The sequence below is a fragment of the Oncorhynchus mykiss genome, chromosome 9 (genome assembly GCF_013265735.2).
Source record: "Oncorhynchus mykiss isolate Arlee chromosome 9, USDA_OmykA_1.1, whole genome shotgun sequence".
NCBI lineage: Eukaryota > Metazoa > Chordata > Actinopteri > Salmoniformes > Salmonidae > Oncorhynchus > Oncorhynchus mykiss.
The window spans coordinates 78,277,575-78,342,442 of record NC_048573.1 but is presented as its reverse complement, the minus strand read 5'-3'; the positions used below and the strand labels follow the sequence as shown (position 1 = coordinate 78,342,442).

Sequence of the window (64,868 nt, the reverse complement as noted above, 5' to 3'; positions counted from 1 at the left end):
AGATATATATAGAGGGAGAGATGGAGGGATGGAGAGATATATATAGAGGGAGAGATGGAGGGATGGAGAGATATATAGAGGGAGAGAGATGGAGGGATGGAGAGATATATATAGAGGGAGAGATGGAGGGATGGAGAGATATATATATAGAGGGAGAGAGATGGAGGGATGGAGAGATATATAGAGGGAGAGAGATGGAGGGATAGAGATATATATAGAGGGAGAGAGATGGAGGGATGGAGAGATATATAGAGGGAGAGATGGAGGGATGGAGAGATATATATAGAGGGAGAGATGGAGGGATGGAGAGATATATATAGAGGGAGAGATGGAGGGATGGAGAGATATATATAGAGGGAGAGATGGAGGGATGGAGAGATATATATATAGAGGGAGAGATGGAGGGATGGAGAGATATATATAGAGGGAGAGATGGAGGGATGGAGAGATATATATAGAGGGAGAGATGGAGGGATGGAGAGATATATATAGAGGGAGAGATGGAGGGATGGAGAGATATATAGAGGGAGAGAGATGGAGGGATGGAGAGATATATATAGAGGGAGAGAGATGGAGGGATGGAGAGATATATATAGAGGGAGAGAGATGGAGGGATGGAGAGATATATATAGAGGGAGAGATGGAGGGATGGAGAGATATATATAGAGGGAGAGATGGAGGGATGGAGAGATATATATAGAGGGAGAGATGGAGAGATATATAGAGGGAGAGAGATGGAGAGATGGAGGGATGGAGAGATATATAGAGGGAGAGAGATGGAGGGATGGAGAGATATATATAGAGGGAGAGATGGAGAGATATATATAGAGGGAGGGATGGAGAGATATATAGAGGGAGAGATGGAGGGATGGAGAGATATATAGAGGGAGAGATGGAGGGATGGAGAGATATATATAGAGGGAGAGATGGAGGGATGGAGAGATATATATAGAGGGAGAGATGGAGAGATATATAGAGGGAGAGATGGAGGGATGGAGAGATATATATAGAGGGAGAGATGGAGAGATGGAGAGATATATATAGAGGGAGAGATGGAGGGATGGAGAGATATATATAGAGGGAGAGATGGAGGGATGGAGATATATATATAGAGGGAGAGAGATGGAGAGATGGAGAGATGGAGAGATATATAGAGGGAGAGATGGAGAGATGGAGAGATGGAGGGATGGAGAGATATATATAGAGGGAGAGATGGAGGGATGGAGAGATATATATAGAGGGAGAGATGGAGGGATGGAGATATATATAGAGGGAGAGATGGAGGGATGGAGAGATATATATAGAGGGAGAGATGGAGGGATGGAGAGATATATATAGAGGGAGAGATGGAGGGATGGAGAGATATATATAGAGGGAGAGATGGAGGGATGGAGGGATGGAGAGATGGAGAGATGGAGAGATGGAGAGATGGAGAGATGGAGGGATGGAGAGATATATATAGAGGGAGAGATGGAGGGATGGAGAGATATATATATAGAGGGAGAGATGGAGGGATGGAGAGATATATATATAGAGGGAGAGATGGAGGGATGGAGAGATATATATATAGAGGGAGAGATGGAGGGATGGAGAGATATATATAGAGGGAGAGATGGAGGGATGGAGAGATATATATAGAGGGAGAGATGGAGGGATGGAGAGATATATATAGAGGGAGAGATGGAGAGATGGAGAGATATATATAGAGGGAGAGATGGAGAGATGGAGAGATATATATAGAGGGAGAGATGGAGGGATGGAGAGATATATATAGAGGGAGAGATGGAGGGATGGAGAGATATATAGAGGGAGAGATGGAGAGATGGAGAGATGGAGGGATGGAGATATATATAGAGAGGGAGAGATGGAGGGATGGAGAGATATATATAGAGGGAGAGATGGAGGGATGGAGAGATATATATAGAGGGAGAGATGGAGGGATGGAGAGATATATATAGAGGGAGAGATGGAGGGATGGAGAGATATATATAGAGGGAGAGATGGAGGGATGGAGAGATATATATAGAGGGAGAGATGGAGGGATGGAGAGATATATATAGAGGGAGAGATGGAGAGATGGAGAGATATATATAGAGGGAGAGATGGAGAGATGGAGAGATATATATAGAGGGAGAGATGGAGGGATGGAGAGATATATATAGAGGGAGAGATGGAGGGATGGAGAGATATATATAGAGGGAGAGATGGAGGGATGGAGAGATATATATAGAGGGAGAGATGGAGAGATGGAGGGATGGAGAGATATATATAGAGGGAGAGATGGAGGGATGGAGAGATATATATAGAGGGAGAGATGGAGGGATGGAGGGATGGAGGGATGGAGAGATGGAGGGATGGAGAGATGGAGAGATATATATAGAGGGAGAGATGGAGGGATGGAGGGATGGAGGGATGGAGAGATGGAGAGATATATAGAGGGAGAGATGGAGGGATGGAGGGATGGAGAGATATATATAGAGGGAGAGATGGAGGGATGGAGGGATGGAGGGATGGAGGGATGGAGAGATGGAGAGATATATATAGAGGGAGAGATGGAGAGATGGAGAGATATATATATAGAGGGAGAGATGGAGAGATGGAGAGATATATATATAGAGGGAGAGATGGAGGGATGGAGAGATATATATAGAGGGAGAGATGGAGAGATGGAGAGATATATATATAGAGGGAGAGATGGAGGGATGGAGAGATATATATAGAGGGAGAGATGGAGAGATGGAGAGATATATATATAGAGGGAGAGATGGAGAGATGGAGATATATATATAGAGGGAGAGATGGAGAGATGGAGAGATATATATAGAGGGAGAGATGGAGAGATGGAGGGATGGAGGGATGGAGGGATGGAGGGATGGAGGGATGGAGGGATGGAGGGATGGAGAGATGGAGGGATGGAGGGATGGAGAGATGGAGGGATGGAGAGATATATATAGAGGGAGAGATGGCAAAGCCAAAAATACAGAAAATGATCATTATTTTCCAGAGAAGATCCAGATCTCAGGGAATTAGACCAAAGTTCTCAATTAGTACAAAATATAGAGAGTACTGCACACTACAATTACTGAGGTTTAAAATAAGCTCAACTGGACACCTTAATGAGGCAGTGAATGAAGTGAGAGAGAAACATGCATTCTACATCATTAAGAAAACAAATTCAAATTGAAATACCTATTAAAATTTGTCTAAAACTAAATGAATGTGTCATTGAACCAATTGCACTTTATGGCAGCGAGGTGTGGGGTCCACTTGCAAAACAAGATTTCACCAAATGGGACAAACACCCCTGCATGTCCAGAGGAAAACTACAAACAATGCATGCAGGGCAGAATTAGGCCAATATCCACTAATAATAAAAACTCAAAAAAGAGCAATTCAGTTTTGGAAACATCTCAAATATCCCTCATCCAGCTGGCCCTGGGGCCACAAACCTGTTCTACTAACACACAGAAGCCTCAGTCCCCTCATCCAGCTGGCCCTGGGGCCACAAACCTGTTCTATTAACACACTGAAGCCTCAGGACCAGAACATCTAATCAATCAGAATAAACCAAATTACAACAGTCAAACAACACTACATTGCTTACTGGGAAACACAAGCACAAAGCAGTACTATCTGGCCCTAAATCAACAGTACACCGTGGCTAAATATTTGACCATGGTTACTGAACAAAACCTTTAAAACATTTAAAAAAACCTTGACAAATTACAGGCTCAGTGAGCACAGCCTTGCCATTGAGAAGGGAAGACACAGGGAAACCTGGCTCCCTGTAGAGGAAAGGCTGTGTAACCACAGCACCACAGCAGAACCTGGCTCCCTGTAGAGGAAAGGCTGTGTAACCACAGCACCACAGCAGAACCTGGCTCCCTGTAGAGGAAAGGCTGTGTAACCACTGCACCACAGCAGAACCTGTCTCCCTGTAGAGGAAAGGCTGTGTAACCACTGCACCACAGCAGAACCTGGCTCCCTGTAGAGGAAAGGCTGTGTAACCACAGCACCACAGCAGAACCTGGCTCCCTGTAGAGGAAAGGCTGTGTAACCACAGCACCACAGCAGAACCTGTCTCCCTGTAGAGGAAAGGCTGTGTAACCACAGCACCACAGCAGAACCTGAGACGGAGCTGCATTTCCTGACAAAATGTAAAACATATTAAACAATTAGAGTGTGTAATTTCCCCATTTTCAATTTCAGCTTTAGGACCTAACTGTATCAGGTGTCAGTCTCAGCTTTAGGACAAAACTGTCTCTGGTGTCAGTGTGTAGTCTCAGCTTTAGGACAAAACTGTATCTGGTGTCAGTCTCAGCTTTAGGGTCTAACTGTATCTGGTGTCAGTCTCAGCTTTAGGGTCTAACTATATCTGGTGTCAGTCTCAGCTTTAGGGTCTAACTGTATCTGGTGTCAGTGTGTAGTCTCAGCTTTAGGGTCTAACTGTATCTGGTGTCAGTCTCAGCTTTAGGGTCTAACTGTATCTGGTGTCAGTCTCAGCTTTAGGGTCTAACTGTATCTGGTGTCAGTCTCAGCTTTAGGGTCTAACTGTATCTGGTGTCAGTCTCAGCTTTAGGGTCTAACTATATCTGGTGTCAGTCTCAGCTTTAGGGTCTAACTGTATCTGGTGTCAGTGTGTAGTCTCAGCTTTAGGGTCTAACTGTAGTGCCAAATACACAACAATTGCCAAATGTTTTTGGGAACTTGGGCAGAAAAAGTTAAATGACAATATCAGAGTTGAATTCAATAAGAGAAAAGCTGTGAAATGGAGAGTTGAAATTAAAGAGACGGGAGGACCAGAACAGTAATGTTTTGGGGAAGATTTAGTGACGTGGTTAAAGAGGATGATTGAGGCGCTGTACAAATTACAGTCACAAGATGGGGACTTCAAATAGACCCATGACCTGTCAAGGGAACTGTGGTGTTCAGATGGGTTGAATGGAAACTGAAATGTGGACTAACTAACTACAGGTCTATAACCTTTCACATAGCCTTAATATGAACTCCTGGAGAATTAAGGATTTCTTGCTGTAAAATTATACACCAAATGTACATTTTGACTCGGAGTGGAGAAATCTATCTTTCTTTCAGTATTTTGAGAGAATGCGCGGCTAGGGACCGTCTGTAGAGGTGCTGTTTTTATCAGCATCATAAAAGCTGACAGTTAAAATACGCATCCAAGCCGAACTGAAATCTGATCAGAAACATGTTTGGTTGTTTTAACAGCTTTTAATGTTCTTAAAACTGGTCAAACTGATTTCATTTGGAAATGTTGCACAGAAAATATTTCATGTATTTTAGGGGGGGACTATTGCATTTTCTCCCCGGTCCCTAAACGCCGTTCCTGTGTGACAGAAGCAGAGATTTAAGAGAAAACAAACTTGACCGATATCAAGTAGATTGAAGCATTCATTCTATTGGTTTATGACATTCTGGTGAGTAAGTGGTTGTCTTCTAGGTTAACATAATGACAGAAGAGTAGCTGCATGTATCTAATTCAACATCAACCAACAAATAGCCTACACACTTTGGTAAGAAGCAGAAACATTAGTCCTATATAAAAAGGCCTGTCATAAAAATAATCGTTATGCCAGCTTTGACTGTAGCCTTCAGCGTATTTTCTATATTAGCAGGTAACGACCTCAGACCTTCTCTTTATCACATGTAGTCGGGCGGTTGGTGATGGGTGATTAGCAACTGCAGGCAGGTGTGGGTGAACAAACAGCTGACCCGCTCATCACTAGTGTGAGTGACTGTGTGTGTGTGTGTTACTGGATACAGTCCATGACATGTATCTGCAGTGTGTCCATGTCGGGGGCTTGGTACTGGCACTTTGGACAGCGGTAGTCAGGAAGCTCTTCAGCCCCGCCTCCAGAGACACCCCCTGCCACTCCTGCAGCCAATCCCACGCTGCGGAAGGAGGAAGGGGGAGGAACCGTGTTAAAGGCAACCCCTGGGAATGCAACAGAAAGAGAGAGAATAAGAAAAAAGGGGGATGAAGTAATACACACACAGTACCCCAGTTAGTACTCAGATATATATACAGTTGAAGTCTGAAGCTTACCTTAGCCAAATACATTTAAACTCAGTTTCACAATTTCTGACATTTAATCCTAGTAAAAATTCCCTGTCTTAGGTCAGTTAGGATCACCGGTTTATTTTAAGAATGTGAAATGTCAGAATAATAGTAGAGAGAATGATTTATTTCAGCTTTTATTTCTTTCATCACATTCCCAGTGGGTCAGAAGTTTACATGCACTCAATTAGTATTTGGTAGCATTGCCTTTAAATTGTTTAACTTGGGTCAAACGTTACGGGTAGCCTTCCACAAGCTTCCCACAATAAGTTGGGTGACCGATTCCTCCTGACAGAGCTGGTGTAACTGAGTCAGGTTTGTAGGTCTCCTTACTCACACACACACTTTTTCAGTTCTGCCCACAAATGTTCTATATGATTGAGGTCAGGGCTTTGTGATGGCCACTCCAATACCGTGACTTTGTTGTTCTTAAGCCATTTTGCCACAACTTTGGAAGGATGCTTGGGGTCATTGTCCATTTGGAAGACCCATTTGGGACCAAGCTTTAACTTCCTGACTGATGTCTTGAGATGTTGCTTCAATATATCCACATAATTTTCCTCCCTCATGATCCCATCTGTTTTGTTACGTGCACCAGTCCCTCCTGCAGCAAAGCACCCCCACCACATGATGCTGCCACCCCCGTGCTTCACGGTTGGGATGGTGTTCTTCGGCTTGCAAGCCTCCCCCTTTCTCCTCCAAACATAACGATGGTCATTATGGACAAACAGTTCTATTTTCATCAGTTTCATCAGACCAGAGGACATTTCTCCAAAAAGTACGATCTTTGTCCCCATGTGCAGTTGCAAACCATAGTCTGGCTTTTTTATGGTGGTTTTGGAGCAGTGGCTTCTTCCTTGCTGAGCGGCCTTTCAGGTTATGTCAATATAGGACTCGTTTTACTGTGGATATAGATACTTTTGTACCTGTTTCCTCCAGCATCGTCACAAGGTCCTTTGCTGCTGTTCTGGGATTGATTTGCACTTTTCGCACCAAAGTACATTCAGCACGCATCTCCTTCCTGAGCGGTACGACGGCTGCGAGGTCCCATGGTGTTTATACTTGCGTACTATTGTTTGTACAGATGAACGTGGTACCTTCAGGCGTTTGGAATTGCGCCCAAGGATGATCCAGACTTGTGGAGGTCTACAAAATTTTTTCTGAGTTCTTGGCTGATTTCTTTTGATTTTCCCATGTTGTCTAGCAAAGAGGCACTGAGTTTGAAGGTAGGCCTTGAAATACATCCACAGGTACACCTCAAATTGACTCAAATGACGTCAATTAGCCTATCAGAAGCTTCTAAAGCCATGACATCATTTTCTGGAATTTTCCAAGCTGTTTAAAGGCACAGTCAACTTAGTGTATGTAAACTTCTGACCCACTGGAATTGTGATACAGTGAATTATAAGTGAACTAATCTGTCTGTAAATAATTGTTGTAAAAATGACTTGTGTCATGCACAAAGTAGATGTCCTAACCGACTTGTCAAAACTATAGTTTGTTAACAAGAAATTTGTGGAGTGGTTGAAAAACAAGTTTTAATGACTCCAACCCAAGTGTAAACTTCCGACTTCGACTGCATACACACACACATATATATATATATACATACATACATACATACATACATACATACATACATACATACATACATACATACATACATACATACATACATACATACATACATACATACATACATACATACATACATATATATATATATATACATACACACATATGTGTGTGTGTACCTGGTTGGTTGGTGTGTGTGTGTGTGTGTGTACCTGGTTGGTGTGTGTGTGTGTGTGTACCTGGTTGGTTGGTGTGTGTGTGTGTGTGTGTGTGTGTGTGTGTGTGTGTGTGTGTGTGGTGTGTGTGGTGTGTGTGTGTACCTTGTTGGTTGGTTGGTTGGTTGGTTGGTTGGTGTGTGTGTGTACCTGGTTGGTTGGTGTGTGTGTGTGTGTGTGTACCTGGTTGGTTGGTTGGTGTGTGTGTGTACCTGGTTGGTGTGTGTGTGTACCTGGTTGTTGTGTGTGTACCTGGTTGTGGGGGGATGTTGGGTCGTGGTATGAAGTCCTCCAGGTGTCTCTGCTGCATCTCCTCCATACGAGCCCTTAAAAACAAACACGCACTACATTATATCAATCCCTAAATCCCATTCTAGTGTGCGTGTGTGTGTGTGTGTGTTACCGTGAGGTCCCCTCCTGTTTCAGACGCTCCATCTCAGCCAGTGCTTTGTTCAGATGGTCCTGAAGCTCCTCCTTCCTCTGGTTCAACTTCTCTCTGGCCTCCCGCTCCGCTAGGAAGTCTGCCTTGTAGATCTCAGCCTGACACACACACACACACACACACACACACACTTTATTTCAATATACAAATATCATTCAAATGTCAAAAGGTCACAGATACACTACCGGTCAAAAGGTTTACAACACCTACTCATCAAGGGTTTTCCTTTATTTGGACTGTTTTCTACATTGTAGAACAATAGTGAAGACATCACAACTATGAAATAACACAATATGGAATCATGTAGTAACCAAAAGGTGTTGAATCAAAATATATTTTATATGTGAGACTCTTCAAATAGCCACCCTTTGCCTTGATGACAGCTTTGCAAACTTGACATTTTCTCAACCAGCTTCACCTGGAATGCTTTTTCAACTGTCTTGAAGGAGTTCCCACATATGCTGAGTACTTGTTGGCTGCTGCTCCTTCACTCTGTGGTCCAACTCATCTCAAACCATCTCAATTGGGTTAAGGTCAGGTGATTGTGGAGGCCAGGTTATCTGATGCAGCACTCCATCACTCTCCTTCTTGGTCAAATTGCTCTTACACAGCCTGGAGGTGTGTTGGGTAATTGTCCTGTTGAAAAACAAATTATGGTCCCACTAAGCCCAAACCAGATCAGATGGCGTATCGCTGCAGAATGCTGTGGTTGCCATGCTGATTAAGTGTGCCTTGAATTCTAAATAAATCAAAGAGTGTCACCAGCAAAGCATCACCATAACACCTCCTCCTCCATGCTTCACGGTGGGAAATACACATGTGGAGATAATCCGTTCACCGTCACCGTGTCTCACAAAGACATGGTGGTTGGAACCAAAAATCTCCAATTTGGACTATAGACCAAAAGACAGCTCTCCACCGGTCTAATGTCCATTGTTCATGTTTCTTGGTCCAAGCAAGTCTCTTCTTCTTATTGGTGTCCTTTAGTAGTGGTTTCTTTGCAGCAATTTTACCATGTTACCACCGTCTGATTCACAACAGCCTCCTCTAAACAGTTGATGTTGAGAGGTGACTGTTACTTGAAGTCTGTGAAGCATTTGGGCTGCAATTTGTGAGGCTGGTAACTCTGATGAACTTATCCTCTGCAGCAGAGGTAACTCTGGGTCTTCCATTCCTGTGGTGGTCCTCGTGAGAGCCAGTTTCATCATAGTGCTTGATGGTTTTTGCGACTGTACTTGAAGAAACTTTCAAAGTTGTTGAAGTTTTCCGTATTGACTGATCTTCATGTCTTAAGGCCCCCCCTGAATTTTTTCAACATTTTGTTAAAAATTGCGCAACATTTCAACGTCCTGCTACTCATGCCAGGAATATAGTATATGCATATGATTAGTATGTGTGGATAGAAAACACTGAAGTTTCTAAAACTGGTTAAATAATGTCTGTGACTATAACAGAACGTGAACAGCAAGCGAAATCCCAAGAAAAACCTGGTCACAAAAACCAAAAAAAAGTATTCATCCGCCAGTCTCTGAATTGTCTATCCCAAGAGAAAATAGATAACGGTCAGTTTACAGTTCCTACAGCTTCCACACGATGTCGCCAGTACTGGCATTTTCATTGGTTTAAATCCTTGGTGGAATGAGAAATAGGCCCTTCCTTTCGTCCAGTAAACAGGAAGAGACTTATGGGAGAGAGACAAAGGACGATGATTTCAAGAGTAGCTGCTATTGAATACAGATCGCCCCGTGATCAATTTGATCGATTATTAACGTTTACAAATACCTAAAGTTGGGTTACAAAAGTAGTTTGAAGTGTTTTGTCAAAGTTTATAGGCAACTTTTTTAATTTAAAAAAATGACGTTGCGTTTTGGAACGGTGCTTTTCCATGGATCAGACGGGCTATATAAATGGACATTTTGGGTATACATGGACGGATTTAATCGGAAAAAAGACCCAATTGTGATGTTTATGGGACATATAGGAGTGCCAACAAAGAAGCTCGTCAAAGGTAATGAATGTTTTATATTTTATTTCTGCGTTTTGTGTAGCGCCGGCCACGCTAATTATTTTGTTTACGTCCCCTTCAGGTATATTGGGGTGTTGCATGCTATCAGATAATAGCTTCTCATGCTTTCGCCGAAAAGCATTTTAAAAATCTGACATGTTGGCTAGATTCACAACGAGTGTAGCTTTAATTCAGTACCCTGCATGTGTGTTTTAATGAAAGTTTGAGTTTTATCGAGTACTATTAGCATTTGGCGTTGCGCATTTCCATTTCCTGTTGACTAGGTGAGACGCTAGCGTCTCACATGGCTCTAAGATTTATTAAAGTAATGATGGTCTGTCGTTTCTCTTTGCTTATTTGAGCTGTTCTTGCCATAATATGGACTTGGTCTTTTACCAGAATCTATCTATCTATCTATCTATCTATCTATCTATCTATCTTCTGTATAACCCCCTACCTTGTTACAACACAAATGATTGGCTCAAACACATTAAGAATTAATGAAATTCCACAAATTAACTTTTAAGAAGGCACACCTGTTAATTGAAATGCCAGGTGACTACCTCATGAAGCTGGTTGAGAGAATGCCAAGAGTGTGCTAAGCTGTCATCAAGGCAAAGGGTGGCTATTTAAAAAATATAAAATATAAAATCTATTTAGATTTTATTTCAACACTTTTTTGGTTACTACATGATTCCATATGTGTTATTTCATAGTTGTGATGTCTTCAGTATTATTCTACAATGTAGAAAATAGTACAAATAAAGAAAAACCCTTGAATGAGTAGGTGTTGTAAAACCTTGTGACCGGTAGTCATGGACGCACAAAGCCCTTTGTTCTCCCGGTGGCAGATACAACTTCCATATCTGGGGGATTGTCCTCTAAAATAAGTAGAGGGCCACCTGATGAATACCAGAAGGGTAAATAAGTAGGGGCCACCTGATGAATACCAGAAGGGTAAATAAGTAGGGGCCACCTGATGAATACCAGAAGGGTAAATAAGTAGGGGGCCACCTGATGAATACCAGAAGGGTAAATAAGTAGGGGCCACCTGATGAATACCAGAAGGGTAAATAAGTAGGGGGCCACCTGATGAATACCAGAAGGGTAAATAAGTAGGGGGCCACCTGATGAATACCAGAAGGGTAAATAAGTAGGGGGCCACCTGATGAATACCAGAAGGGTAAATAAGTAGGGGGCCACCTGATGAATACCAGAAGGGTAAATAAGTAGGGGGCCACCTGATGAATACCAGAAGGGTAAATAAGTAGGGGCCACCTATTTCAGCCCTCCAGGACTGGAAGAGAATGGGGGGCTAGAGGTGAACAGGGGGCTAGAGGTGAACAGCCCTGGTCTAGTCTCATCTCCTGAATATAGGGGCACATCCACTCATAGCGCAGGCTATTGCTTTCTCTTTAAAAGCCTCTGGCCCTCAGCCCCTAGCCAAAGCAACAGGGGTGAGTGTGTGTACCTGGGCAGTGAGAACAGGGGTGAGTGTGTGTGTACCTGGGCAGTCAGAACAGGGGTGAGTGTGTGTACCTGGGCAGTGAGAACAGGGGTGAGTGTGTGTACCTGGGCAGTGAGAACAGGGGTGAGAACAGGGGTGAGTGTGTGTACCTGGGCAGTGAGAACAGGGGTGAGAACAGGGGTGAGTGTGTGTACCTGGGCAGTCAGAACAGGGGTGTGAACAGGGGTGAGTGTGTGTACCTGGGCAGTCAGAACAGGGGTGAGTGTGTGTACCTGGGCAGTGTGAACAGGGGTGAGTGTGTGTACCTGGGCAGTGTGAACAGGGGTGAGTGTGTGTACCTGGGCAGTCAGAACAGGAACGGTCTCTAGAGATCCTCTCTGTTGCTCCACCTCTTCCTTCAGCTTGTCAATCAGATCCTGTTTCAGAGCCAACGCTCTCTCTGCCTCCTCCAGACGAACAACCATGTCTCCTCCCTACACACACATCTCAGTCATTAGTTTGGAGTCGTAGTCCTTAAACAGACACGCACGCACGCACGCAACACACACACACACACACACACACACACACACACACACACACACACACACACACACACACACACACACACACACACACACACACACACACACACACACACACACACCTCAGTCTTGAGTTTGGAGTCGTAGTCCTTAAACAGACAGGTGTAGGCGTGCTGCAGCTGGGCTAGCTTCCTCCTGGAAGAGAGGAGGAGGGTTATTCCAGTATTGGTGTGTGTCGACGTCAAGTCTGTCTCCACGGTGAGTGTGTGTGTACGTGTCATCAATAGTTATATAGTATTTAGATGATATTAAATCAATATTTGACGCCGATTGTTTTTCCATCTTCTTAAAAAGTGAGCCAACATGGAATCTTAGTATGGTGATAATATGGTACGGTCTCTCAGTATGGTGATAATATGGTATGGTGAGGTCTCTCAGTATGGTGATAATATGGTATGGTGATGTCTCAGTATGGTGATAATATGGTATGGTGATAATATGGTATGGTGATAATATGGTATGGTGAGGTCTCTCAGTATGGTGATAATATGGTATGGTGATAATATGGTATGGTCTCAGTATGGTGATAATATGGTCTCTCAGTATGGTGACAATATGGTATGGTGAGGTCTCTCAGTATGGTGATAATATGGTATGGTGAGGTCTCTCAGTATGGTGATAATATGGTATGGTGAGGTCTCTCAGTATGGTGATAATATGGTATGGTGAGGTAACTCAGTATGGTGATAATATGGTATGGTGAGGTCTCTCAGTATGGTGATAATATGGTATGGTGAGGTCTCTCAGTATGGTGATAATATGGTATGGTGAGGTCTCTCAGTATGGTGATAATATGGTATGGTGATGTCTCAGTATGGTGATAATATGGTATGGTGAGGTCTCAGTATGGTGATAATATGGTATGGTGATACAATGGTATGGTGGAAATATGGAATGGTGAGGTCAGTCTCTAGGTTCTGTGTGTGTGTACCTCTCTTCAGTAATAACCAGGTGGTCAGTCTCTAGGTTCTGTGTGTGTGTGTGTACACCTCTCTTCAGTAATAACCAGGCAGTCAGTCTCTAGGTTGTGTGTGTACCTCTCCTCAGTAATAACCAGGCGGTCAGTCTTCAGGGCGGTCTCTAGGTTGTGTGTCTGCAGCAGTAGTTTGTCTACCGTCACAGAGTGCTGCTTCCTCTGTTGTTCCATCTCTCTCTCTGATGCTGCCAACGCCTCCCGAGTACTGCTCAGCCTGCACACACATCATATTATAAACACAAACACTTGTGAAGGGTCACAGCCCTCTGACAGGACTTCCCTAGGCCACACCCCTTCCCTCTGACAAGACTCCCTAGGCCACACCCCTTCCCTCTGACAAGACTCCCCCTAGGCCACACCCCTTCCCTCTGACAAGACTCCCCTAGGCCACACCCCTTCCCTCTGACAAGCCTCCCCCTAGGCCACTCCCTTTCCCTCTGACAGGACTCCGACTAGGCCACACCCCTTCCCTCTGACAGGACTCCCCCTAGGCCACACCCCTTCCCTCCACACCTGTTCCCACACCCTAATCACCTCTCGCTCTGTCCAGTTCAGTTCATGCTTTGTGAGGCCATGAGGCAGCCCTCTCCTTAAATTGTGAGTGATATGATGAAGGGCCTTTTGTTATACTTTTGGAGAAATGTCCTAAATAATACGTGGCAGACCCCCACCTCAGCCGCCTAGTGGCAAACCCCCACCTCAGCCGCCTAGTGGCAAACCCCCACCTCAGCCGCCTAGTGGCAAACCCCCACCTCAGCCGCCTAGTGGCAAACCCCCACCTCAGCCCCCTAGTGGCAAACCCACACCTCAGCCGCCTAGTGGCAAACCCACACCTCAGCCGCCTAGTGTTAAATCCATATTCCTGTTAATTAGCTGCTACTACTTTGTCATGTCTGCACCTTTGTTGTGTTCTTAATGTGTTTCCCTTGTCTCCTGCCAGACCACTACATCCTTCCTAACCTAACGGCCGTACAAAACCTCCATTACAGTCCACGGTGGCAGTAACAGTCCTGAACCTAGCTTACAGTCCACGGTGGCAGTAACAGTCCTGAACCTAGCTTACAGTCCACGGTGGCAGTAACAGTCCTGAACCTAGCTTACAGTCCACGGTGGCAGTAACAGTCCTGAACCTAGCTTACAGTCCACGGTGGCAGTAACAGTCCTGAACCTAGCTTACAGTCCACAGTGGCAGTAACAGTCCTGAACCTAGCTTACAGTCCACGGTGGCAGTAACGGTCCTGAACCTAGCTTACAGTCCACGGTGGCAGTAACAGTCCTGAACCTAGCTTACAGTCCACGGTGGCAGTAACAGTCCTGAACCTAGCTTACAGTCCACAGTGGCAGTAACAGTCCTGAACCTAGCTTACAGTCCACGGTGGCAGTAACAGTCCTGAACCTAGCTTACAGTCCACGGTGGCAGTAACAGTCCTGAACCTAGCTTACAGTCCACGGTGGCAGTAACAGTCCTGAACCTAGCTTACAGTCCACGGTGGCAGTAACAGTCCTGAACCTAGCTTACAGTCCACAGTGGCAGTAACAGTCCTGAACCTAGCTTACAGTCCACGGTGGCAGTAACAGTCCTGAACCTAGCTTACAGTCCACGGTGGCAGTAACAGTCCTGAACCTAGCTTACAGTCCACGGTGGCAGTAACAGTCTAAACAGGGGTTTGAGACCTGGATTGTCTGCATACTACAAGGTGTGAGCTCCCTGAGATGGCTGAAGTCTAGTTTAGAGTCCATGGTAACAGGGGTTACCCTAACCCTAGGCAATGTTCTGAGCGTTAACACACAAACATGTTATCATACTTGTCGTCCAGTATGTTGCGGTCCTGCTGACTCTGGTCCAGACAGCTCTGTCTCTCTCTCAGCTCACCCAGAAGAGACGTCACCTGGGCCTTCAGCGCCTCGCCATCCTTAGCCAGCTAAACAAACACCATAGACACAGCACACACACAGAGAGAGAGCTGTTAGACAGAGCGAGAGAGAGAGAGAGAGAGAGAGAGAGAGAGAGAGAGAGAGAGCTGTTAGACAAAGAGAGAGCGAGCTGTTAGAGAGCGAGCTGTTAGAGAGAGCGAGAGAAAGCTGTTAGACACAGAGAGAGAGAGAGAGAGAGCGAGAGAGAGAGCGAGAGAGAGAGCGAGAGAGAGAGCGAGAGAGAGAGCGAGAGAGAGAGCTGGTAGACAGAGAGAGAGAGAGAGCTGGTTGACAGAGAGAGAGAGATAGAGAGAGAGCGAGAGCTGTTAGAGAGAGAGAGAGCTGGTAGACAGAGAGAGAGAGATAGAGAGAGCGAGAGCGAGAGAGAGTTGTTAGACACAGAGAGAGAGAGAGAGCTGGTAGACAGAGAGAGAGAGATAGAGAGAGAGCGAGAGAGAGCTGTTAGACACAGAGAGAGAGAGAGCTGGTAGACAGAGAGAGAGATAGAGAGAGAGAGCTGTTAGACACAGCGAGAGAGTGTTGTTGGTCAGCGCATGCTCCGAGTACACGTCCTGGTAATCTGTCTGGGCCTTGTGAATATTGACCTGTTTAAAGGTCTTACTCACATCGGATACGAGAAGAACATGATCACACAGTCGTCCGGAACAGCTGATGCTCTCATGCATGCTTCGGTCGCAGAAACATTATGTACAAAATAAGTTTAAAAAATTATCCTCCTGCGCCATTTGTGGCGAGTGCGGTGTGTGTGTGGTGAGTGTTTGTGGATAGGGCGGTGTGTGTGTGGTGAGTGCAGTGTGTGTGTGGTGAGTGCAGTGTGTGTGTGGTGTGAGTGTTTGTGGATAGGGCTGTGTGTGTGTCGTGAGTGCAGTGTAGTGTGTGTATAGTGTATAGTGTAGTATAGTGTGTAGTATAGTGTGTAGTGTGTAGTGTATAGTGTATAGTGTGTAGTGTATAGTATAGTGTGTAGTATAGTGTGTAGTATAGTGTGTAGTGTGTAGTATAGTGTGTAGTGTAGTGCAGTGTAGTATAGTGTAGTGTATAGTGTGTAGTGTATAATGTAGTGTAGTGTGTAGTATAGTATAGTGTGTAGTGCAGTGCAGTATAGTGTGTAGTGTAGTGTAGTGTATAGTGTAGTGTATAGTGTAGTATAGTGTAGTGTGTAGTATAGTGTGTAGTGTGTAGTATAGCATATAGTGTAGTGTATTGTGTGTAGTGTATAGTGTGTAGTATAGTGTGTAATGTGTAGTATAGTGTAGTGTGTAGTATAGTGTGTAGTATAGTGTGGTGTGTAGTATAGCGTGTCGTGTAGTGTATAGTGTGTGTGTGTGTGTACCTGGGTACAGTCCTTGTCCTTCTGTTTAAGCAGCACTTCAGTTCTGTCTCTCTAGTGTAGTGTAGTGTATAGTGTGTGTGTAGTGTGTAGTATAGTGTGTAGTGTGTGTGTGTACCTGGGCACAGTCTTTGTCCTTCTGTTTAAGCAGCACTTCAGTTCTGTCTCTCTGAGCTGAACTCTTCTGGAGGGAATCTAACTTCTCCTGCAGCTCTCTGTACCTACACACCACACACACACACACACACACACACACACACACCACACACACACACAGGTATTTAGTATTACAAGGCAAAATAGAGAGACACTAGACAGTTCTTACCTGCACTGTGTGGCTTGTAGCTGCTCTGTGAGTTTGGCCAGGTGGGAGCTGAGGAAACAGGAGGCAGAAACATCAGCGCACGCACAAGGACACACGCGTTGCAGGAAGTGACGAGGGAATGATGTCATACCTGTCAGATGGGGGAGGGGCATCGGAATGTTGAACCGTTTCCTCGGTAACACCACAGCTCTAAGGAACACAAGCATGCTCTTTACCTTCCAGTTGAATATTTTCATACACATTTTAGTCCATTTCATTTAGTGGTATCCAGCGTTGTTACGACATCGACTGCGCGGCAGCGGCAACTCCCCAGAGGGCCCAGGAGAGGCAAAGGTTGTGACATACGTCCTCTGAAACATGCTCCGCCAAATCACACTGCTCTCTAACCCAGGAGTCGGACAAACCAGAGGGAACACCGTTCGACGTGAGGTCAGCTTGAAGGAGCCCGCCCCGCCACAAGGAGTCGCTACAGAGCGCTGAGACTAGGAATCCCCTGCCGACCCCGCCCTCCCCCTGACGACCCCGCCCTCCCGCTGACGACCCCGCCCTCCCCCTGACGACCCCGCCCTCCCCCTGACGACCCCGCCCTCCCCCTGACGACCCCGCCCTCCCCCTGACGACCCCGCCCTCCCCCTGACTCGGACGATAGTGGGCCAATTGCGAACGTCCCTTGGGATCTCCCGGTCACAACCTGGAATCGAACCAGGTTGTAGTGGCGTCCCTCTGCAGGAGGACCTACATTAAATTTTGGATTTTTACACAGAATGACCCCAACAACAACACACACACACACACTACCTGCGCCTGAACCAGCTTGGTTTTGAGTTCCTCAACTGAGCGACGAAGGCAGTCTCTCTCCTGCTTTCCCTCATCCCTCTCTTTCTCCAGCTCTTTATTCCTCAACCTCAGATCTGTCATCCCTTCATCCAACTTCTCTTTGTGGCTCTTCAGCAGCTGGAGAAACCCGTTCCCTCGTTCTGAGGGCTATAGAGAGAGAGAGTGGGAAGGGGACAGACAGAATATTCGATAGAAGCTTTGCGGACAAAAACAGAACACCCACTAACAGAACACCAACTAACAGAACACCCACCAACTAACAGGACACCCACTAACTAACAGGACACCCACTAACTAACAGGACACCCACTAACTAACAGGACACCCACTAACTAACAGGACACCCACTAATTAACAGGACACCCACTAACTAACAGGACACCCACTAACTAACAGGACACCCACTAACTAACAGGACACCCACTAACTAACAGGACACCCACTAACTACAGGACACCCACTAACAGAACACCCTCAAACAGAACACCCTCAAACAGAACACCCTCAAACAGAACACCCTCAAACAGAACACCCTCAAACAGAACACCCACAAACAGAACACTAACTACAGAGCACCCACTAACTAACAGAACACTAACTACAGAGCACCCACTAACTAACAGAACACCAACTAACTAACAGAACACTAACTACAGAACACCCACTAACAAACAGAACACCCACAAACAAACAGAACACCCACAAACAAACAGAACACCCACAAACAAACAGAACACCCACTAACAGAACACCCACTAACAGAACACCCACTAACAGAACACCCACTAACAGAGCACCCACTAACAGAACACCCACTAACAGAACACCCACTAACAGAACACCCACTAACAGAACACCCACTAACAGAACACCCACTAACAGAGCACCCACTAACAGAGCACCCACTAACAGAACACCCACTAACTAACAGAACACTAACTACAGAACACCCACTAACTAGAGAACACCCATTAACTACAGAACACCCACTAAGTACAGAACACTCACAAACAGAACACTAACTACATAACACCCACTAACTACATAACACCCACTAACTACAGAACACCCACTAACTACAGAACACCCACTAACTACAGAACACCCACTAACTACAGAACACCCACTAACTACAGAACACCCACTAACTACAGAACACCCACTAACTACAGAACACCCACTAACTACAGAACGAACACCAACAAACAGAACGAACACCAACAAACAGAACACCCACTCACAGAACACCCACTCACAGAACACCCACTCACAGAACACCAACAAACAGAACATCCACTCACAGAACACCCACTCACAGAACACCCACTCACAGAGCACCCACTCACAGAACACCCACTCACAGAACACCCACTCACAGAGCACCCACTCACAGAACACCCACTCACAGAACACCAACAAACAGAACACCCACTCACAGAACACCAACAAACAGAACATCCACTCACAGAACACCCACTCACAGAACACCCACTAACAGAACACCCACTCACAGAGCACCCACTCACAGAACACCCACTAACAGAACACTGCTCTCTTCTGGGTGCTCTCTTCTCCATCCCTCTCTCTGTCACCTGACTACTAATGGTCTCTGCTCTCTTCTCCATCCCTCTCTCTCTGTCACCTGACTACTAATGGTCTCTGCTCTCTTCTCCATCCCTCTCTCTCTGTCACCTGACTACTAATGGTCTCTGCTCTCTTCTCCATCCCTCTCTCTCTGTCACCTGACTACTAATGGTCTCTGCTCTCTTCTCCATCCCTCTCTCTGTCACCTGACTACTAATGGTCTCTGCTCTCTTCTCCATCCTTCTCTCTCTCTCTCTCTCACCTGACTACTAATGGTCTCTGCTCTCTTCTCCATCCCTCTCTCTCTCTGTCACCTGACTACTAATGGTCTCTGCTCTCTTCTCCACCCCCCCCTCTCTCTGTCACCTGACTACTAATGGTCTCTGCTCTCTTCTCCTCCATCCCTCTCTCTCTCTCACCTGACTACTAATGGCATTTAACAAACACACCTTTCTCCCTCAGGTTCTTACCAAGCTGTGGAGCATCATCTGTTCATTCTCCTCTGCTCTCTTCTCCATCCCTCTCTCTGTCACCTGTCAACCAGGAAATGCAGCATAATGTGTGGATGGATAATTCTCTCCTACCTCTTTTATCCATTCATCTCTCTACCCACCAGGGTTGGGCTCAATTCAACAACGTTCAACTCATGAGTTTAAATGCTAATTGAATTGGTCACATCCCACAGGATATAGAGTTTGAGTGACAGGAAGTCAAATTTAATTCAGTGAAATTCACAGAAATTCCACTCATTTTAATTGAATCTGACAAGTCACACTTCCAGATACTAAAGAAAATAACTTTTCTCTAGAAACAATGTTCATATACTCTTAACCTTAGTGCTTAGAATAGATACACTGAGTGTCCAAAACATTAGGAACATCTTCCTAATATTGAGTTGCACCCCCTCTTGCCAGCCTCAGTTCATCAGGGCGTGGCCTCTACAAGATGTCCAAAGCGTTCTACAGGGATGCTGGCCCATTTTGACTCTACAAGATGTCCAAAGCGTTCTACAGGGATGCTGGCCCATGTTGACTCGACAAGACGTCCAAAGCATTCTACAGGGATGCTGGCCCATGTTGACTCTACAAGATGTCCAAAGCGTTCTACAGGGATGCTGGCCCATGTTGACTCTACAAGATGTCCAAAGTGTTCTACAGGGATGCTGGCCCATGTTGACTCTACAAGACGTCCAAAGCATTCTACAGGGATGCTGGCCCATGTTGACTCTACAAGACGTCCAAAGCGTTCTACAGGGATGCTGGCCCATGTTGACTCTACAAGATGTCCAAAGCGTTCTACAGGGATGCTGGCCCATGTTGACTCTACAAGATGTCCAAAGCGTTCTACAGGGATGCTGGCCCATGTTGACTCTACAAGACGTCCAAAGCATTCTACAGGGATGCTGGCCCATGTTGACTCTACAAGATGTCCAAAGCGTTCTACAGGGATGCTGGCCCATGTTGACTCTACAAGACGTCCAAAGCATTCTACAGGGATGCTGGCCCATGTTGACTCTACAAGATGTCCAAAGCGTTCTACAGGGATGCTGGCCCATTTTGACTCTACAAGATGTCCAAAGCGTTCTACAGGGATGCTGGCCCATGTTGACTCTACAAGACGTCCAAAGCATTCTACAGGGATGCTGGCCCATGTTGACTCTACAAGATGTCCAAAGCGTTCTACAGGGATGCTGGCCCATTTGGACTCCAATGCTTCCTAACAGTTGTCTAGTTGGCTGAATGGCCTTTGGGTGGTGGACCATTCTTGATAGACGTGGGAAACTGTTGAGTGTGAAAACCCAATAAGAGATCATAGGTCTCACCTGGATTCACCTGGATTCACCTGGTCAGTCTCATGGAAAGAGCCAGTGTTCATAACACTTTTCTACCAAACATTTCTTTGTATTTTTTTATTTTAAGGACTCAGGGTAAACTTGAGGGTTAGGCTGATGCATTCTGGGAAATTTGGTATTTTCCCAATAGTGAACAAAACGTGGTATTTTCCCCATAGTGAACAAAACGTAATGAAATATAACAACTTAGAATATTCACATTAGTTTTCCTTGATTGTTTTATAGATGTATATTTGTATAGACTATGTCTACTATAGAAGAGGAGACATTTGAATTTCACTGATTTAAATTATATTTCCTTCCATTCAAATAGCAAATAATAATAATAATAATGTTTACTACTTAAACAGGATACAGAATTCATCAAGAATTTATTAGGTATTCTGAATCCAAACATTCCTCCCTCCGTACTGACCAGTGAGGATGCCATGGTTCCGTTGGTCTCTGAGCTCTTCTCCTGCTCCCCTCCCCTCCCAGGACCCCCATTGGAGCTGCAGTTGGTGGAGTTGGGGCAGGAGTCCTGGCTGAAACTGGGGCCGTTGACCAGCAGGCCTTGGTTGGCTCCGGGGTTGGAGGGGCTGGCCAGGCTGGTGAGGCTATGGTTCTCCCTGGCCAGTCTCTCCACTAGCGCCCGGGCCTCCTGGAAACGACAGCTGAGGAACTCTCTCTCTTCTCTAGACCTCCGCTGCCATTCCTCCATCTCCTCACAGCGCTGACGCAGGGCCTGGTTGCTGCGCTGCAGCGCCTCTACACACACACACACACACACACACACACACACACACACACACACACAGATATATACACACACATACACAATCTGTGTCTCATTGTGGATCAAAGAAAGTATTCCAGTGGTGTGTGAGTGACATACCTCGGAGCTGCTGGTTGTCTCCCAGTAGTCTGGTCACCACCTCATTGGCTGCCAGCTCAGGTGGAACCCGGAGAGCCCCGCCTCCCTCGTCCCCGGCCATGTCCCAGGTGTCTGTCTGGGGCTGTACCATGCTGCTGAACCATGTTAAAATGACGCATCATAAATCAAATCAAATGTATTTATAAAGCCCTTCTTACATCAGCTGATATCTCAAAGTGCTGTACAGAAACCCAGCCTAAAACCCCAAACAGCAACAAATGCAGGTGGAGAAGCACCTACATCCTACATGTAGACAGACGCATATCATCAGCTACTAGTAGTAGGCAAAAATGTGAACTGCTAAACTTGGAACCAATCAGACCTGCCGTACATACCCCTGGTGATGATGGCAGCCAATGGCCTGCTATCTAGGATGTAAACCACATCCTCACGTGATAAGAACATGAATGACTCAAAATATACAGGGTCAGTAGCTATATACAGCCACTGTATAGGTGACTATATACAGGGTCAGTACCATATTAACAATGTGCAGGGATACTGGAGTGATGGAGGTAGATATGTATAGGGGGAAGAGACAGGGATACTGGAGTGATGGAGGTAGATATGTATAGGGGAAAGAGACAGGGATACTGGAGTGATGGAGGTAGATATGTATAGGGGAAGGGGACAGGGATACTGGAGTGATGGAGGTAGATATGTATAGGGAGAAGGGGACAGGGGAGTGATGGAGGTAGATATGTATAGGGGAAATCGGACAGGGATACTGGAGTGATGGAGGTAGATACAGTGCCTTCGGAAGTTATTCAGACCCCTGAACATTTTCCACATTTTGTTACAGCCTTATTCTAAAATTGATAAAATAAATAAATAATCCTCAGCAATCTACACACAATACCCCATGAGAACATCACAATACCCCATAAGGACATCACAATACCCCATAATGACATCACAATACCCCATAATGACATCACCATACCCCATAATGACATCACAATACCCCATAATGACATCACAATACCCCATAATGACAAAGCAAAAACAAGTTTAAAAAAAACAAACAAAAAAAACAGAAATACCTTATTTTTGTAACCTTTATTTAACTAGGCATGTCAGTTAAGAACAAATTCTTATTTACAATGACGGTCTACCAATAGGCTTTCTGCGGGGACAGGGGCTGGAATTAAACATGTAAAATTTGTGGTGGGTGTGTTGGAGTGACAGTGTGTAGGAAGAGTGAATGTTCCTAAGTGGCCAAGTTACAGTTGACTTTAATCTATGTGAAAATCTATGTCAAGACCTGAAAATGGTTGTCTAGCAATGATCAACCACCAATTTGACAGAGGTTGAAGAATTCTGAAAAGCATAAAGAATATATTGCACAATCCAGGTGTGGAGGGCCCAATCCAACCTTCATAGACCCAGCAAGATTTACAGCTGTAATCCAGGTGTGGAGGGCCCTTCAAAGACCCAGAAAGATTTACAGCTGTAATCCAGGTGAGTAGGGCCCTTCAAAGACCCAGAAAGACTTGCAGCTGTAATCCAGGTGTGGAGGGCCCAATCCAAACTTCAAAGACCCAGAAAGATTTACAGCTGTAATCCAGGTGTAGAGGGCCCTTCAAAGACCCATAAAGATTTACAGCTGTAATCCAGGTGTAGAGGGCCCTTCAAAGACCCATAAAGATTTACAGCTGTAATCCAGGTGTAGAGGGCCCTTCAAAGACCCATAAAGATTTACAGCTGTAATCCAGGTGAGTAGGGCCCTTCAAAGACCCAGAAAGACTTGCAGCTGTAATCGTTGCCAAAGGTGCTTCTACACAGTATTGATTCAGGGGTGTGTATACTGATGTAAATAGAGGGATTTTTGATCAATAATGACTAATTATGTATACATTTCAATCAGGACTGACTAATCAGAACACTATTATGTTACTGTATAGATGTATGAATTTTCTTTTAATCCTAGTACTGAATATAATGTGTGTAATTATAATCAAGAATTAGAACAATGACTGTCTGTTCCTTGGTAGAAATGAATGAACTTATCGTCAGACTGGCTAGAATGCTTATCTACACAGGAAGACCTTGGCTCGGTCATACATTATCTAAACTGGTGTGGGAAGGCTTGAGAACTATACTGCCATTGTACCGGAGTGGTGATGAGACGGGACAGTTCGGAAACTAATTTTCAGTTTATAACCTGTGGTAAATTGTATCATGTTCAGTACTCTCGAGAATAAACCGCTACTGATTGGTTTTGAGACTGGTCTCTGTCCATTTTATGCAAATAAGGGTCTTACAAATTCTTAGGAGTGACAGGACAGAGTGTTTAATTGAATTGGTTAAATGAAACATAAGGGAAGTTAATTCTTGTAACAATTGAATATTTCTATATTTAATTTTCAATAAAAAAATGTACAAACATTTCTAAAAACATGTTTTCATTATGCGGTATTGTGTCTATTTAATAATTGTTTTTATTACAGCCTGAATTTAAAAACAATGTGGACTATGTCAAGGCTCTGAATACTTTCTGAAGGTTTGAGTTTATTTATTTTTACAGGGACAGTGCACATTAATCAACGTTTCAGTAAAAGTGCCGGTTTTAGCCAGACGGCTAATTTTCAACCACAGTCCCAGTTCTTTATAACTTAGCATAAAATAATTCAGTAACTCTTGAACCGTTCAAGCTAGAGACACCAAACCACTTTTACAACAGTAACTCTCGGGAAAGTTCAAGAGACGCCTGTTCAGGCTAGCCTAACTTCTTCAGGCTAGCCTAACTTCTTCAGGCTAGCCTAACTTCTTCAGGCTAGCCTAACTTCTTCAGGCTAGCCTAACTTCTTCAGGCTAGCCTAACTTCTTCAGGCTAGCCTAACTTCTTCAGGCTAGCCTAACTTCTTCAGGCTAGCCTAACTTCTTCAGGCTAGCCTAACTTCTTCAGGCTAGCCTAACTTCTTCAGGCTAGCCTAACTTCTTCAGGCTAGCCTAACTTCTTCAGGCTAGCCTAACTTCTTCAGGCTAGCCTAACTTCTTCAGGCTAGCCTTCTTTTTTTTGTTGCTGTGTTAGTTTTAGCAGGACATGCAAACTCATCTCCCTCTCTTGCACAATTGACTTCAACGTGATAATTGATATGAGTGATTGACAAAACAGTTTTGCCTCTCTTTTGGTGACCCCCATATTAAAATGCAACACACAAATACAATGTAGCCCACTGTCTTCTGCAGGTTGTCCGCTAACCAGTGACAAAAACAATATCCAGTTTATGTGTTTTTTTTTTAGTTGTGGTAGTTATAACATACAACCTGATTCCCCCTAATCCATATCAGTGAATGACTCTTTGCAAACTGGAATCCATATATCCGGAGGCTGCATTCATTGTAGCTGGGGATTTTAACAAGGCTAATCTGAAAACAAGACTACATTTTATCAGCATATCGATTGCGCAACCAGGGCTGGAAAAACCTTGGATAACTGCTATTATAACTTCCGCGACGCATATAAGGCCCTGCCCCGCCCTCCTTTCGGAAAAGCTGACCACGACTCCATTTTGTTGAGTCCTGCCTATAGACAGAAACTAAAACAGGAAGCTCCCGCGCTCAGGTCTGTTCAACGCTGGTCCAACCAATCTGATTCCACGCTTCAAGATTGCTTCGATCATGTGGACTGGGATATGTTCCGCATTGCGTCAAACAACAACATTGACGAATACGCTGATTCGGTGAGCGAGTTAATTAGCAAGTGCATCGGCGATGTCATACCCACAGCAACTATTAAAACATTCCCAACCGCGATACTGAAAGCGCGAACCACTGCTTTTAATCAGGGCAAGGTGACCGGAAACATGACCGAATACAAACAGTGTAACTATTCCCTCCGCAAGGCAATCAAACAAGCTAAGCGTCAGTATAGAGACAAAGTAGAGTCGCAATTCAACGGCTCAGACACAAGAGGTATGTGGCAGGGTCTACAGTCAATCACGGATTACAAAAAGAAAACCAGCCACGTCACGGACCAGGATGTCTTGCTCCCAGACAGACTAAACAACTTCTTTGCTCGCTTTGAGGACAATACAGCGCCACTGGCACGGCCCGCTACCAAAACCTGCAGACTCACCTTCACTGCAGCCGATGTGAGTAAAACATTTAAACGTGCTGTTCATCGACTACAAGCTCAGCATTTAACACCATAGTACCCGCCAAACTCGTCATCAAGCTTGAGACCCTGGGTCAGGACCCCGCCCTGTGCAACTGGGTACTGGACTTCCTGACGGGCCACCCCCAGGTGGTGAGGGTAGGTAACATCTCCACCCCGCTGATCCTCAACACACACCCAAAAGGGTGCGTTCTGAGCCCTCTCCTGTACTCCCTGTTCACCCACGACTGCGTGGCCATGCACACCTCCAACTCAAATCATCAAGTTTGCGGACGACACTACAGTGGTAGGCCTGATTACCAACAACGACGAGACGGCCTACAGGGAGGAGGTGAGGGCCCTCGGAGTGTGATGTCAGGAAAATAACCTCACACTCAATGTCAACAAAAGAGATGATTGTGGACTTCAGGAAACAGCAGAGGGAGCACCCCCCTATCCACATCGACGGGACAGTAATGGAGAGGGTAGTAAGTTTTAAGTTCCTCGGCGTACACATCACAGACAAACTGAATTGGTCCACCCACAGAGACAGCATCGTGAAGAAGGCGCAGCAGCGCCTCTTCAACCTCAGGAGGCTGAAGAAATTTGGCTTGTCACCAAAAGCACTCACAAACTTTTACAGATGCACAATCGAGAGCATCCTGTCGGGCTGTATCACCGCCTGGTACGGCAACTGCCACGCCCACAACCGTAAGGCTCTCCAGAGGGTAGTGAGGTCTGCATAACACATCACCGCGGGCAAACTACCTGCCCTCCAGGACACCTACACCACCCAATGTCACAGGAAGGCCACAAAGATCATCAAGGACAACAACTACCCGATCCACTGCCTGTTCACCCTGCTATCATCCAGAAGGTGAGGTCAGTACAGGTGCATCAAAGCAGGGACCGAGAGACTGAAAAACAGCTTCGATCTCAAGGCCATCAGACTGTTAAACAGCCACCACTAACATTGAGTGGCTGCTGCCATACATGTAAAAATGTATCACTAGCCACTTTAAACAATGCCACTTAATATAATGTTTACATGCCCTACATTACTCATCTCATATGTATATGTATATACTGTACTCTATATCATCTACTGCATCTTTATGTAATACATGTATCACTAGCCACTTTAAACTATGCCACTTTGTTTACATACCCTACATTACTCATCTCATATGTATATACTGTACTCGATACCATCTACTCCATCTTGCCTATGCCGTTCTGTACCATCACTCATTCCTATATCTTTATGTACATATTCTTTCATTCCTTTACACTTGTGTGTATAAGGTAGTAGTTTTGAATTGTTAGGTTAGATTACTCGTTGGTTATTACTGCATTGTCAGAACTAGAAGCACAAGAATTTCGCTACACTTGCATTAACATCTGCTAACCATGTGTATGTGACCAATAACATCTGCTAACCATGTGACCATTAACATCTGCTAACCATGTGACCATTAACATCTGCTAACCATGTGACCATTAACATCTGCTAACCATGTGTATGTGACCATTAACATCTGCTAACCATGTGTATGTGACCATTAACATCTGCTAACCATGTGTATGTGACAAATACAATTTGATACCAACACAACAGGGTTTCTGGTGCAGTTTATAAGGTGCCTGTAAAAATAAACAAATAAAATGAGTACTATTGTTGCACATGTACATTTTATGTTTTCAATATATCACAAACTGTTTCTGTATATTGGTTACTGACCTGGACACGTAAAACTGTGTTTTGACATTGGCCTATTTATCAAAACGTCTTGTCAACAGGAAGCAGTGACAACATCATTTTTAACTCACATTTAAGGAATATAAATTGAACTTTTAACATTACATTTCCAATGTTATTGTACTGAATCAGTTAAACTGCTCAATGAGTCCAAAACCATGCTGCGGTGGATTGATTATGATTATATAACGTTAATAGAAATGACCAAAACGGACATGCTTTATCTATAGGCAGTCGGTCTGCGCGGCTACTTTCACTTCTAGCTCCATCCTGGTTGGTTTTGATACCTAGCTAACCTACTATATGTTTTACCTAGTTAACAGCTAGTAACATTAGGAAATTAGAAACACGGTTAGTTCACTCGCAGGTCATATGAACCAGTAGCTGGGTTGGAGGAGACGAGATCTCCTCTGACACCCAGCTGTTATTAAGCACCTTCCATAACAAAAGGTCTACAAATATTATAGTTATTCTGCGAAACTCCATGTTTATGTTGAATACCGAACGTATTGTTGTTTTTTAACCCTGAGGATCGTCTCCTCAGGCCCTTGGACCAAGTACTGGTTCACCAGGCATAAAGCCTATAGCTGGGTTAGTTTAGCTAGACAAACATGATGTGGCTAATTCTGGCTACGCTAGCCATCACAATCCCGTCAACTAGTCAGCACTACAGCCAACGACATGCCTCTATCTCAATTATACATGTAACTAACGTTAGTTGTTTAGCTAACATGAAGAAACCTTACCTTTTATCTGTATACGTATAGCTAGTTGGTGTTAGCTAATTTAGCTCTGGGTTGACTGTGGCAGACCAAGCGTATTTTCCGCAACTGACACCACTTCCAGGTTGTATTTCTATTAAAATCTGATGAAATTAATTTCCCATCGGTAGTTCTGACATTCTTCTGATGTGGTTGTCTGTCAAAGCGACAACGCCAAGCTAACCTGCACCAGGAATCCCCCTTTCTATTTCCGCATTGGGGGAGATTTCTTCTTCGATGTGGTTTAACGGCGGTTGGCATCCAAATTTGTTGCATTACCGCCACCTACTAAAATATTATAAAATTAAAATTAACACTAACCTACTCCACTTTTTTTTATTTTTTTTATTTTTATCTATCTAGTCCTACCTCATGGCCAACAACCTGAAAGGATGGAACATCACTTAACACGTAACTTTTCTGAAGTCTTGCACACACAAATAGTTCTCTGCAGCTGCCACCAAAACCTCAATATTCTACAATTTGCATTTCATCCCTGCAGGACAGTTGATAACCATTGCTATAATTGTTTACATATACCTTAGCCAAATACACAACTTTTTACATTTTTATTTTTGTACTTTTTATGGCTGGGGGGCAGTATTGAGTAGCTTGGATGAATAAGTTGCCCAAAGTAAACGGCCTGCTCCACAGTCTCAGTTTCTAATATATGCATTTTATTAGTAGTAATGGATAGAAACACTCTAAAGTTTCTAAAACTGTTTGAATGATGTCTGTGAGTATAACATAACTCATATTAGCAGGCAAAATCCTGAGTTGAAATCAAAACAGGAAGTCAGACATCTGAGCATTGTATGTATTCACCAGAGTCCCCAATGAAATCCCCTTGGAATATGAATGATGTTGCACTGCCTAGGGGTTCCACTAGATGTCAACCGTCAATATAAATTATAATGAGACTTCTATGATGTTGTGGGAGTGAATGATAGCAGAATCAGTCAGGTGTCTGGCAGTCAGCCATTTTCTGATCACTCTTATTCCTCATGGTAGTCACTTGCGTTCCATTGCTCACGTAGACAAGAAGGAATACTCCGGTTGGAACTTTATTGAAGCTACATGTTAAAAACATGCTAATGATTGATTCTGTACTTAGTTTGAACTGTTTCTTTGACCGGTAATATCACTTTTTGTCCGATATAATGCTGACCAGAATTAGCGTTTGGATATGTATACTAAACGCTCTAACAAAAGAAGATATTTGGACATAAATAACGGACATTTTCGAACAAAACAAACATTTATTGTGGACCTGGGATTCCTGGAGTGCTTTCTGATGTAGATCAAAGGTAAGATAATATTTATCATGTAATTTCTTGTTTATGTTGACGCCATCTTTGTGGCTGTGGTGTTTTTACTTTTGAGCGCCGTCTCAGATTGCATGCATTACTTTTTCCGTAAAGTTTTTTGGAAATCTGACACAGCGGTTGCATTAAGGAGAGGTATATCTATAATTCCATGTGTATAACTGGTATTATCATCTACATTTATGATGAGTATTTCTGTTGAATGATGTGGCTATGCAAAAATCACTGGATGTTTTTGGAACTAGTGAACGTAACGCGCCAATGTAAAATCAGATTTCTTTATATAAATATGAACTTTATCAAACAAAACATGCATGTATTGTGCAACATGAAGTCCTATGAGTGTCATCTGATGAAGATTATCAAAGTTTATTGATTCATTTTATCTCTATGTGCTTTCTCTCTCTCTCTCTCTCTCTCTCTCTCTCTCTCTTTGGCTGGTAAAATTGGCTGTGTATTTTAGTGAGTTGTTGGTGACCTAACATATTAGGTAGGTAGGTAAGTAGTGGTTAGGTAGGTAAGTAGTGGTTAGGTAGGTAAGTAGTGGTTAGGGGAGCAGGCACTGGACGTACCGGACTGGGAAGGTGTACTTGGGACCTGGTGCGTGGAGCTGGCACAGGACTTACTGGGCTGCGGAGGCGTACTGGAGACCTGGTGCGTGGAGCTGGCACAGGACTTACTGGGCTGTGGAGGCGTACTGGAGACCTGGTGCGTGGAGCTGGCACAGGACTTACTGGGCTGGGAAGGCGTACTGTAGATCTGGTGTGTGGAGCTGGCACAGGACTTACTGGGCTGGGAAGGTGTACTGGAGACCTGGTGTGTGGAGCTGGCACAGGACTTACTGGGCTGTGGAGGTGTACTGGAGACCTGGTGTGTAGAGCTGGCACAGGACTTACTGGGCTGTGGAGGCGTACTGGAGACCTGGTGCGTGGAGCTGGCACAGGACTTACTGGGCTGTGGAGGTGTACTGGAGACCTGGTGTGTAGAGCTGGCACAGGACTTACTGGGCTGTGGAGGCGTACTGGAGACCTGGTGTGTGAACCAGCACAGATTTTACCTGACTGATAGCACGCTCCTCAGGACGAGTACAGAGAGCTGACTCAGGTGGCATTAAACTGATAACAAGCGGTTTAGGGCAAATGTCGGGCACCTTCCACCAACTCAACAACTCTCTCCGTTCTCTTTCCTCCAATATCTCCATCCACTCACTGACGTCCTCTGACTTTCTCTGTTCACTCTCTCTTCTCCCAGACTCTGGTTCACTCCACGGCTCCGCAACCACCCCTTGTGACCCCCCCCCCCCAAAAAAAAAAAAAAAAAAAAATTATATATATATATATATATATATATATATATATATATATATATATATATATATATATATATATATATATATATATATATATATATATATATATATATTTTTGGGCTGATTTTTGGGCTTTCTTTGTGGCTGTGAATCCCGGCGTCGGCGCTGTCCTCCCTTTTCTCCTTGCGTCTGCCGCAAACGAAGGCTATCCTATCCTATCATGATTTCCTCCCAAGTCCAGGATCCCTTCCCATCCAAGACCTCCTCCCAATTCCAGGATCCCTTCTCCTCCTGGGCACGCTGCTTGGTCCTGTTATGGTGGGATCTTCTGTCTCGTTCGTCGTAAGAACAGCGTGATATATTTTCCACGTGTTTATTAACTGAACAAAAACAATAAAGAATGAACAAAACGTGAAGACAATGGAGTGCTCACAGGCAACTACACATAAACAATAACTACTTAAATATGATCCCCAATCAGAGACAACGATTACCAGCTGCCACTAATTGGGAATCATACAAAACACCAACATAGAAAAATAAACTAGAATACAACATAGACATAGATATACTAGATCACCCCCTAGTCACGCCCTGACCTACAACGCCATAGAGAAACAATGGCTCTCTATGGTCAGGGCGTGACACTGCCTCCACCTTTTCCTGGATCTTATACAGGTGTCTTCCCTGTCTCTTCCTACCCCCACCCTTTCCTGGATCTTATACAAGTGTCTTCCCTGTCTCTCCCTGCCCCTACTGGATCGTATACAGGTGTCTTCCCTGTCTCTTCCTACCCCCACCCTTTCCTGGATCTTATACAAGTGTCTTCCCTGTCTCTCCCTGCCCCTACTGGATCTTATACAGGTGTCTTCCCTGTCTCTCTCTGCCTCTACCCTTTCCTGGATCTCATACAGGTGTCTTCCCTGTCTCTCCCTGCCTCTACCTTTTTCCTGGATCTCATACAGGTGTCTTCCCTGTCTCTCCCTGCCTCTACCCTTTCCTGGATCTTATACAGGTGTCTTCCCTGTCTCTCCCTGCCCTCCTGGATCTTATACAGGTCTCTTCCCTGTCTCTCCCTGCCCTCCTGGATCTTATACAGGTGTCTTCCCTGTCTCTCCCTGCCCCTACTGGATCTTATACAGGTGTCTTCCCTGTCTTTCCCTGCCCTCCTGGATCTTATACAGGTGTCTTCCCTGTCTTTCCCATCCCTCCTGGATCTTATACAGGTGTCTTCCCTGTCTCTCCCTGCCCTCCTGGATCTTATACAGGTGTCTTCCCTGTCTCTCCCTACCCCTACCTTATCCGGGATCTTATACAGGTGTCTTCCCTACCTTATCCTGGATCTTATACGGGTGTCTTCCCTGCCTCTACCTTATCCTGGATCTTATACGGGTGTCTTCCCTGTCTCTCCCTGCCTCTACCTTATCCTGGATTTTATACAGGTGTCTTCCCTGTCTCTCCCCGCCTCTACCTTATCCTGGTGTCATAGTGGCTGTTTCCAAGGGTTAAAAAGGTCAGATCTTTTCAAAACTTCATATGTGTGATTAGGCAACCCCCATGAACTGTAAGTCAGTCATTTCTCCCAAGAGATGTCAAAGAAAAGCTCTCTCTCACACACACACAGACACACACAGCAAGGATGGAGTGACAAAGTGCGGTGCTTAAAGACACACAGAGCCTGCAATGGCATTTCCATATTCTCTAGGCCGTGCCGAGTTCAACGAGACGCCCCGCTTGATCGTACTTGAAAAAAAGAAGGCCCAAAATGAAGCCTGGCCCTAAATGTAATTTGCTTTTGGGTGACCGTGAGAGAACCGTTAGGGTGAGAAGCACAATTCGACCTCAGGTACGTTCCCGAAGTCCTTCCGATCCGTGCAAGCCTAACCTTGACCGTGTGGCATTAACCCTTAACAGTTAAAATAAGGTGTTTACATCAAACAGTTTGCATTGACTTCTCTCCCCATAGGAATACATTGCCTGCACCCCTAAATTCAACCTGAAGCCTATGTGGGTTATGAATGCCTTATGAACCTGTCTTCGGTGACAGTCCATCAAGCCACTCGGAGGTCTACCTGTGTTGATTCTAAGCTTCCTGGACCAACCGGAAGTGGTTAAAATCTCCCTAAAAGTGTATAACCATACCCTGCCTGCAGTTTGATAGACAGTGCATTCAACCCTGTGTAAATCAGTCAGTTTTTATGGTAAAGACTTAAAACTCAGGATTATGTAAAAGCATACCCCAATGAGGATGTGTGTTGACTTATAGCTTCCTGTGCCAACCGGAAGTGCCATAATTGGTGTCTCAGGGGCTGTTTCGAAGGGTTAAAAAAGTCAGATCTTTCCAAAACTTCAAATGTGTGACTAGGCAACCCCCATGAACTGTAAATCAGTCATTTTTCCCATAAAATTTCAAAGAAAAACTAAATCACACACACACAACTTGGAAGGAGGGACCCATTGGGGTGGGTAGAGACATACATTGCCTGCATTAGTTAACCTTGTTGGAACTTTTAAAGAACCGTCCGACCTAGAGTTCCGAAACCTGTTCTAGACCTCAGGTCGATAGTGCGTGGTGAGTTACGTGGCTCTAGAAGGTTCTCGGACCGAGAAACAGCCTCGTACATTTGCAATGACTTCAATTCATTTTTGCATCACGAAAATGACGACATTTAGAAATGTCCCAGAGTCGCAAGACTAGGTGCATTGCAACCGTCTCCGCCCATATAGATGGACCCCAACGTTTCTGTCCGATAGCTCATTCAAGGACCCCGTAGCAAGTCATGGAAAAAAGTGGATTTTCAGCACCAATTAGGGTCTTGCTTGGACACCAAATGACCTATCGAGCCGAAACTTGGGATTCGGGGTCGCCTCAGCTAGGCCTACACATAACATCTGAACTGGACCCGCAGCTGGAATGTAACTACGTGTTTTACGTTTTTATTATGGTTTGAATAGAAGGCGTTGTGAATTTTGGGCCATCTCTGTAGTATGTGATAGTTGGCTACTAAACGAGTTGGAAAAAGTGGGTTTGGTGTCAGTTTGTATCAGTTTGGTGTCAGAATGATATCTAACTGACTGATGGACGGTGACTTGCTGGTGACTCTTGTCCATTTGCAATATGTTTAAACAGTGAGGTACCATCACCAAAGTGACACTTCTAAAATCAACCCCAACGAGCGGTGGAGAGGAACCAGAATCACTGCCCAGCCATCCCGAGTTCATCGGGCCAGTCAATTTTGCATTCCTGCAGGATTTTTATAGCATGACAAATTCGTGATGGTAAATGCCCATTGAACCATATTGCAAATGCACAGTGACTTTGCAAAAGTGAGAAAACATAAACAAATGGACATGATGAAATCAACACAACAAGCGATGGAAAGGAGCAACTATCACTGCCAGGCCATCCTGTGTTCATCAGGCCAGTCAATTTTGCATTTCTGCAGGATTTTTGAGCATGACAAATTCGTGATGGTAAATGCCCATTGAAACATATTGCAAATGCACGTGCATTTGCAACATGATTCTATAGTGAAAAAAACATCACCAAATGGACATGATGAAATCAACACAACGAGTGATGGAAAGGAACAACTATCACTGCCCGGCCAACCCGAGTTCATCAGGCCAGTCAATTTTGCATTTCTGCAGGATTTTTGAGCATGTCAAATTTCTTATGGCATTTGGCCATACATTTTTACAAAAGTATATTCATACAGTTCTTACACATGAATAATTGAAATAAAATCGAAACAATTTCGAAAAACGGTCCAGAAAGCACTTTTTTAAGGGTGTGTGAAGTTTTTTAGAAAATTTAGCTATTTTTGACTTTTGACTTCCTATGAAATCATATTGCAAATGGACAAAACATATGCCTTATGCGCAAGTAAAAAATGTTTTTAAAATCATGAATCGTGTAAAGTTGATTGCAAATGCCTTATGGCAAATGCCAGTTGTAACACTTTAAAAATCCAACAGGTGGCGAGCACGCTCCACCGTGGTTTTTCATATTGGAAATGAACACAAGTCAACATCCAAAAGCAACATTTTTAAAAAGTGAAAATTTGTTCAAAAACTTATCACCCCCAAAAAAAAGGGCTTTCTGGAACCGTTTTTCGAAATTGTTTCAATCAACTTTACATGATTCAACGCCGAATTGAGTGGTATTGGACACCGTGTACAGTGCCTTGCGAAAGTATTCGGCCCCCTTGAACTTTGCGACCTTTTGCCACATTTCAGGCTTCAAACATAAAGATATAAAAGTGTCTTTTTTTGTGAAGAATCAACAACAAGTGGGACACAATCATGAAGTGGAACGACATTTATTGGATATTTCAAACTTTTTTAACAAATCAAAAACTGAAAAATTGGGCGTGCAAAATTATTCAGCAAATTATACTTTCAGTGCAGCAAACTCTCTCCAGAAGTTCAGTGAGGATCTCTGAATGATCCAATGTTGACCTAAATGACTAATGATGATAAATACAATCCACCTGTGTGTAATCAAGTCTCCGTATAAATGCACCTGCACTGTGATAGTCTCAGAGGTCCGTTAAAAGCGCAGAGAGCATCATGAAGAACAAGGAACACACCAGGCAGGTCCGAGATACTGTTGTGAAGAAGTTTAAAGCCGGATTTGGATACAAAAAGATTTCCCAAGCTTTAAACATCCCAAGGAGCACTGTGCAAGCGATAATATTGAAATGGAGGAGTATCAGACCACTGCAAATCTACCAAGACCTGGCCGTCCCTCTAAACTTTCAGCTCATACAAGGAGAAGACTGATCAGAGATGCAGCCAAGAGGCCCATGATCACTCTGGATGAACTGCAGAGATCTACAGCTGAGGTGGGAGACTCTGTCCATAGGACAACAATCAGTCGTATATTGCACAAATCTGGCCTTTATGGAAGAGTGGCAAGAAGAAAGCCATTTCTTAAAGATATCCATAAAAAGTGACGTTTAAAGTTTGCCACAAGCCACCTGGGAGACACACCAAACATGTGGAAGAAGGTGCTATGGTCAGATGAAACCAAAATTGAACTTTTTGGCAACAATGCAAAACGTCATGTTTGGCGTAAAAGCAACACAGCTGAACACACCATCCCCACTGTCAAACATGGTGGTGGCAGCATCATGGTTTGGGCCTGCTTTTCTTCAGCAGGGACAGGGAGGATGGTTAAAATTGATGGGAAGATGGATGGAGCCAAATACAGGACCATTCTGGAAGAAAACCTGATGGAGTCTGCAAAAGACCTGAGACTGGGACGGAGATTTGTCTTCCAACAAGACAATGATCCAAAACATAAAGCAAAATCTACAATGGAATGGTTCAAAAATAAACATATCCAGGTGTTAGAATGGCCAAGTCAAAAGTCCAGACCTGAATCCAATCGAGAATCTGTGGAAAGAACTGAAAACTGCTGTTCACAAATGCTCTCAATCCAACCTCACTGAGCTCGAGCTGTTTTGCAAGGAGGAATGGGGAAAAATGTCAGTCTCTCGATGTGCAAAACTGATAGAGACATACCCCAAGGGACTTACAACTGTAATCGCAGCAAAAGGTGGCGCTACAAAGTATTAACTTAAGGGGGCTGAATAATTTTGCACGCCCAATTTTTCAGTTTTTGATTTGTTAAAAAAGTTTGAAATATCCAATAAATGATTGTGTCCCACTTGTTGTTGATTCTTCACAAAAAATACAGTTTTATATCTTTATGTTTGAAGCCTGAAATGTGGCAAAAGGTCGCAAAGTTCAAGGGGGCCGAATACTTTTGCAAGGCACTGTATATTAGCATCGGGGACAGAGTAGGAGGCAGTTCACTCTGGGCACGCTATTCATCCAAAAGTGAAAATGCTGCCCCCTATCCCATAAAGGTTAATTAAGGAGAAGTTGATCTATAATCGTCTGTATAACACTTGTATCTTAGAACAATGTTTATTATGAGTATTTCTGCAATTTGATGTGACTCTCTGCACTTTCACCGGATGTTTGTTTGAGACAATGCATTTCTGAACATAACGCACCAATTACACATGAGGTTTTTGAACATAAAGATTAACTTTATCGAACAAAACACACATTTATTGTCTAACATGGAGTCCTGGGAGTGCCATCCGGTGAAGATCACCAAAGGTTAATGATTCATTTTAACGCTATTTCTGTCTTTTGTGACACCTCTCCTTCTTTGGAAAATGGCTGTACGGTTTTCTGTGACTAGGCGCTGACCTAACATAATCGCAAGGTGTGCTTTCGCCGTAAAGCCTTTTTGAAATCAAACACTGTGGCTGGATTAACAAGAAGTTTATCTTTAAAATGGTCTATAATACTAGGATACTAGGAATTTTTATTATGAGAATGCTGTTGTTTGAATTTGGCGCCCTACAATTTCACTGGCTGTTGGCGAGCGTCCCACATATCCCAGAAAGGTTAACAGTATCCAAAGAAGGTCCAGAATTATACAGAATGGTGTTGTCTGGTAGAGGTGGATCAAAGAATCACCTGCAACAAGAGCGACATCATTGATATATATATACAGAGAAAAGAGTCAGCCCGAGAATTGAACCTTGTGGCACTGCCATAGAGACTACCAGAGGTCCGGACAACAGGCCCTCCGATTTGACACACTGAACTCTGTCAGAGAAGTAATTGGTGAACCAGGTGAGACAGTCATTTGAGAAACCAAGGCTGTTGAGTCTACCGATAAGAGTACAGTGATTGACAGAGTCGAAAGCCTTGGCCAGGTCGATGAAGACTGCTGCACAGTACTGTCTTTTATCGATGGCGGTTATGATATTATTTAATAACTTGAGCGTGCCTGAGGTGCACCCATGACCAGCTCGGAAACCAGATTGCGTAGAGGAGAATGTGGGAAGGTGGGATTCGAAATGGTCAGTGATCTGTTTGTTAACTTGGCTTTCGAAGACCTTAGAAGGGCAGGGTAGGATACATATAGGTCTGTAACAGTTTGGATCTAAAGTGGCATCCCCTTTGAAGAGGGGGATGACCGCAATCTTTGGGGATCTCAGATGATACGAAAGAGAGGTTGAACAGACTAGTAAATGCTTCACAGAGTTCAAGTAACAGACACATCTCAACATCAACTGTTCAGAGGAGACTGTGTGAATCAGGCCTTCATGGTCAAATTGCTGCAAAGAAACCACTACTAAAGGACACCAATAAGAAGAAGAAACTTGCTTGGACCAAGAAACACGAGCAATGGACATTAGACCGGTGGAGATCTGTTATTTGGTCTATAGTCCAAATTGGAGATTTTTGGTTCCAACCACTGTGTCTTTGTGAGACACGGTGAGGGTGAACGGATGATCTCCGCATGTATATTTCCCACAGTGAAGCATGGAGGAGGAGGTGTTATGGTGATGGTTTGGGGGTGCTTTGCTGGTGACACTGTCTGTGCGCAATATGCCATCCCATCTGGTTTGGGCTTAGTGGAACCATTTGTTTTTCAACAGGACAATGACCCAACACACCTCCAGGCTGTGTAAGGGCTATTTGACCAAGAAGGAGAGTGATGGAGTGCTGCATCAGATAACCTGGCCTCCACAATCCCCCGACCTCATCCAAATTGAGATGGTTTGGGATGAGTCGGACCACATAGTGAAGGAGAAGCAGCAAACAAGTGCTCAGCATATGTGGAAACTCCTTCAAGACTGTTGAAAAAGCATTCCAGGTGACTACCACATGAAGCTGGTTGAGAGAATGTCAAGAGTGTACAAAGCTGTCATCAAGGCAAAGGGTGGCTACGTTGAAGAATCTAAAATATTTTAAATTTTTTGGTTACTACATGATTACATATGTGTTATTTCATAGTTTTGATGTCTTCACTATTATTCTACAATGTAAAAAGAAAGAAAAAGCATTGAATGAGTAGGTGTGTCCAAACTTTTGACTGTTACTGTATGTCCTTGTAGATTTACCCAATTTGTCATGACTAGCTAGTTAACTTTAAAGGCAACTCTGCCAACTCTAGCTTTAGTGCTGTCACCGGAGAGGTCCCGAGTGCTGAGGTCCTGAAGTTCTGAGGTCTTGGGCCTGGATTATACCTAGTTGATGCTACACTTCCAGTGACCTTGACCTGATCCATATGGTTCCATAGTCCAGCGACCTTTGACCTCATCCACATGGTTCCATAGTCCAGTGACCTTGACCTGATCCATATTCTACACATCCAGTGACCTTGACCTCATCCATATTCTACACTTCCATTGTCCAGTGACCTTTGACCTGATCCATATGGTTCCATAGTCCAGTGACCTTTGACCTGATCCATATGGTTCCATAGTCCAGTCACCTTTGACCTGATCCATATGGTTCCATAGTCCAGTGACCTTTGACCTCATCCATATTCTACACCAATCCAGTGATGACCCCCACTCCATTCCTGACAGGCAACGCATCACATTCAATATTTTATTTCCTTTGACAACTATTCTGTTAATATGCTCCGCCCATGTCAATTGAGTGTCCAACCTGACCCCCAGGAACCTAAACCCCTCCCACCCTCTTCCGGCGCCGACAGAGATGGCCGCCTCGCTTCGCGTTCCTAGGAAACTATGCAGTTTTTTGTTTTTTACGTGTTATTTCTTACATTGGTACCCCAGGTCATCTTAGGTTTCATTACATACAGTCGAGAAGAACTACTGAACATAAGAGCAGCGTCAACTCACCATCAGTACCACCAAGAATATGACATTCGCGAAGCGGATCCTGTGTTCTGCCTTTCACCCAGGACAACGGAATGGATCCCAGCCGGCGACCCCAAAAAACGACTTCGTAAAAGGGGGAAAACGGAGCGGTCTTCTGGTCAGACTCCGGAGACGGGCACATCGTGCACCACTCCCTAGCATTCTTCTCGCCAATGTCCAGTCTCTTGACAACAAGGTTGATGAAATCCGAGCAAGGGTAGCATTCCAGAGGGACATCAGAGACTGTAACGTTCTTTGCTTCACAGAAACATGGCTCACTGGAGAGACGCTATCGGAGTCGGTACAGCCAGCTGGTTTCTCCACGCATCGCGCCAACAGAAACAAACATCTTTCTGGTAAGAAGAGGGGCGGGGGCGTATGCTTCATGGTTAACGTGACGTGGTGTGGCCACAACAACATACAGGTACTCAAGTCCTTCTGTTCACCTGATTTAGAATTCCTCACAATCAAATGTCGACCGCATTATCTACCAAGGGAATTCTCTTCGATTATAATCACAGCCGTATATATTCCCCCCCAAGCAGACACATCGATGGCTCTGAACGAACTTTATTTGACTCTTTGCAAACTGGAATCCATATATCCGGAGGCTGCATTCATTGTAGCTGGGGATTTTAACAAGGCTAATCTGAAAACAAGACTACATTTTATCAGCATATCGATTGCGCAACCAGGGCTGGAAAAACCTTGGATAACTGCTATTATAACTTCCGCGACGCATATAAGGCCCTGCCCCGCCCTCCTTTCGGAAAAGCTGACCACGACTCCATTTTGTTGATCCCTGCCTGCAGACAGAAACTAAAACAAGAAGCTCCCGCGCTGAGCTCTGTTCAACGCTGGTCCGACCAATCTGATTCCACACTCCAAGACTGCTTCCATCACGTGGACTGGGATATGTTTCGTATTGCGTCAGACAACAACATTGACGAATACGCTGATTCGGTGAGCGAGTTCATTAGAACGTGCGTTGAAGATGTCCTTCCCATAGCAACGATTAAAACATTCCCAAACCAGAAACCGTGGATTGATGGCAGCATTCGCGTGAAACTGAAAGCCCGAACCACTGCTTTTAATCAGGGCAAGCTGACCGGAAACATGACCGAATACAAACAGTGTAACTATTCCCTCCGCAAGGCAATCAAACAAGCTAAGCGTCAGTATAGAGACAAAGTAGAATCTCAATTCAACGGCTCAGACACAAGAGGTATGTGGCAGGGTCTACAGTCAATCACGGATTACAAAAAGAAAACCAGCCCCGTCACGGACAAGGATGTCTTGCTCCCAGGCAGACTAAATCACTTTTTTGCCCGCTTTGAGGACAATGCAGTGCCACTGACATGGCCCTCAACTAAAACATGCGGACTCTCCTTCACTGCAGCCGACGTGAGGAAAACATTTAAACGTGTCAACCCTCGCAAGGCTGCAGACCCAGACGGCATCCCCAGCCGTGCCCTCAGAGCATGCGCAGACCAGCTGGCTGGTGTGTTTACGGACATATTCAATCAATCCCTATCCCAGTCTGTTGTTCCCACATGCTTCAAGAGGGCCACCATTGTTCCTGTTCCCAAGAAAGCTAAGGTAACTGAGCTAAACGACTACCAGATTTCAGATTAGCCTTGTAGCACTCACTTCCGTCATCATGAAGTGCTTTGAGAGACTAGTCAAGGACCATATTACCTCCACCCTACCTGACACCCTAGACCCACTCCAATTTGCTTACCGCCCAAATAGGTCCACAGACGATGCAATCTCAACCATACTGCACACTGCCCTAACCCATCTGGACAAGAAGAATACCTATGTGAGAATGCTGTTCATCGACTACAGCTCGGCATTTTAACACCATAGTGCCCTCCAAGCTCGTCATCAAGCTCGAGACCCTGGGTCTCGACCCCGCCCTGTGCAACTGGGTACTGGACTTCCTGACGGGCCGCCCCCAGGTGGTGAGGGTAGGCAACAACATCTCCACCCCGCTGATCCTCAACACTGGGGCCCCACAAGGGTGCGTTCTGAGCCCTCTCCTGTAATCCCTGTTCACCCACGACTGCGTGGCCACGCACGCCTCCAACTCAATCATCAAGTTTGCAGACGACACAACAGTGGTAGGCTTGATTACCAACAACGACGAGACGGCCTACAGGGAGGAGGTGAGGGCCCTCGGAGTGTGGTGTCAGGAAAATAACCTCACACTCAACGTCAACAAAACTAAGGAGATGATTGTGGACTTCAGGAAACAGCAGAGGGAACACCCCCCTATCCACATCGATGGAACAGTAGTGGAGAGGGTAGTAAGTTTTAAGTTCCTCGGCATACACATCACAGACAAACTGAATTGGTCCACCCACAGAGACAGCATCGTGAAGAAGGCGCAGCAGCGCCTCTTCAACCTCAGGAGGCTGAAGAAATTTGGCTTGTCACCAAAAGCACTCACAAACTTCTACAGATGCACAATTGAGAGCATCCTGTCGGGCTGTATCACCGCCTGGTACGGCAACTGCTCCACCCACAAGCGTAAGGCTCTCCAGAGGGTAGTGAGGTCTGCACAACGCATCACCGGGGACAAACTACCTGCCCTCCAGGACACCTACACCACCCTATGTCACAGGAAGGCCATAAAGATCATCAAGGACAACAATCACCCGAGCCACTGCCTGTTCACCCTGCGGCGAGGTCAGTACAGTTGCATCAAAGCTGGGACCGAGAGACTGAAAGAAGCTGTATATCTCAAGGCCATCAGACTGTTAAACAGCCACCACTAACATTGAACGGCTGCTGCCAACACACTGACTCAACTCCAGCCACTTTAATAATGGGAATTGATGGGAAATGATGTAAAATATATCACTAGCCACTTTAAACAATGCTACCTAATATAATGTTTACATACCCTACATTATTCATCTCATATGTAGATGTATATACTGTACTCCATATCATCTACTGCATCTTTATGTAATACATGTATCATTAGCCACTTTAACTATGCCACTTTGTTTACATACTCATCTCATATGTATATACTGCACTCAATACCATCTACTGTATCTTGCCTATGCCGCTCTGTACCATCAGTCATTCATATATCTTTATGTACATATTCTTTATCCCCTTACACTTGTGTCTATAAGGTAGTAGTTTTGGAATTGTTAGCTAGATTGCATGTTGGTTATTACTGCATTGTCGGAACTAGAAGCACAAGCATTTCGCTACACTCGCATTAACATCTGCTAACCATGTGTATGTAACCATTAACATCTGCTAACCATGTGACCATTAACATCTGCTAACCATGTGTATGTAACCATTAACATCTGCTAACCATGTGTATGTGACCATTAACATCTGCTAACCATGTGTATGTAACCATTAACATCTGCTAACCATGTGTATGTAACCATTAACATCTGCTAACCATGTGTATGTAACCATTAACATCTGCTAACCATGTGTATGTAACCATTAACATCTGCTAACCATGTGTATGTGACCAATAACATCTGCTAACCATGTGTATGTGACCAATAACATCTGCTAACCATGTGTATGTAACCATTAACATCTGCTAACCATGTGTATGTAACCATTAACATCTGCTAACCATGTGTATGTAACCAATAACATCTGCTAACCATGTGTATGTAACCACTAACATCTGCTAACCATGTGTATGTAACCATTAACATCTGCTAACCATGTGTATGTAACCATTAACATCTGCTAACCATGTGTATGTAACCAATAACATCTGCTAACCATGTGTATGTAACCATTAACATCTGCTAACTATGTGTATGTGCCCATTAACATCTGCTAACCATGTGTATGTGCCCATTAACATCTGCTAACCATGTGTATGTAACCATTAACATCTGCTAACCATGTGTATGTAACCATTAACATCTGCTAACCATGTGTATGTGACCATTAACATCTGCTAACCATGTGTATGTAACCATTAACATCTGCTAACCATGTGTATGTAACCATTAACATCTGCTAACCATGTGTATGTAACCATTAACATCTGCTAACCATGTGTATGTAACCATTAACATCTGCTAACCATGTGTATGTAACCATTAACATCTGCTAACCATGTGTATGTGACCAATAACATCTGCTAACCATGTGTATGTGACCAATAACATCTGCTAACCATGTGTATGTAACCATTAACATCTGCTAACCATGTGACCATTAACATCTGCTAACCATGTGTATGTAACCATTAACATCTGCTAACCATGTGTATGTAACCAATAACATCTGCTAACCATGTGTATGTAACCATTAACATCTGCTAACCATGTGACCATTAACATCTGCTAACCATGTGTATGTAACCATTAACATCCGCTAACCATGTGACCATTAACATCTGCTAACCATGTGTATGTGACCATTAACATCTGCTAACCATGTGTATGTGACCATTAACATCTGCTAACCATGTGTATGTAACCATTAAGACCTGCTAACCATGTGTATGTAACCATTAACATCTGCTAACCATGTGACCATTAACATCTGCTAACCATGTGACCATTAACATCTGCTAACCATGTGTATGTAATCATTAACATCTGCTAACCATGTGTATGTAATCATTAACATCTGCTAACCATGTGTATGTAACCATTAACATCTGCTAACCATGTGTATGTGACCATTAACATCTGCTAACCATGTGTATGTAACCATTAACATCTGCTAACCATGTGACCATTAACATATGCTAACCATATGTATGTGACCATTAGCATCTGCTAACCATGTGACCAATAACATCTGCTAACCATGTGTATGTAACCATTAACATCTGCTAACCATGTGCATGTGACCATTAACATCTGCTAACCATGTATATGTGACCATTAACATCTGCTAACCATGTGTATGTAACCATTAACATCTGCTAACCATGTGTATGTAACCATTAACATCTGCTAACCATGTATATGTGAACATTAACATCTGCTAACCATGTGTATGTGACCATTAACATCTGCTAACCATGTGTATGTGACCATTAACATCTGCTAACCATGTGTATGTGACCATTAACATCTGCTAACCATGTGTATGTAACCATTAACATCTGCTAACCATGTGTATGTAACCATTAACATCTGCTAACCATGTGTATGTAACCATTAACATCTGCTAACCATGTGTATGTGACCATTAACATCTGCTAACCATGTGTATGTAACCATTAACATCTGCTAACCATGTGTATGTGACCATTAACATCTGCTAACCATGTGTATGTAACCATTAACATCTGCTAACCATGTGACCATTAACATCTGCTAACCATGTGTATGTGACCATTAACATCTGCTAACCATGTGTATATAACCATTAACATCTGCTAACCATGTGTATGTAACCATTAACATCTGCTAACCATGTGTATGTGACTATTAACATCTGCTAACCATGTGTATGTAACCATTAACATCTGCTAACCATGTGTATGTAACCATTAACATCTGCTAACCATGTGACCATTAACATCTGCTAACCATGTGTATGTAACCATTAACATCTGCTAACCATGTGTATGTAACCATTAACATCTGCTAACCATGTGTATGTGACTATTAACATCTGCTAACCATGTGTATGTAACCATTAACATCTGCTAACCATGTGTATGTGACCAATAACATCTGCTAACCATGTGTATGTAACCATTAACATCTGCTAACCATGTGTATGTGACCATTAACATCTGATAACCATGTGTATGTGACTATTAACATCTGCTAACCATATGTATGTAACCATTAACATCTGCTAACCATGTGTATGTAACCATTAACATCTGCTAACCATGTGACATTAACATCTGCTAACCATGTGTATGTGACAAATAAAATTTGATTTGAAAAAAAAGATTCCTTCCATACAACTTCAGGCATATTTCCAACCTTCCTTCTAGAAAACAACACAGTGTGTGTTTTCTCAACTGAGACCTTGAAACCCCACCTGAGGGAACACTGGTCAACTTTACTTCTTGAACTCTCCCGGCCGTATGGGGAATATTTTTCCCCATCATCCGCAAACAATGACCTCCCAATATCAGGTCTCACCTGGAAGAATACATTGTCAATCATAATGGAGAACAACAAAGGACTCATGACAGAGATGACATCAGAGTTTCATGTTGTTGATCTATTTAGTTAAAGAAAGAGGGCAAGAGAGAGAGAGAGAGAGAGAGAGAGAGAGGGAGAGATTGAAAGATAAACATAAGTATCTTCTCACTGTGCTAGTGGATAATGACAGTAAGAAAGAGTTACCAACGACAAAGCTATGAGCAAAAGTTTATTAACATGTGGGACACACATGCCATCCGAGTGACTTTAAAAATAACATAATTTTGTCACCTTCCAACACTGAAATGTCACTTTAGGACCAATGGAATGGTCTAAAATGAATAAACTCTGCCCACCTGTGACACATCCAAGTATATCTGACCAAGTTATGAAAGACAGGAATTGTAATTTTGAATAGTCCACTATCATCCTCAGTCATTTTCCATCCAAGTTTTCAGACATTGATGGCTTGTCATTGTTGATAGACAACAATACTTTTTCCACCTCTTCCACACTCACACTCTTGCCACTCCTATTTGCCATATCTTCAATTTAAGCCTACTAGAAAGTGTGTACCTTCAGGCCTGGAGGGAAGCTAAAGTAATTCCGCTACCTAAGAATAGTAACCAACCCTTTAGTAAATAGTAACCAACCCTTTAGTAAACTTCTGGAAAATAATTGTGTTTGACCAGATACAATGCTATTTCACAGTAAACAAATTGACAACAGACTTTCAGCATGCTTCTAGGGAAGGATATTCAACAAGCACAACACAAATGACTGATGATAGGCTGAGAGAAATTGATGATAAAAAGGTTGTGGGAGCTGTTTTGTTAGACTTCAGTGCAGCTTGTGACATTATCAATCATAGGCTGCTGCTGGAAAAACTGATGTGTTATGGCTTTACACCCCCTGCTATATTGTGGATAAAGATTTACCTTTCTAACAGAACTCAGAGGGTGTTCTTTAATGGAAGCCTCTCAAACATAATCCAGGTAGAATCAGGAATTCCCCAGGGCAGCTGTTTAGGCCCCTTACTTTTTCAATGTTTACTAATGACATGCCACTGGCTCTGAGTAAAGCCAGTGTGTCTTTGTATGTGGATGACTCAACACTATACACGTCAGCTACTACAGCGAGTGAAATCACTGCAACACTTAACATAGAGCTGCAGTTAATTTCAGAATGGGTGGCAAGGAATAAGCTGGTCCTAAATATTTCAAAAACTGAAAGCATTGTATTTGGGACAAATCATTCACTAAACCATAAACCTTGACTAAATCTTGTAATGAATAATGTGAAAATAGAGCAAATTGAGGTGACTAAACTGCTTGGAGTAACCCTTGATTGTAAACTGTCATGGTCAAAACATGTTGATTGTCACGTCCTGACCTAAGTTCCTTTTTTATGTCTCTATTTTGTTTGGTCAGGGCGTGAGTTGGGGTGGGCATTCTATGTTTTGTTCTAGGTTTTGTACTTCTATGTGTTTGGCCTGGTATGGTTCCCAATCAGAGGCAGCTGTTAATCGTTATCTCTGATTGAGAACCATACTTAGGTAGCCTGTTCCCACCTGTGTTTGTGGGTTGTTGTTTCCTGTTTTGTGTTGTGTCACATTGCAGGACTGTTTCGATTTACGTTGTTTCATGTTTGTTATTTTGTATTCAGTGTTCAGTTGTAATAAATTTAACATGGACACGTACCACGCTGCATTTTGGTCCGATATTGGCTACTCTTCCTCAGACGAAGAGTAGAAACGTTACATTGATACATCAGTAGCTAAGATGGGGAGAAGTCTGTCCATAATAAAGCCCTGCTTTACCTTCTTAACAACACTATCAACAAGGCAGGTCCTACAGGCCCTAGTTTTGTCGCACATGGACAACTGTTCAGTCGTTTGGTCAGGTGCCACAAAGAGGAAAATTGCAATTGTCTCAGAACTGAGCAGCACGGCTGGCCCTTGTATCTACACAGAGAGCTAATATTAATAATATGCAGGTCAATCTCTCCTGGCTCAAAGTGGAGGAGAGATTGACTTCCTCACTACTTGTATTTGTAAAAGTGTTGACAGACCGTGGGAGGTGCACAGTACTACACAGAGCCATGACTACATGAAACTCTATTGCACAGTACTACACAGAGCCATGACTACATGGAACTCTATTCCACAGTACTACATAGAGCCATGACTACATGGAACTCTATTCCACAGTACTACATAGAGCCATGACTACATGGAACTCTATTCCACAGTACTACATAGAGCCATGACTACATGGAACTCTATTCCACAGTACTACATAGAGCCATGACTACATGGAACTCTATTCCACAGTACTACATAGAGACATGACTACATGGAACTCTATTCCACAGTACTACATAGAGCCATGACTACATGGAACTCTATTCCACAGTACTACATAGAGACATGACTACATGGAACTCTATTCCACAGTACTACATAGAGCCATGACTACATGGAACTCTATTCTACAGTACTACATAGAGCCATGACTACATGGAACTCTATTCCACAGCACTACATAGAGCCATGACTACATGGAACTCTATTCCACATCAGGTAACTGATGCAGCAGGAGAATCAGATTTTAAAAAACAGATAAAAAAACACCTTATGGAACAGCGGGGACTGTGAAGAGAGACACAGACATACACACACACGATAACATACACACGTACACATGGATGTTGTGTTGTAGTGGAGTATGGGCCTGAGGACACTTAGTGTGTTGTGAAATCTGTAGTAATATATTGTGATGTTTTTAAAATTGTATAACTGCCTTAATGTTGCCCGACCCCAGGAGCCATAATAAATACAAATAAACAGTCAACCCATAACACAATAGATACCACTGCTACAAATACAATGCACATAGACCATCCCCTCTAACCCATAACACAATAGATACTACTGCTACAAATACAATGCACATAGACCATCCCGTCTAACCCATAACACAATAGATACCACTGCTACAAATACAATGCACATAGACCATCCCGTCTAACCCATAACACAATAGATACTACTGCTACAAATACAATGCACAAAGACCATCCCCTCTAACCCATAACACAATAGATACTACTGCTACAAATACAATGCACATAGACCATCCCCTCTAACCCATAACACAATAGATACTACTGCTACAAATACAATGCACATAGACCATCCCGTCTAACCCATAACACAATAGATACTACTGCTACAAATACAATGCACATAGACCATCCCGTCTAACCCATAACACAATAGATACCACTGCTACAAATACAATGCACATAGACCATCCCCTCTAACCCATAACACAATAGATACTACTGCTACAAATACAATGCACATAGACCATCCCCTCTAACCCATAACACAATAGATACTACTGCTACAAATACAATGCACAAAGACCATCCCCTCTAACCCATAACACAATAGATACTACTGCTACAAATACAATGCACATAGACCATCCCCTCTAACCCATAACACAATAGATACTACTGCTACAAATACAATACACATAGACCATCCCGTCTAACCCATAACACAATAGATACTACTGCTACAAATACAATGCACATAGACCATCCCGTCTAACCCATAACACGATAACTACTACTTCTAGTCTAATTATAGATTAAAACGGGCTCAAATCCGTCTTCAACAGTATTTATTCAACTTTTAAAATAGCAACACGTCCCTGGCCACGTTTTGAGACTGTAACAAATGTCTTCTCATGTAATTGTAGAAAGCGTGTGTAAGGGCGTTCGTCTGTAGGAGGAGGAGAAGTGGACCAAAGCGCAGCGTGGTGGTTGTTCATATTTTAATAAATCACTACACATGAACAAACTAACGAAAACAAGAAATGTGAGAACGCAAAACAGTCCTATCCTGTGACGACAAACACAGTGACAGGAACAATCACCCACAAACACACAGTGAAACCCAGGCTACCTAAGTATGATTCTCAATCAGAGACAACTAATGACACCTGCCTCTGATTGAGAACCATACTAGGCCGAAAACATAGAAATGCCCCAAAACATAGAAAAACAAACAGACTGCCCACCCAACTCACGCCCTGACCATACTAAATAAATACAAAACAACAGAAATAGAGGTCAGAACGTGACAGTACCCCCCCCCAAAGGTGCGGACTCCGGCCGCAAAACCTTGACCTATAGGGGAGGGTCTGGGTGGGCGTCTGTCCGCGGTGGCGGCTCTGGCGCGGGACGCGGACCCCACTTCACCATTGTCTTAGTCCGCCTTATTGTCCGCCTCCCTGGCTTACTCACCATGACCACCCCTCTCAATGACCCCACTGGACAGAGGGGCTGCTCGGGACAGAGGGGCAGCTCGGGACAGAGGTGAAGCAGCTGCTCGGGACAGAGGGACAACTGCTCGGGACAGAGGGACAACTGCTCGGGACAGAGGGGCGATAGCAGCTCGGGACAGAGGGGCGATAGCAGCTCGGGACAGAGGGGCGATAGCAGCTCGGGACAGAGGGGCGGCAGCTGCTCGGGACAGAGGGGCGGCAGCTGCTCGGGACAGAGGGGCGGCAGCAGCTTGGGACAGAGGGGCGACAGCTGCTCTGGACAGAGGGGCAGCTGCTCGGGCGGCCCCTGGCTGACTGACGGCACTGGCGGCCCCTGGCTTACTTGCGGCCCCTGGCTGACTGGCGGCACTGGCGGCCCCTGGCTTACTGGCGGCCCCTGGCTTACTGGCTTACTGGCGGCCCCTGGCTGACTGGCGGCACTGGCGGCCCCTGGCTGACTGGCGGCACTGGCGGCCCCTGGCTGACTGGCGGCACTGGCGGCCCCTGGCTGACTGGCGGCACTGGCGGCCCCTGGCTGACTGGCGGCACTGGCGGCCCCTGGCTGACTGGCGGCACTGGCGGCCCCTGGCTGACGGGCGGCACTGGCGGCCCCTGGCTGACGGGCGGCACTGGCGGCTCCTGGCAGACGGGCGGCACTGGCGGCTCCGGGCAGACGGGCGGCGCTGGCGGCGCTGGGCAGACGGGCGGCGCTGGCGGCGCTGGGCAGACGGGCGGCGCTGGCGGCGCTGGGCAGACGGGCGGCGTTGGCGGCGCTGGGCAGACGGGAAGCTCAGCTGGCGCTGGGCAGACGGGAAGCTCAGCTGGCGCTGGGCAGACGGGAAGCTCAGCTGGCGCTGGGCAGACGGGAAGCTCAGCTGGCGCTGGGCAGACGGGAAGCTCCGGCAACGCTGGAGAAAAGGAAGGCCCTGGTAGCGCCGGAGAGGCGGGAGACTCCGGCAGCGGCGCCGGACAGGCGGGAGGCTCCGGCAGAGGCGCCGGACAGGCGGGAGGCTCCGGCAGAGGCGCCAGACAGGCGGGAGGCTCCGGCAGAGGCGCCGGACAGGCGGGAGGCTCCGGCAGAGGCGCCGGACAGGCGGGAGGCTCCGGCAGAGGCGCCAGACAGGCGGGAGGCTCCGGCAGAGGCGCCGGCAGCGGCGCCGGACAGGCGGGAGGCTCCGGCAGAGGCGCCGGACAGGCGGGAGGCTCCGGCAGAGGCGCCGGACAGGCGGGAGACTCCGGCAGAGGCGCCGGACAGGCGGGAGGCTCCGGCAGCGGCGCCGGACAGGCGGGAGGCTCCGGCAGCGGCGCCGGACAGGTGGGAGGCTCCGGCAGCGCTGGAGAGGAGGAAGCCCCTGTAAGGATGGGCCGGAGAGACAGCCTGGTACGGGGGGCTGCCACCGGAGGGCTGGTGCGTGGAGGTGGTGACGGATAGACCGGGCCGTGAAGGCGTACTGGAGATCTTGAGAGCAGGGCTGGCACCAACCGCCCTGGCTGGATCTTCACCCTAGCCCGGCAGATGTGGGGAGCTGGGATGTAGCGCACCGGGCTAAGCACGCGTACTGGGGACACCGTGCGCACAACTGCATTACACGGTGCCTGACCAGCACCACGCCCGCCACAGTTAGCACTGCTAGGAGCACTGTAGTGCTGAGATGGCACAGGACGTGCAAGGCTAGGGAGATGCACAGGAGGCCTGGTGCGTGAGGCTGGCACAGTCTTCACCAGACCCCTCGCACGCACCTCAGGATGAGTATGGAGAGCTGACCCCGGTGCCATTAAATCCCTGACACGCTCCGTCGGGCGAATGTCGTGCCTCATGCACCAAACCAGCAAGTCCCTCATATCACTCTCCTCCAATTTCCCCATTAACTCCTTCACAGTCTCTGCTTCGCTCACCTCCAACACCAGCTCTGGTTCTGAGCTCCTCCTTGGCTCCTCACGATAAACGGGGGGAGTTGGCTCAGGTCTGACTCCTGACTCTGCCACACTCCCCCTGTGCCCCCCCCAAGACATTTTTGGGGGTGACTCTCAGGCTTCCATCCGCTCTGCCGTGCTAGTTCCTCATAATGCCGCCTCTCTGCTTTTGCTGCCTCCAGCTCGGCCTTGGGGCGGCAATATTCTCCTGGCTCTGCCCAGGGTCCTTTCCCGTCGAGGATTTCCTCCCATGTCCAGAATTCCTTACTACGTATCTCCTGCAGCCGCTGTTGCTTCTCCTGCTGCTCCTGCCTGTTGACACGCTGCTTGGTCCTGTTGTGGTGGGTGATTCTGTAAGGGCGTTCGTCTGTAGGAGGAGGAGAAGTGGACCAAAGCGCAGCGTGGTGGTTGTTCATATTTTAATAAATCACTACACATGAACAAACTAACGAAAACAAGAAATGTGAGAACGCAAAACAGTCCTATCCTGTGACGACAAACACAGTGACAGGAACAATCACCCACAAACACACAGTGAAACCCAGGCTACCTAAGTATGATTCTCAATCAGAGACAACTAATGACACCTGCCTCTGATTGAGAACCATACTAGGCCGAAAACATAGAAATGCCCCAAAACATAGAAAAACAAACATAGACTGCCCACCCAACTCACGCCCTGACCATACTAAATAAATACAAAACAACAGAAATAGAGGTCAGAACGTGACAGCGTGCGTGTTCCAGATCGCATGCAAATGTCACAGGTCCGTCGATCTTCACCATTGCTATAATAATCTGCACAGAATCTCAATCGACATACAGTACACCACTTGCACCATGTACTTAAATAATCTCAGCTGCAATGAGGCTCATTTGGTTCTGCTATTAAAAATGAAATACCTTGATAGCACATTAAGTTATTATATAAATAAACAACATATTTGACATGATATTCCCATTTTAACTTTGTTTGTGCTTTTAAATTGGCTGAAAGTGCAGAAATAACACATTTAGATGACAACTAAACCACAGATCAGACATTCATTTTCCATTGGAATTTGTTTGTGCTGTTAAATGGTTGAAAGCATGGTGATGACACTTTGGGAATTCAACAAACTTTTCACCCTCTTTTTGAGTGGGTGAATAAAGGTTGAAATCTCAGTGATCAACGTATCATCCAAATGTTATCCAATTCTCCACCTTGAAATTACATTGTGTACCCAGTGGGTTCCATCTGTCTAGATCGGAAATTTAAATTACATTGTGTACCCAGTGGGTTCCATCTGTCTAGATTGGACATTTAAATTACACTGTGTACCCAGTGGGTTCCATCTGTCTAGATTGGACATTTAAATTACACTCTGTTCCCAGTGGGTTCCATCTGTCTAGATCGGAAATTTAAATTACATTGTGTACCCAGTGGGTTCCATCTGTCTAGATTGGACATTTAAATTACATTGTGTACCCAGTGGGTTCCATCTGTCTAGATTGGACATTTAAATTACACTGTGTACCCAGTGGGTTCCATCTGTCTAGATTGGACATTTAAATTACACTCTGTTCCCAGTGGGTTCCATCTGTCTAGATCGGACATTTAAATTACACTCTGTTCCCAGTGGGTTCCATCTGTCTAGATCGGACATTTAAATTACACTGTGTTCCCAGTGGGTTCCATCTGTCTAGATTGGAAGTATATCTTTCGTTGCCTGACGAAATGGCTATATTCCTAAAGCGTCATACGAATTTAACCTCATGGCAACACCTTGCCCTGCTACAGTATTTTTCAGTTGTGTATATGACATACTTGAGATGCTTACCTCAACATTTGACAGAGCATGACACTGTTGTTGCCATGTTGATTGAAGACCTAATGTCAAATGTTATTACTTAAAACCTGTTTGTATTTTCAAACACAGAAAAATAATAACTTTGAAGCGTCTTTTAATTCACGTGTCATTATTTCTTGCCTACTGCAGGTGTTGTCCATGTCTAAACTGTTTCCCACACATACGGTATAGAAGAGGTCTTGGCTTCACGCCAAACTTGGTTACTGGTTTGTTTGTGTTGAACCTTTTCATACTGGAGCCCGAAGCGTATACAGTGGTTCTCATGAACACTACTTAGTGTGAATTAGTCAAGCACACATTTTTTAAGAAGCCTTTGTATTGCAAAAAAAAAAAATCCGTTTCAATATGTTGAAATGTATTTACAGTCCAGGTCCAGTCAGCCAGCAAAGGTACTAGCTACATCAGAGACAAGCAGTTAACATTTTCCTGCCTGATAGACAATGGCTGAATGTGTGCACTTTAGAGTTGTTGTGCATTGTTAAAGTTACAATTCCCAGGTTCATCTATCCCGACAGGATCCTTTAATGTGTGGCCTTAAAGTTAAACGTCATTACGCAGTAGTACTTTGAAATAGCCTGTTCAGTTGTATGTTCCAAAGGAGCGATACGTGATAGTTAACTTGTTGTTGTCCTTTATGTCAATGTGACTTGAATTCAGTGATTCAGAAAAGACATCTAACATCGACTGTCAGAATAGGTTGAATGTTGAATCAATTCTCAAAAGTGGACATCGGTCTTAGATGTGGTTAGAATGGTTGTCGGTCTTAGATGTGGTTAGAATGGTTGTCAGTCTTAGATGTGGTTAGAATGGTTGTCAGTCTTAGATGTGGTTAGAATGGTTGTCAGTCTTGTCAGAACAAGTCGGTGACGTTGCTATGGGCAGACAGAACAGGTCGGTGATGTTGCTATGGGCAGACAGAACAAGTCGGTGATGTTGCTATGGGCAGACAGAACAGGTCGGTGATGTTGCTATGGGCAGACAGAACAGGTCGGTGATGTTGCTATGGGCAGACAGAACAAGTCGGTGATGTTGCTATGGGCAGACAGAACAAGTCAATGATGTTGCTATGGGCAGACAGAACAAGTCAATGATGTTGCTATGGGCAGACAGAACAAGTCGGTGATGTTGCTATGGGCAGACAGAACAAGTCAATGACGTTGCTATGGGCAGACAGAACAAGTCGGTGACGTTGCTATCGGCAGACTCTCAGCAAAAAGTGTCATCACTGAACAAAAAATCTACATCAGCAACACTCACCAGCTTTCATTGTTTATGTGACATGGACATACTACAGCATTTCAACGACTGAACGGGGGCTGAGACACACAGGGAGTCAGGAGACACTGCCTGGGATCAGGGACTACTGGTACACACAGGGAGCCAGGAGACACTGTCTGGGATCAGGGACTGTACTGGGACACACAGGGAGCCAGGAGACACTGTCTGGGATCAGGGACTGTGGCTGAGACACACAGGGAGCCAGGAGACACTGTCTGGGATCAGGGACTGTACTGGGACACACAGGGAGCCAGGAGACACTGCCTGGGATCAGGGACTGTACGGGGCTGAGACACACAGGGAGCCAGGAGACACTGTCTGGGATCAGGGACTGAGACTGAGACACACGGAGCCAGGAGACGCTGCCTGGGATCAGGGACTGTACTGGGACACACAGGGAGCCAGGAGACACTGTCTGGGATCAGGGACTGTACTGGGACTGAGACACACAGGGAGCCAGGAGACACTGCCTGGGATCAGGGACTGAGACTGAGACACACAGGGAGCCAGGAGACACTGCCTGGGATCAGGGACTGTACGGGGGTTGAGACACACAGGGAGCCAGGAGACACTGCCTGGGATCAGGGAATGTACGGGGGTTGAGACACACAGGGAGCCAGGAGACACTGCCTGGGATCAGGGACTGTACGGGGGTTGAGACACACAGGGAGCCAGGAGACACTGCCTGGGATCAGGGACTGTACTGGGACTGAGACACACAGGGAGCCAGGAGACACTGCCTGGGATCAGGGACTGTACGGGGGTTGAGACACACAGGGAGCCAGGAGACACTGCCTGGGATCAGGGACTGTACGGGGGTTGAGACACACAGGGAGCCAGGAGACACTGCCTGGGATCAGGGACTTTACTGGGACTGAGACACACAGGGAGCCAGGAGACACTGTCTGGGATCAGGGACTGAGATTGAGACACACAGGGAGTCAGGAGACACTGCCTGGGATCAGGGACTGTACTGGGACTGAGACACACAGGGAGCCAGGAGACACTGTCTGGGATCAGGGACTGAGACTGAGACACACAGGGAGCCAGGAGACACTGTCTGGGATCAGGGACTGAGACTGAGACACACAGGGAGCCAGGAGACACTGCCTGGGATCAGGGACTGTACTGGGACACCTAGGGACCCAGGAGACACTGCCTTGGGATCTGTCTGTTGATGAGCTGGAAACGTTCATTTCAATCCTGTAAGTCTGTGGAGCATTCGGTGGAGAGAGCGTGTCTAAGGAGACTTTCTGCTCAGACATGTACGGGTTACTTTTCTTTGGAGAAACCACATCACAGGATCACTTCAGAGAGATCATGGGTTACCTCAGTTTTGATGACAAAGAATCAGACTAATTCGGCATGCCATCCAACGTATAAATGGACTATTTTAGACCGCTGTCATATTGACACCTCTATTCACTATAAGGCCATTATTGCTTTTTGTGCTGTTTTCACTTTTCATCAAGCACACTTGGTGTTTTATAATGATGTTTTGGCTACTGATGTTTTTGCAAAAAAACAACATCAGCTATTTTTGTTTGTTTTTTGTTTTTACATAATTCCACTTTGACATTGAGCTGTATCCAGATGTTCATATCATCATACCATCCTTCTCTCATACTGGGATCTACGGTATTACCGACTTAGTACACACATAAAACCTAAAGAGTGGGTGTGGATATAGCGCCCCGCTGTGGCTTCTACTGGAATTGTATGTGTGGTGAGCGTTTGAATGTGAGAGTCAAGTTGAAAGCTATTTAAATATAACATAATCCGTTCACTGTGTAGCACCGGTTACGTCCTTCATTTGCATGAAGACTTACAGATATAAAATTATATTATTGATAACACTGAACAAGAGCGCAAGCGTATCTAATCTAACAACAACCTTCTCTTTCTCCCCTATTTGTGAGTGAGTAGGTGTGTGTATGTAACAGTGGAGGCTGGTGAGGGGAGGGCGGCTCATCATAATGGATGGAACGGAGTCCATGGAATGGTATCAAACACAAACACGTGGTGTTCACGTGGTTGATTCCATTCCATTGACTCCGTTCCAGACATTATTATGAGCCGTCCTCCCCTCGGCAGAGCCCAGTGGGTTTTGGTGGTGTTGAGTTACTCTGGTGCTGTTATTCATTAACCAGACTGTTGGTCTGCCTGGTTGCTTTGCATACAGCCCGTGGGAACTGTGTGGGGGTATATCTATGTGCAGTGTGTATATGAATCACTTCTCTCTCCAGCATTTGTTTTTTTAATGTAACCTTTATTTAACTAGGCAAGTCAGTAAAGAACAAATTCTTATTTACAATGACGGCCTACACCGGCCAAACCCGGACGACGCTGGGCCAACACCATCACAGTATGAGGGCAGATACCAGACATTTTATTAAAATCATAGGACAAAAAGACAAATGGTTTAAAACGTTATTTCCGAACAAATGGATCTTCTCTAAACCAGTTTATCAAAACACACGATTAAAGACCTAAATTTAAAACAAAAAGAAAGTGTAGAAAAATACATCATCCGATCCAACATTTTCTTCATTAGGTGTATAAAATAATCAGTGCCATTTGAGATTCATTCAAACTCTACTTATGAAGTAGTTTTCATATAATGACAATCCTCAGATTTACAAATAATGTTCAAAGCCAATGTTCAAAGGCTTGTCCCTTCTGTAGCCCCTGAATACACTTTACCTAGCTTCTACATGTTGAAGGCCCTTTCCCTAGCTTCTACATGTTGAAGGCCCTTTCCCTAGCTTCTACATGTTGAAGGCCCCTTCCCTAGCTTCTACATGTTGAAGGCCCTTTCCCTAGCTTCTACATGTTGAAGGCCCTTTCCCTAGCTTCTACATGTTGAAGGCCCCTTCCCTAGCTTCTACATGTTGAAGGCCCTTTCCCTAGCTTCTACATGTTGAAGGCCCTTTCCCTAGCTTCTACGTGTTGAAGGCCCTTTCCCTAGCTTCTACATGTTGAAGGCCCTTTCCCTAGCTTCTACATGTTGAAGGCCCTGTCCCTAGCTTCTACATGTTGAAGGCCCTTTCCCTAGCTTCTACATGTTGAAGGCCCTGTCCCTAGCTTCTACATGTTGAAGGCCCTTTCCCTAGCTTCTACATGTTGAAGGCCCTTTCCCTAGCTTCTACATGTTGAAGGCCCTTTCCCTAGCTTCTACATGTTGAAGGCCCTTACCCTAGCTTCTACATGTTGAAGGCCCTTTCTCTAGCTTCTACATGTTGAAGGCCCTTTCCCTAGCTTCTACATGTTGAAGGCCCTTACCCTAGCTTCTACATGTTGAAGGTCCTTTCCCTAGCTTCTACATGTTGAAGGCCCCTTCCATAGCTTCTACATGTTGAAGGCCCCTTCCATAGTTTCTACATGTTGAAGGCCCCTTCCCTAGCTTCTACATGTTGAAGGCCCCTTCCATAGCTTTTACATGTTGAAGGCCCTTTCCCTAGCTTCTACATGTTGAAGGCCCTTTCCCTAGCTTCTACATGTTGAAGACCCTTTCCCTAGCTTCTACATGTTGAAGGCCCTTTCCCTAGCTTCTACATGTTGAAGGCCCTTTCCCTAGCTTCTACATGTTGAAGGCCCTGTCCCTAGCTTCTACATGTTGAAGACCCTTTCCATAGCTTCTACATGTTGAAGGCCCTTTCTCTAGCTTCTACATGTTGAAGGCCCTTTCCCTAGCTTCTACATGTTGGAGGCCCTTCCCTAGCTTCTACATGTTGAAGGCCCTTTCCCTAGCGTCTACATGGTGTCTACATGTTGAAGGCCCTTCCCTAGCTTCTACATGTTGAAGGCCCTTCCCTAGCTTCTACATGTTGAAGGCCCTTTCCCTAGCTTCTACATAGTGAAGGCCCTTTCCCTAGCTTCTACATGTTGAATGCCCTTTCCCTAGCGTCTACATGGTGTCTACATGTTGAAGACCCTTTCTCTAGCTTCTACATGTTGAAGGCCCTTTCCCTAGCTTCTACATGTTGAAGGCCCTTTCCCTAGCTTCTACGTGTTGAAGGCCCTTTCCCTAGCTTCTACATGTTAAAGGCCCTTTCCCTAGCTTGTACATGTTGAAGGCCCTTTGCCTAGCTTCTACGTGTTGAAGGCCCTTTCCCTAGCTTCTACATGTTGAAGGCCCTTTCCCTAGCTTCTACGTGTTGAAGGCCCTTTGCCTAGCTTCTACGTGTTGAAGGCCCTTTCCCTAGCTTCTACATGTTGAAGGCCCTTTCCCTAGCTGCTACATGTTGAAGGCCCTTTGCCTAGCTTCTACGTGTTGAAGGCCCTTTCCCTAGCTTCTACATGTTGAAGGCCCTTTCCCTAGCTGCTACATGTTGAAGGCCCTTTCCCTAACTTCTACATGTTGAAGGCCCTTTCTCTAGCTTTTACATGTTGAAGGCCCTTTCCCTAGCTTCTACGTGTTGAAGACCCTTCCTCTAGCTTCTACATGTTGAAGGCCCTTTCTCTAGTTTCTACATGTTGAAGGCCCTTTCTCTAGTTTCTACATGTTGAAGGCCCTTTCCCTAACTTCTACATGTTGAAGGCCCTTTCCCTAGCTTCTACATGTTGAAGGCCCTTTCCCTAGCTTCTACATGTTGAAGGCCCTTTCCCTAGCTTCTACATGTTGAAGGCCCTTTCCCTAGCTTCTACATGTTGGAGGCCCTTTCCATAGCTTCTACATGTTGGAGGCCCTTTCCATAGCTTTTACATGTTGAAGGCCCCTTCCCTAGTTTCTACATGTTGAAGGCCCTTTCCCTAGCTTCTACATGTTGAAGGCCCTTTCCCTAGCTTCTACATGTTGAAGGCCCTTTCCCTAGCTTCTACATGTTGAAGGCCCTTTCCATAGCTTTTACATGTTGAAGGCCCCTTCCCTAGTTTCTACATGTTGAAGGCCATTTCCCTAGCTTCTACATGTTGAAGGCCCTTTCCCTAACTTCTACATGTTGAAGGCCCTTTCCCTAGCTTCTACATGTTGAAGGCCCTTTCCCCAGCTTCTACATGTTGAAGGCCCTACCCTAGCTTCTACATGTTGAAGACCCTTCCCTAGCTTCTACATATTGAAGGCCCTTTCCCTAACTTCTACATGTTTAAGACCCTTCCCTAGCTTCTACATGTTGAAGACCCTTTCCCTAGCTTCTACGTGTTGAAGGCCCCTTCCCTAGTTTCTACATGTTGAAGGCCCTTTCCCTAGCTTCTACGTGTTGAAGGCCCTGTTCCTAGCTTCTACGTGTTGAAGGCCCTTTCCCTAGCTTCTACATGTTGAAGGCCCTTTCCCTAGCTTCTACATGGTGTCTACATGTTGAAGGTCCTTTCTCTAGCTTCTACATGTTGAAGGCCCTGTCTCTAGCTTCTACATGTTGAAGGCCCTTTCCCTAGCTTCTACATGGTGTCTACATGTTGAAGGCCCTTTCTCTAGCTTCTACATGTTGAAGGCCCTGTCCCTAGCTTCTACATGTTGAAGACCCTGTCCCTAGCTTCTACATGTTGAAGGCCCTTTCCCTAGCTTCTACGTGTTGAAGGCCCTTTCCCTAGCTTCTACGTGTTGAAGGCCCTTCCCTAGCTTCTACATGTTGAAGGCCCTTTCCCTAGCTTCTACATGTTGAAGGCCCTTTCCCTAGCTTCTACATGTTGACGGCCCTTTCCCTAGCTTCTACATGTTGAAGGCCCTTTCCCTAGCTTCTACATGTTGAAGGCCCTTTCCCTAGCTTCTACATGTTGAAGGCCCTTTCCCTAGCTTCTACATGTTGAAGGCCCTTTCCCTAGCTTCTACATGTTGAAGGCCCTTTCCCTAGCTTCTACATGTTGAAGACCCTGTCCCTAGCTTCTACATGTTGAAGGCCCTTTCCCTAGCTTCTACGTGTTGAAGGCCCTTTCCCTAGCTTCTACGTGTTGAAGGCCCTTTCCCTAGCTTCTACATGTTGAAGGCCCTTTCCCTAGCTTCTACATGTTGAAGGCCCTTTCCCTAGCTTCTACATGTTGAAGACCCTTTCCCTAGCTTCTACATGTTGACGGCCCTTTCCCTAGCTTCTACATGTTGAAGGCCCTTTCCCTAGCTTCTACATGTTGAAGGCCCTTTCCCTAGCTTCTACATGTTGAAGGCCCTTTCCCTAGCTTCTACATGTTGAAGGCCCTTTCCCTAGCTTCTACATGTTGAAGGCCCTTCCTCTAGCTTCTACATGTTGAAGGCCCTTTCTCTAGTTTCTACATGTTGACGGCCCTTTCCCTAGCTTCTACATGTTGAAGGCCCTTTCCCTAGCTTCTACATGTTGAAGACCCTTTCCCTAGCTTCTACATGTTGAAGGCCCTTTCCCTAGCTTCTACATGTTGGAGGCCCTTTCCCTAGCTTCTACATGTTGAAGGCCCTTTCCCTAGCTTCTACGTGTTGAAGGCCCTTTCCCTAGCTTCTACATGTTGAAGACCCTTTCCCTAGCTTCTACATGTTGAAGGCCCTTTCCCTAGCTTCTACATGTTGAAGGCCCTTTCCCTAGCTTCTACATGTTGAAGACCCTTTCCCTAGCTTCTACATGTTGAAGACCCTTTCCCTAGCTTCTACATGTTGAAGGCCCTTTCCCTAGCTTCTACATGTTGAAGGCCCTTTCCCTAGCTTCTACATGTTGAAGGCCCTTTCCCTAGCTTCTACATGATGTCTACCTGTTGAAGAGTTAGGGGTTAGGGTGATGTTGCTCCTCACCCTCCTCTTCCTCCTCCTGCTCTTCTTCCTCCTCCTCCCCCTCTTCATACTCTTCCTTCTCCTCCTCTTCCTCCTCCTGCTTCTCCTCCTCTTCCTCCTCCCCCTGCTCATCCTCCTCTTCCTCTTGCTCCTCCTCTTCTACTTCCTCATCCTACAAATACTCAGTATTTATCTTTGTGCCCTGCCAGGTAACTGTGCTAGCATATGTTCCTCCTTCTCACTCTCCCTAACACGCTCCCTGCAGCCCCCTCAGTGTTCCCTCACTAAACTGGTACGTGAGCTTCCTCTTCACCTTACAGATCTCTCCTGTTCTGCTGTAGTTTCTGAGTGCTCGAGCCATCTTCTGGTATGTCATGGTCTTGCGATTTCCCTTCCTTCGGCCCCACAGCTGGGCCAGACGCTCCTTGTTCTGGGAGGAGAACTGGAAGGTGCCGGAGCAGGACTGTACCCACCAGATGCAGCTCCGCATGGAGGGGGTCTGTAGCATCTCAAACAGAAAGTGGAACAGACGCTCCTTCTTCTTTCCTGTCGGGGCAAAAGGTGGGATACAGGAAGTAAGTATATTGTTATTTAATAGTGTTTATTCGTTATTAAGGTTGGTGTGTGTGGGTGGATGGGACGTGGGTCTGATGTGTGTGTGTGTGGCTGGATGGGACGTGGGTCTGATGTGTGTGTGTGTGTGGCTGGATGGGACGTGGGTCTGATGTGTGTGTGTGTGTGTGGCTGGATGGGACGTGGGTCTGATGTGTGTGTGTGTGTGGCTGGATGGGACGTGGGTCTGATGTGTGTGTGGGTGGCTGGATGGGACGTGGGTCTGATGTGTGGGTGGGTGGCTGGATGGGACGTGGGTCTGATGTGTGTGTGGGTGGCTGGATGGGACGTGAGTCTGATGTGTGGGTGGGTGGCTGGATGGGACGTGGGTCTGATGTGTGGGTGGGTGGCTGGATGGGACGTGGGTCTGATGTGTGGGTGGGTGGCTGGATGGGACGTGGGTCTGATGGAAGAGTGAGACAGGGGTCACTGGTGAGTAAGGCTGTGATGTAGTGGTGTCAGTATGTAGTGGTGTCAGTATGTAGTGGTGTCAGTATGTAGTGGTGTCAGCGTGTGCTGTGGTGTCAGCGTGTGGTGTGGTGTCAGTGTGTGCTGTGGTGTGGTGTCAGTGTGTGCTGTGGTGTGGTGTCAGCATGTGCTGTGGTGTCAGTGTGGGTTGTGGTGTCAGTGTGGGTTGTGGTGTCAGAGTGTGTAGTGGTGTGGGTGTGTGTTTGTTGGTGTGTAATGGTGTGGGTGTGGGTGGTTGTAGTGTGATGTGGTATGGGTGTGTGGTGTGGTATGGGTGTATGTAGTGGTGTGGTAGTGTGTAATGGTGTGGGTGTGTGTGTAGTGGTGTAGTGGTGTTGTGGTATGGGTGTGTGGTGTGGTAGTGTGTTGTGGTATGGGTGTATGTAGTGGGGTGGTAGTGTGTAGTGATGTGGTAGTGTGTAGTGTTGTGGGTAGGTGTTTGTCAGTGTGTAGTGGTGTGGGTAAGTGTTTGTCGGTGTGGTAGTGTGTAGTGGTGTGGTGGTGGTGTGGTATTGTGTAGTGGTGTGGTAGTGTGTAATGGTGTGGTAGTGTGTGTTGGTGTGGATGTGTGTAGTGTTGTGGTAGTGTGTAGTGTTGTGGGTAGGTGTTTGTCAGTGTGTAGTGGTGTGGGTAAGTGTTTGTCGGTGTGGTAGTGTGTAGTGGTGTGGTAGTGTGTAGTGTTGTGGGTGTGTGTAGTGGTGTGGGTAGGTGTTTGCCAGTGTGTAGTGGTGTGGTAGTGTGTAGTGGTGTGGTAGTGGTGTGGTAGTGGTGTGGTAGTGGTGTGGTATTGTGTAGTGGTGTGGTAGTGTGTAGTGTTGTGGTAGTGTGTAGTTGTGTGGTATTGTGTAGTGGTGTGGTAGTGTGTAGTGGTGTGGGTGTGTGTAGTGGTGTGGGTAGGTGTTTGCCGGTGTGGTAGCGTGTAGTGGTGTGATAGTGTGTAGTGGTGTGGTAGTGTGTAGGGGTGTGTGTTTGTGGTAGTGTGTAGTGGCGTGGGTGTGTGTAATGGTGTGGTAGCGTGTAGTGGTGTAGTAGTGTGTAGTGGTGAGGTAGTGGTGTGGGTGTGTGTTTGTCGTTGTGTAGTGGTAGTGTGTAGTGCCGTGGGTGTGTGTAGTCGTGTGGGTGTATGTAGTGCTATGGTAGTATGTATTGGTGTGGGTGTGTGTAGTGGTGTGGTAGTGTGTAGTGGTGTGGTAGTGTGTAGTGTTGTGGTCGTGTGTAATGGTGTGGGTGTGTGTAATGGTGTGGGTGTGTGTAGTGGTGTGGGTGTGTGTAGTGGTGTGGGTGTGTGTAGTGGTGTGGGTGTGTGTAGTGGTATGGGTGTATGTAGTGGTGTGTGTGTGTGTGTATGTAGTGGTAGTGTGTAGTGGTGTGGTAGTGTGTAGTGTTGTGGTCGTGTGTAATGGTGTGGGTGTGTGTAATGGTGTGGGTGTGTGTAATGGTGTGGGTGTGTGTAGTGGGGTGGGTGTGTGTAGTGGTGTGGGTGTGTGTAGTGGTGTGGGTGTGTGTAGTTGTGTCGGTGTGTATAGTGGTGTGGGTGTGTGT

At 45.4% G+C, this 64,868-nt stretch overlaps 2 protein-coding genes across 7 annotated transcripts in view; both read right to left on the bottom strand.

The window, feature by feature from the left end:
* Positions 1-4,298: 4,298 nt before the first annotated feature.
* On the bottom strand, positions 4,299-28,982 carry LOC110532862 (inhibitor of nuclear factor kappa B kinase regulatory subunit gamma). 5 transcript variants are annotated; one of them, XM_036989125.1, is made up of 15 exons: positions 28,725-28,982; positions 22,082-22,215; positions 21,623-21,954; positions 19,826-19,888; positions 17,733-17,918; positions 17,065-17,123; positions 16,935-16,982; positions 16,728-16,830; positions 15,151-15,266; positions 13,406-13,558; positions 12,431-12,503; positions 12,123-12,257; positions 8,273-8,409; positions 8,103-8,195; positions 4,299-5,913 (listed from the first exon to the last, which is right to left on the bottom strand). In XM_036989125.1, exons 2-15 carry the CDS (start codon positions 22,209-22,211, stop codon positions 5,772-5,774), a joined length of 1,770 nt encoding a protein of 589 aa, XP_036845020.1. In that variant the 5' UTR covers positions 22,212-22,215; positions 28,725-28,982; the 3' UTR covers positions 4,299-5,771. The 5 variants fall into 5 exon arrangements, with proteins under 5 accessions (XP_036845020.1, XP_036845017.1, XP_036845019.1 ...); XM_036989122.1 differs by having other exon boundaries at positions 4,299-5,956; positions 8,122-8,195; XM_036989124.1 differs by having other exon boundaries at positions 8,122-8,195.
* A 28,884-nt stretch (positions 28,983-57,866) lies between these two features.
* The window catches only part of LOC118966132 (transcription factor PU.1), a 15,508-nt gene continuing 8,506 nt past the window's right edge, over positions 57,867-64,868 (bottom strand). For both annotated transcript variants that reach the window (XM_036989127.1, XM_036989128.1), the window contains exon 6: positions 57,867-62,792. In XM_036989127.1, coding sequence (XP_036845022.1) covers positions 62,494-62,792 — 299 coding nt within the window. In that variant the 3' untranslated portion in view covers positions 57,867-62,493. The remainder of the gene's footprint in view (positions 62,793-64,868) is intronic.

Excerpts from the sequence above, each read along its gene's own strand:
- LOC110532862 (XM_036989122.1), bottom strand. The coding sequence starts at position 22,211 with ATGGTACAGCCCCAGACAGACACCTGGGACATGGCCGGGGACGAGGGA. Across the intron at positions 16,831-16,934 it reads CTACAAGCCACACAGTGCAG|GTACAGAGAGCTGCAGGAGA; the intron begins GTAAGAACTGTC and ends TGTGGTGTGTAG. Across the intron at positions 12,504-13,405 it reads CTGGTTATTACTGAGGAGAG|GAGGAAGCTAGCCCAGCTGC; the intron begins GTACACACACAA and ends CCTCTCTTCCAG.